General features: G+C 36.5%; 1 non-coding gene and 1 pseudogene across 1 annotated transcript; one reads left to right on the top strand and one right to left on the bottom strand.

Moving 5' to 3' along the window:
- Positions 1 to 16865: 16865 nt before the first annotated feature.
- On the bottom strand, positions 16866 to 17322 carry LOC101536815 (60S ribosomal protein L23a-like; annotated as a pseudogene).
- A 17865-nt stretch (positions 17323 to 35187) lies between these two features.
- Positions 35188 to 35293, top strand: LOC129402871 (U6 spliceosomal RNA). Its single transcript, XR_008628905.1, has one exon. It is a non-coding gene; the product is annotated as a U6 spliceosomal RNA (small nuclear RNA).
- Positions 35294 to 72089: the final 36796 nt, after the last annotated feature.

Here is a 72089-nt window from a genome sequence, read left to right as displayed (position 1 = left end):
TCGGACAGGCCTCATGCATGAAGGTACCGGCAGAGGAACCCAGGTGTGTGTAATCCCATCAATGGCCAACATCCAGAGAGAGATTTAAAAGCAAGCTCCCCGATATCTTGCAGCCTACTTCTCCCTCTTGGAGAAATTGGCAAGCTTCTGAGAGTTTCCTGCCCACATGGGACAGCCTTGCAAGCTTCCTATGGTGTATTCATATGCTAAACCCAGTAACAAGCTGGATCTCATTCCCCTGACCCAGAAAGAGCCTCCAGTGCAACATCCTTGGGAGGGCAGAGTCGAGAGAGACTTCTAAGATCTCAGGGAAAGAATGAAATGAGAGGTTACTGAGCCTGCTCAAGAAATCGACGATTAATGAGATTTCGTGAATGATAAGAATGAGTTAATGATATTATTTATATTAGTGCTTTTACCAAGTTTTTTTTTTTTTTATAAGGCAGGTATTCATAGATATTTCAGAAAAAGGATTGCTTCTGGGCCAGAGCAGTAGCCTAACGAGCCAGGCACTTGCTTGCATGTTACCGAGATGTGTTCAATCCTTGGCACACAATATGGTCCCCTCAGCCTTCAGTATCTGATTTCTGAGACCAGAGCCAGTCATCCCTGAACATAGCTGGGTGTCCCCCGTCCTCCTCCCCAGAGAAACAACTACAGCAACAAAAGCATCCCTTGTTTTTCTTATTTCTGTTTTCAGTTGCTAAATTTGTTATGGTAGCTTTCAACTTTTTAAGTATCACTGCATCACTGTCGTCCCATATTATTCAAGTCACTGTCACTGTCATCCTGTTGCTCATCGATTTGCTCCAGTGGGCACCAGTAACGTCTCCATTGTAAGACTTGTCATTACTGTTTTTTGGCATATCGAATATGCCATGGGGAGCTTGCCAGGTTCTGCCCTGGGTGTGAGATACTCTCGGTAGCTTGCTGGGCTCTCTGAGAGGGGCAGAACAATCGAACCCAAGTTGGCTGCATGAAAGACAAACACCCTACTGCTTTGCTATCGCTCCAGCTCGTATTATTCATATTATAGGAAATATAAAATACTATAGATTATTAAGCTCAGTATTATTAAAATTATTAAATCTATACATATATTGAGATAAATTATAAGTAGTCTAACTCAAGAACTTATAATTTTATAAATTCTGTCATTGCTTTGTGCTATATTTTTTTCTTTTTTCTTTGCTCACTAACCATACAGGAGAATTGAGGGCAAGGCATTGTCTAACAGGTGGAGTAAGTAAAAAGTAAGAAACAAGTCCTTGGTAATTCAGGATAGAAACACAAGAAAAAATATTTAAAAAAATATATTTTGCTGGTACATATGCTACTGAAACCTTGTGGTACCTGGGCACATGTGTTGCCCTCATCTCCTCTCTTGAGATGTGTATTTTCTAAATTTTATATCTAATTCTGTAGTGTAGAGTGAAACTCTATCTCCACTCTGGAAGCTCTGGTTCTCTCTTGTTTGTGAAAGAGAGAGAGTACCACACGAACAAAAACACACAAACTCTTTCTCTCTCTCTCTCTCTCTCTCTCTCTCTCTCTCTCTCTCTCTCTCTCTCTCTCTCTCTCTCCCCCCCACTCTCTCTCACACTCCCCCCTACACCATTCCTCTAAAATTCCTTCTACTCAAAAACTATTTTAATAAAAATTCAATAGTGACTTTCTCTCATGAGACTAATAATATACCTGCCTATTTAAAATTAAATATTGAGTTAGCACTATAGCACTGTTACCCCGTTGTTCATCGATTTGCTTGGGTGGGCACCAGTAAAGTCTCCATTATGAAACTTCTTGTTACTGTTTTTGGTATATTGAATATGCCACAGATAGCTTGCCAGCCTCTGCCGTGTGGGTGGGATACTTAAATATAATTTAATTAAATGTAATTAAATATAATATATTTAATATCAAGAAAATATATAAAATATGAATTGTGGTTATATGTAAACATTCTAAAAGTTTATTGACTAAGACACAAGGTCTTATGCAAATATTTTAACATAATTGGCTTATACTGTAAAATTTCACATCTGATCTACCAAAACACTGGACACAACCAGTGTTATTGTGTTGTGAAGAAGAATTCCCATTCACTGTTCATGAGACTGTAATCTGGCTAAGCTCTATGTAAAACAGTATGGACATTTCCCAAATAATAGGCAGCTCCTATATGACTCAGAAATTTTATTTCTTCACAACTACTCCCAAGATGCAAAAACATTAATTTGGAAAGGATTATGTACCCTATGTTCATTTTAGTACTTTGTACAATAGACTCAACTGGAACCATAGCACAGTGGGTAGGGCGTTCGCCTTGCACGTGGTACCTCGGTTCAGGATTCCTCCGACCCTCTCAAAGAGCCCGGCAAACTACTGAAAATATCTCGCCCACATGGCAGAGCTTGGCAAGCTCCCCATGGGATATTTGATATGCCAAAAATAGTAACTATAAGTCTCACATGGAGATGTTACTGATGCCCTCTCAAGCAAATTGATGATCAACAGGATTACAGTGACAGTGACAGTACAATAGACTGGCTCTGGAAACATCCAAATGTTTGATATACATGAATAAAAAAGCTGTAGAATTCATATGAAATTGAGAGTTAGTATAATAATCCATCCTACTGAAAAAAAAAGAGCTTTTTCCTTTTTTTTTTTTTTTTTGTTTTTCCTTTTGGTTTGTTCTGGGGCCATAGCTAGAGGTCTTTAGGGCTTATTCCTGGCCCTGTACTCAGGAATCACTCTTGGTGGTGCTCAGGAGATTGAACCCGGGTCGACCATGTAGGAGACAGGTGCCCTACTCACTGCACTATTATTCCAGTCCACTTTTAAAATTGAAATAACAAGTTTAAAGTGGTGCATACATAGAATGGACTGGAGAGATAGCACAGTGTGTAGGGCATTTGCCTTGAATGCGGCCAACCCAGATTTGATTGCTCCATCCCTTCCAGAGAGCCCAGCAAGCTACTGAGAGTATCCTGCCTGCATGGCAGAGCTTCACAAGCTACCTGTGGCGTATTTGATATGCCAAAAACAGTAACAACAAGTCTCACAATGGAGACATTACTGATACTCGCTTGAGCAGATTGATGATGAACAACAGGATGACAGTACTAGAGTGCAGTATATATGCAAATATAATACCAGATAGATGCAAGAAAAAACAAAAACTTGCAGTTTTCTGCAACTTAAATGGAACTAGAGGTATCCTGTTAAGAAAAGTAAGTCAGAGTGAGAAGAAATCGTAGATAGTCCCATTTATTTGTGATATAGAAAAAACAAAGCAAGGAGACAGACAGTATTGAATAACGAAAAACCCTTTTTCCTGGATTAAAAAAAATTATTGGGTGGGGAGAGAATGGGGAGAACAAAGTGTGGGCTAGAATTATTATAGGAACAGTGGTGAACAATCTTAGGAACCTTGGTGATGTTGAGACGCAATAACCGTCACCATCAAAACCATAAACATTTATAGTAACTATTGAGGGGATGTCCTCCAAACTATAATAATTTATAGGCACTATTATAGTTATGTTATCTAAACTATAATGATAATTTAAAACTTAAATTTAAAACTTTATGCATAAATCACACACTTTTTTTTTCCTATACTTTTGTCAACAAGGGTCAGGGATATGGCACTCTTTCTTTAATTATCAATTTTTAGAATAATGGTTTAGTCTAAATACAGTGCAAGAGAAACTGCTTAAAGTATAATACCTGGAAATTTCATAAAGATAAGTTTTAAGAGAAAATATATTTTATTATCATAAGGTTATTTCTACATGCCTACAAAATTAATTATTCTGTAGTGCCATTATGCTAAAATTGCGCTTAAAATGGCCTTCTAAATTGTACTTCTCTCCTTAAAGATAACAAATGTATAAAAGGCACTGTAATTGGAAATGTAAACTACTTTTAAGCATTGGATGCTTAACATGTTTTCTGATTAAGTCATATGTCTGATTCATGCCTTAGTATCATAGGTATTCAACTCTCCACATCTGATTTTAGCACACATGAATAAGCTTCACAAAATTATTAAGACTACAGGGAATTTTATAAAGCTACATAATTTTTTATAGAATAAAATATGCCCGCTGAATTCATTAAGTCACAATCACGACATTTGAGCATCTTCATAAAGTGAAATACATAACATTTTATAAAGCTCCTTAAAAATGATAAAGAAAAATTTCAGCGTTTATTTCAAAAAATAAAACACTCCAACTATATTTTCTGCTAAATTTTACAAACTGAGATGCACTTTGTGATATTGAGTACCAATAATTCTTATCCCGTCGATCTTACTGAAAAACTAGCACCATATCAAATGACTTTGAACTCTTATCTTTCAAATGCTTCACTAAATTACAAGTGATTCTTTATTAGGAAAGAGTTTTTCACTATTTCTTTTGGTAACCTACCACTAGTAGAAAAATTGTTCCAAATAATATCCTTCAAAGTATACAATCACATGCTTACACATGTGTATGCATGCAATTTATTCATTCACTTGTGTGTATATTAATTTTGGCATTTGGGCCAATCTCAACAATACTCATGGGTTATTCCTGCCTCTGCATCCAGGGTTCTCTCCTGACAGTGCTCAAGGAACTTATGCATTGCTGGAACTTAGAAAGGGGACATTGGAGGAGGAGTCATAAGTGTTCCTACCCCTAGACTAGCTCTCTGCACCTAGGCATGTATTTAAAAGTTCACACTCCTTTTATCTCCTTCGAAGAGATCATCTGGACATATGCTATGGTACATCAAGTTATGTAACACTGAAAAACAACAACTACATTCTCTGTATAAGTCAATGATATCAATAATTATATTTTGGGCTGGAGTGATAGCACAGTGGGTAGGGCATTTGCCTTGCACGCGGCCAATCCGGGTTCGATTCCCAGCATCTCACATGGTCCCCCGAGCACCACCAAGAGTAATTCCTGAGTGCAGAGCCAGGAGTTAAACCCTGTGCATCGCCGGGTGTAATTCAAAAAGCAAAAAAAAATAATAATTATTATATCTTAATTTCAATAGGTTGGTAAAATGTTGGAAAGCAGCAAAGTCTTCAAATCTGTCTTGTCAATAGCAATCTTTATTTGCTATTGATTTAATATTTGCTATCGTTTTATTCTCACAGATGCTTTACTCCATGGTCTTTCTACTGACTTTTTGCTATCTGGTAGTTGAATTACTCTGACTAACTGTGAGGCATATGCATAAACACTGAGGCAGAATGTAAAACCAGTCATTTCATACTCATAATTAGTCAAGACTCCGCTGCCACTGATCCAAAAATATAAGATGGCAAAGATAGTCATTAAAATATCATGTGTCATCTTAGATCTCATAATGCTTATCTTCACTGGAGACTCCAAGGCAAGAATAATAAGGGTATCGTGAGTCTAAGGAAGCCATTTTAGGCATTAGACTTGATCATAAGACTTGATAATACCCACATTGACAGATTTCACTAGGCCAGTGCATCTCTGAAAGGCGAATACAGCCAGACTAAAGCAAGAGTTAAACTGAGAAAATATCCTAAAACTGGGAGAGTAGAAATTATGACTGATATTATTTATCTTGTCCATGACAAGGGCTGTGGTATTAATGCAGAGTAAATGATTAATTTATGAAGAACTTGACTTGCAAGAATCTTCTTTTGTTTGTTTGTATTCAGACCCAATGGTGCCAAGAGTTACTCCTGGTACATCCATGCCATGCTTGTGCTGGGGACGGAAAGTGTATGTGTACTCTGGGCAAAGCCAGTGGCTTAATCCCTGTTCTATCTCTCTGGTTCCAAGAATCATAATTCAAGGGCTAGAGAGATAGTACAGTGGGTAGGGGACTTGTCTTTCACACAGCTGACAAGGGTTCAATTCCCCGCACTCTATGTAATTCCTTTGTGCTCTGATAGGACTAAAGCCCTGAGCACCACAAGATGTGGCTTCCGCCCAAAAAACTAGAATCTTAATTCAAGCCTTTTATATATTATGTGCTAGCCAATACTCATTTTATTGTATCTATTATATGAAAACAGAAATCATAGGAAGAATTCATTATAATAAATAAAGCACAGAAGGCGAAGGTTCAAAAGCAAAAACTTTCTTTTAAATTGGACTGTTAATGTGTGATTGTCTTTACTCCAGAGAAAGTTAAATGGCATGGCTTAGTGGAACAAAGTAGAGATGTATTGTGAAATGTCCTTGGGATCTGTGTGTTAAAGTTAATAACCAGCCCTCCTCAATTTTATATAGAGAAGGATGATAATTTGTTCGGAAAATAATAGGCAGTAGACAAATAGAGAGAGAAATAATTTCCACTTCAGCAACCTGCAGAGAACCCACACAGTTTAACTTCAGAGCAGAAAATTCAGGCTGGAAAATCAGATACTCAAAGGTTCGGTAATGGGGTGTTTAAATATGTCAGCCCTGTGTTGTCCCTTCATATATTTTTATAAGCTTTGCATAATGTTTGGTCTCCTATGGGGCCACCTAAGACAGTTGTTTACATTGGGACAGGTTATAAATACTGTCCTGCGGCTCTATACATTATTAGGGTGGAGGATAATTGTGTGAAGTTTAAAAACTATATTGGTGGTCTGACCTTATGCCCCAGGAGCTCAACATGAAAAGAAAGACATGAACATAGAAAGTTTTTATTTTATTGAGGGTCACAAAAGACAAAAAGAACAGTATGAAGTCTGTTGGCACAGAAGATAATCTAAAAACACTAACCTAAGAGGAGAGTTACCTTTCTTATTCTTTTGTGAAGCTGATTAACAGGTATGTAAAAATATTCATTTTATTCTGAGATATATTTAAACAAATAAGTAGGCTGAAAGCTTATTAAATATATACTTGTCTACTCTTGGTTTCCAAAATCAAATCATCATCATTTCAACTAGAAATTAAATAGTGCTTTATCTCAACCAAAATTTCTCTTTTGGTAGAAATTAATAAAAAAAGAAAATAATGGGCTTTTACTTCTATCACTCAAAGTGAGTTGTCAACAAGGAGAATGGAGTCAAATACTCTTTACCCTAAGTTACTGTCTCATGTGAGCACAAGGTTTTCGGTTTCCCTTTTGTATAATTATGACACAGTGAGCAATAGCACAGTGGGTAGAACATTTGCCTTGCATGCAGCCAACCCAGCTTCAATTCCTCCGTCCCTCTCAGAGAGCCCAGCAAGCTACTGAGAGTATCCTGCCCACAGAGCAGAGCCTGGCAAGCTCCCCATGGCATATACGATATGCCAAAAAGAGTAACAACAAGTCTCACAATAGAAATGTTGTTGATGCCCTCTTGAGAAAATCGATGAACAATGGAACCACAGTGCTACAGTCTTATGACACTAAAAGGTAAATCAAAGAAATGATTGTATTTTGGTCATTTAGCAACATTTTATTTTTGAGACTTACAACACTTCTTTTTAAATCAACAGAGTTGTAGGTGTCTTTAAATATAACTTCTATTCTTTGTTGTAGATAACATAGGAATAACTTTCTTTTTTTTCACCTGTAAGGCAAGAAAGTATAAGAGAAAGCTTATCAGGCAACCTCGCCTTCAAACATTAGCTCTAAGGTATATAATTTAAGGCTCACAAAATAATACGGGGTTTCAAGTGTATGCCTATCCTGTGCCTAACCTATGTTCAGTGCCAGCGACATATGATTTAATGAGCAGCAGTAATTGCAGTACAACCAGGCAGACCTAGGTGGTCCCACGCAACACAGGGCCCAAGCAATGCGCCCCCCCAGCTGGGATGACCGAGTATCAGTGGGAGAGGCTCCAGACACATGGAGTATCACTTAGGAGAAACCCTCCATCAAAGAAAAGTTTTGAGGCCTGGTAGAGGGCCTTGCATAAGATATTAGGCTAAGATGGAGATCAGTGTAGTACTTCTCAGTCACCTCAAAACCAAAGTCTCTTTAATAGTCATATTTTGTTGGCGAGAGAGACAGTGTAGAGGTTCAGGTGCTTACCTTGTTTATATTTAATTAGTGAACACATAAGCAAATTAATTTCAGTTGACTTCCTTAAAATCAGTACAAGAATGGGGTGGGAGTGATAGCACCGCTGGTAGGGCATTTGCCTTGCACGTGGCTGACCCGGGTTCAATTTCCTGCATCCTATATGGTCCCCTGAGCATTGCCAAGAATAACTCCTGAGTGCAAAAGCCAGGAGGGCATCACCGGGTGTGACCCCAAAAACCAAAACAGCAGAAAAATAAGTACAAGTGGGGTCAGGCAGGTAACTCAGTGGTCATGGAGTGCATGCCTTTCATGTGTGGGGAACTGAGTGCGATCCCACAGCACCACCAGGCCTAAGCAATCGGACATAGCATAGCCTGGCTTTTGAACCATCTCGCCAGTTGACCAAGTAACACAGAAAGTAGGTCCCTTGATTACTATTTGGGAGGCCCCCAAACAAAATATTTATTATTATTATTATTGTTATTATATAATGTTATGTAATTTATATATATTATGTATAATAAAATAAAAATGCATTTTATTTTTATATAATAAAATAGTTATTTTTTTTTAATTTTTTATTGTGGAAAGTTACAAAGTTACAAAATTTCAAGGTTTAAATCTCAGTTATACAATGCTCGAATACCCATCCCTTCACCAGTGCTCATATTCCACCACCAAGAATCCCAGTATAGCTCCACCCCACCCCCTCACACCCCAACCCCCCCACGCCCCTAGCCCCCCCACCCTAAGCCCCCCCCGCCTGTGTAACTAATAAATTTCACTTTACTTTCACTTTGATTGCATACAATATTTCAACAAAACTCACTATTATTGTTTGGAGAGTCTCTCCCCTAAAGTCAGACCTGCTGAAAAGGAAGCATTAGATAATTTGTTTTCCATTGCTGAGGATGAAGAAGTATGAGGTCGAGTGACCATACTTAGCGGCCTCTCAGTTTTGGGTTTCTGTAATTTAGTATTTTAGTAACTAAGTCCAGAGAGATATCTGCCAGAAGTTGCATCGTTGCCAACTTGTACTTCTCAGTTACATTATATTCCACATATGAGTGCAATCTTTCTATGTCTGGTTGAACTCCACAAGAAGAAAACTGCCAACCCGATCAAAAAATGGGCTGATGAAATGAACAGAAACTTTTCCAAAGAAGAAATCCGAATGGCTAAGAGGCACATGAGAAAATGTTCAACATCACTAATCATCAGGGAGATGCAGATCAAAACAACAATGAGATATCATCTCACACCACAGAGACTGGCCTACATCCCCAAAAACAAAAGCAACCGGTGTTGGCGTGGATGTGGGGAGAAAGGGACTCTCCTTCACTGCTGGTGGGAATGCCGACTGGTTCAGCCCTTTTGGAAAACAATATGGACGATTCTCAAAAAGTTAGAAATTGAGCTCCCATTTGACCCAGCAATACCACTCCTGGGAATATATCCCGGAGAGGCAAAAAGGTATAGTAGAGATGACATCTGCATTTCCATGTTCATTGCCGCTCTGTTCACAATAGCCACAATATGGAAAAAACCAGAGTGCCCGAAAACAGATGATTGGCTAAAGAAACTCTGGTATATTTACACAATGGAATACTATGTAGCTGTCAGGAAACATGAAGTCATGAAATTTGCATACAAGTGGATCAACATGGAAAGTATCATGTTGAATGAAATGAGTCAGAAAGAAAGAGTTATTATTTTTTTAACTGAATCACCAAGAGATACAGAGTTACAAAGCTATCATAGTTGGATTTCAGTCATACAGTGCTCCAACACCCATGCCTACCCAGTGTACATTTTAAACCACCAATGTTCCGACTTGCCCTCTCCAACATCCTCCCCAAGCCCATCTCTGTGGCAGGCATCTCTCTCTCTCTCTCTCTTACCCTCCTGTTGGGCATTATGGTTTGAAGTACAGGTTCTGAGAGGTTATCATGGGCTATCATGTTTGCTCCTTCATCTGTTCTCCACACACAGTTCTTATCCAGAGTGATCATTTCCAACTATCATTGTCATAGTGGTCCCTTCTCTATCCCAGCTGTCTTCTCCCCAAGTACTTGAGGCAGGCTTCCAACTATGGAACAATCCTCCTGGCCCTCGTTTCTACTGTCCTTGGGTACTGGTTTAATATTATGTATTTTTATGTCCCACAAATGAGTCCAATAATTCTTTGTCTATATCTCTCCTTCTCACTCATTTAACTCAGCATAATATTCTCCATGGACTGGAGCGATAGCACAGTGGGTAGGGCGTTTGCCTTGCATGAGGCCAACCCAGGTTCAATTCCTGCACCCCTCTCGAAGAGCCCGGCAACCTACCTAGAGTATCTCGCCCGCATGGCAGAGCCTGGCAAGCTATCCGTGGCATATTTGATATGCCAAATACAGTAACAACAAGTCTCACAATGGAGACCTTACTGGTGCCCACTTGAGCAAATTGATAAGCAATGGGATGACAGTGATACAGTGAATTTCATTGAAATTTAAACAAGCATGTCTCACATTAATATAAATTTCATTCTTTTATGTTGTAAATTCATTTTTATTTTAATGTGTCAGGATATATATAGACCTATTTTTCAAATATTTACATGTTTCAATATAACATGATTGAAGGCCACATATCTATAATTTTGAGGGAATGAGAGTTTGTCCTACACTCACGTGTACTCATGGATATTCCTGTCAGTGAGGAGAAGTCAACAGAAGCTGACCAAAGATCTTAAACAGATCCTAACAATGTTGAAAAAATTAGCAATACCTTTAATTGTGTAGAGAAAAATAATTCACAGACTTTCCGATTTTTATTTTGTATAGACAAAAATATCTAGGTTTATAGATAGTAGATTTTTTTTTTTTGGCTGATAGCTGCTATGACAGTTGCATATCCAGCTGTGCCGTAATCACACACTGAGGTTGATTTGTATAGGATAATTATCATATCAGCATTAACATTTGGTTTGTAGATTACTAATAGGGTAAGTATTCAAAAGAGAAATTTGTTGGATGATTATTTCAAGAAGCTTGTCTTGGTAGCACTGTAGTTTATCTTGGTAGCACTGTTCTCCCGTTGTTCATTGATTTGCTCAAGTGGGCACTAGTAATGTCTCCATTGTGAGACTTGTTGTTACAGTTTTTGGCATATCGAATATGCCACGAGGAGCTTGCCAGGCTCAGGCATGCGGGCAAGCTTGGTAGCTTGCTGGGCTCTACGAGAGAGATGGAGGAATTGAACACGGGTCAGCCACATGCAAGGCAAAAAGCAAAAACTGAGAGGAGGCCAGGAAATTCTATTGGAACTAAAAATAAAATGAAACCTTTATAAACACAGTTAGATATGAAGGGGGATCAAAAAATGCACAGAAAAGAGAGCACATCTTCTGACTCAGAGGATGAATGGTTGGGAAACCCAGCATGCCTTATAGATTACATGCAATATAGTTTCTAACAAGCATATTTAGCTTTAGTAGATGTTTCTCTAAGTATTAAAATATAATATGAAAGTGGATATACATTCACCCTGTGATGAAATTGAAAACATGACTCAGTCTGAATATTAAGAAGTTACTTCTTTTATCTCTACTTTCCAAAGAAACAGAAAAACAAATTGTTGAGAATTGTGAAATAGCTTCCTAGGCATTTAAAACTTTTAGTTGCATATATTTTGTTTTAGTTATGTCCTTGATATATTAAATTTCAAAGATTGTGACACAGATTTGCTTTTAATCTGAGGAAAATCTTTTCACACTGATTTTTGTATTGAGATATTAGATCTATTTTTAAAAACGGACAGTACTACTACTACTGTATTATTTGAAAAATTCAAAGTAACACTACCGTTTTCAAACCTTACCACTAGAAGTATGCTCACAGGATCATGATTTTAAGTAATTACTACAGCTTAAATCATGAATTCAGTAGAATTAAAATTCTTATTTTCTTATATGATGTTAAGTAACATTACAAAGTTATATTCTTTGTTAAAAAAAATGTGCCTTGCTAAAAGCAAACCTCCTCTCTGTCTTTGTAGTTCTTTTCATCAATTGTTAAGTCTCTGCACTGTCAATTTTTACATTCAGGAAAAGAACAATTATAATATCTATAACATGCTGTGGTACTCAGAAGAGTTTCACAGATTCAAGGCTCACCTAGCATGCAGTAGGGGCTTAATCAGTGTTCGTACCTTAGTCATTAAAGTTTGCCATAATTCTTGTTTTAAGGTGTCAAATAAGTAATGTCAAAATTATTTAGTGTCTTCATCTTCATCCTCACCATTAAAACAATATATATTGCTAAAAATTTAAAAACTGTTTATATATAAAATTAGCATTCTAGTAATAAACATATTCTGACCGTACACTCAAAGAGAAACCGTTTTCTTTCCCCACAAAATCCCATGTAAGAAGTACATTAGGTCACTCATTATTAACTTTGTTTGCTTTCTTCTGTGAAAATTAAAGAAACAAACCATGCCCAATGCCCTGCTTTTCTCAAAATATTTAGGCAAGTGTGTTTTGAAGTTATAAATCTTTGATGTTGAAGAATGTTGGATTATACCCGGTGGTGCTCAAGGATTACTCCTTGTTCTACACTCAGGAATTATTCCTAGTGGTGCACAGGGATCACATGGGATGTGGGGATTGAACGGGGGTCAGCTGCATGCAAGGCAAGTAACTTACCAGCTGTACTGTCGCCCTAGCCTGGAAATCATAAATATTTTCATCTCTATTTTAAATCCCCCCCTCCACTTTTGAGTTTCCATTCCCTTTGGAAATTGCTTAGCTTCCTTAACCAGGATCTTATCATAAGATTTGAGTAGGAAGTACATACCAAAAAAAAAAAATAGATTTCCCCAAATAGGCATTTTAAAAAGAAATACAGCATGACTCTAGGATAATGTATTATAATAATTTTACCTAATTGATGTTTAAATCATACCAGCAATCATAGTAAAGGTGATGAATATGATGTTAACTATAACACTGTCGTCCTGTTGCTCATGGATTTGCTCGAGCGGGCACCAGTAACATCTCCATTGTGAGACTTGTTGTTACTGTTTTTGGCATAGTGAATACGCCACGGGGAGCTTGCCAGGCTCTGCTGTGTGGGCGGGATACTCTCGGTAGCTTGCCAGGCTCTCAGAGAGGGACGGAGGAATCAAACCTGGGTCGGCCGCGTGCAAGGCTAATGCCCTACCCGCTGTGAATGGATGTAAAAATGCCTATTACTGGCTTTATCCCATCTTGCAAGATGGTGGATGAAAGGCAGAGAAGCAGCTACTAAAGGAAAGCCTGAAGCAAAAAAGACAGATTCAGTAAAACTTCGAGTAACTCATCCCATGCCAGTGGAGCTTAGAAGCCAAGCGCCTTCAAAAAGCCATGAAAGGGGAAACCCTATTACAGCAGAAACCAGGGACTCCAAATCTGCTATGTATTCCCAAAATGACAGTACAAGAGGAAGTATTTAGCAGCCAAACCGAGAACTGAAAAGAAAAAGAAGTTACTTGCCTCAGTAAGAAAACTAGTCGGTGGTTACAAGAGGGGTGATACCCTACTGGTTAACTTTCACAGGATGATGTTAAAATCTGTTCTACTTGATATGTGTCTTGAAAGCTAAAAAACACATGGCAAGACAACAATAAACAAGGACTTTTAGTCTGTAAGGTCATTGCTGGCCAGTGATACTCCTGAAAAGTTCTTACCATCTCCCGGGCACCAGAGAGAGCAGAAGGGGGGTTTCCTAAAGCTGGGAATCAGTGGCTTACTATTTTTGACGGGGTCTCTGTCCCTCAGTTGAGTTCTCCTTTGCACACGCCAGGAATCTTTCACTGGCACCTCCGCCATTGGTATGAGAATCCCAAAACATGACAGGTTACTTTAGAAGCATCCTGAGAAAACCCAAATACGGAGAAAGCGGGATCTTCAACACAGAGAAGGAGGTCTGAGATTATTGAGTGGCACAAACTTGATCAGAAAGTTGTGTGCTCACAGAGTTTGCTAAAAATCAAAACTATCCCACAATACCAGGGCTGCTTTTCACTCGGTGTTTTCTCTCACAAATGGAATTTGTCCTCACAAATTAGTGTTTTAGCTTTCTTACAAATAACCTCATTAAATAATGGACCTATTGAGAAAAATAAAGCAAACTACTGGTTATTTAATGTCTTTGCATGCTGAAGGGTACTTTAGTCAAATTATTCCACTCTTTTCTAAGCACTTATATCTTATAATGCAGAAAGGTGAAAAGAGACGTTCATTGAAATGTGCTAAAAAGTTGGAAAAGTAAGAGGCACTATCAGAATATGGTTGAAAAATTTCTACAAATTGCCTTAATATAGACTTTAGAATTTTTTTTTCACTTTGAAATATAGAAAGGATAAGATGGGATTGAGGATGAAAAACATCCTAAAGAAGACTTAAGGACACATTTTATAGCATTATATTTGGTCATGACACCCTAAGTGCAAATACAAAGTGCAAATACCCTAAGTGCAGAAACAAAAATACAAATGTATTGAACTTTGATAAGTCTAAACAATAAGGCAATCAACAGACTGTAATGCAACCAATAGGGTGGGAGAAAATATTTAAAATTTGAATATGTGCATTGTATTGGCTAGAGAGGTAATACAAGGCTTAAGGTCTTACCTCTTGCCTTGCACTGCTAAAAACCCAAACACTACCAGGAGTAACCGCTATGTACAGAATCAGTACTAAGCCTTGAGTACTGCCAGGTGTGACCCCTTCATCTCCACTCAAAAAAATATAAAAAGAAAATGAAGATGTGGCAAGTTATTCAATGAACATGTGCAATTTAACAATTGTGTTTATCATGACTGCATGAACTATTCAAATATTCCCTCTTTATCATCACATTATATATACCCAAGTTTGTTGCTAATTTTCAATCTAGAAAAACCAGAAAGAACAGAGATCTACAGAGAGTGTAAATGAATAGGTTGTACCAAGTATGTTCTCCCTACCTAGACAAAATCCCACTGGCAGTATATTTCAGATGTGATTGGCACTGTAGCGTATGCCAATAATTTGAAATGTCCAGTGAATGGGTTGAAAGCCAAGTTGTGTTTATTTTTGGTCAGTTCTTTGTACTGTAGCAACTACAGTAGGGGAGAGTTCTCAAACGTGCCTGTAATAGGCTGTAAACAGCCTGTGAAAGCCATGGTGGGCAGTCCTCCAAATATGAGTGATTTCTGCTCTTACCACTGATTACACCTGATTGCAGAGACAGGCAGGGCCTGGGAAGTCCTTATTGCAACCTTCACTGACATTGTGACAACCTTCCTGGCTGGCCTTTGGCTGAAACAACTTCTAGCGAATTTAAGGGACTGACTCTTTTTTTCTTCTTTCCCACTTCGCTCTTATTCAACGTAGAAGTAAAATGTTTAAAAACAAAATAAGGCATTCCAAAGCAACCATGCACGTGGAAGAATTTAGAAAATTACAATGAATGCCGAGGGAGTGACAGACTCAGGAAAAGAAACTCCTTACTTTTATGGTTCAATTTGATCACACAGGTAAATCATGTGCTTTAAAAACCAGCAAATATCAGGACAGGGGATACATCAGATCTCTAATGTTACTGTACTACACATGTTAAGTTTTCAGCAAGCTTCCAGCAAGAAAAGAATTATAAGGCATACATAAAAATAAACACATATGACTCATTAACAAAAACAAAAAAGACTGCCCTGGAGAAACATCAGGTAGTGGAGTTACTAGAAAACTACCTAAAATATGCTCAGAGTATTTTTAAAAAGATGTGTACAAAGTAAAACTTTGTCGGAATGACACAGATTATTATTGAAAAAATCAATAAAATGAAAATAGAAATATCAATTAAAATGTAAGAATCAAAAAGTAAAAAAATAAATTATGCCACTGAAATTCTCAGCAAGTGAAATCAAAGCCCATTATAGGAATTTCAAGTAGATCTGATTTAGCAATTAAGTTTGCTTATTTTTTTTTGCAATGCAGCTGCTTTTTAAATTGATTTAATTCCATTTGTCTGTTTTTGGATTTTGTTTTTATTTTCTAGCCTATAGATTTGAAGACACTACTGAAGTAAATGTCATGTGATTTATCGATTCAGACCTAGCATCTAAGTCTAAAATCCATTTTGAATTAAATTTCATTAATCTTATGAGATAATGGCCTAATTTCATTCTTTTGTATGCAGCTTTCCAGTTTTCTTATTCTGTTTGTTGAAGACTTTTCCTTCTCATTTAATGCACTGGGCTCCTTGTTGTAAGTTAGCTTTCTGTGTATCTAAACATTTTTTAATGAGCTTCTAGTTTTATTTTATTAGTCTGAATATCTTTGTTTATTCGACTACCACACACTTCATTATACTAGATTTATAGTATCAAGTTGAGGAATGTGATGCCTTCCATATATATATATATAATATATATATATATATATATATATATATGATGACAATGACAGTGAGATATACACTCACTGTCACTGGCATTCCATTGCTCATCAATTTTCTCGAGTGGGTACCAGTGAAGTCTCCATTGTGAGATTTGTTGTTACTGTTTTAGGCATATTGAATACGCCATGGGGAGCTTGCCAGGCTCTGCCGTGTGGGCGAGATACTCTCAGTAGCTTGCCAGGCTCTCTGAGAGGGATGGAGGAATCAAACCCGGGTCAGCCCTGTTCAAGGCAAACACCCTACCCGCTGTGCTATATCTCCAGGCCTATATGTCTGTGTGTGTGTGTGTGTGTGTGTGTGTGTGTGTGTGCGTGTATGTATATATACATTACAGCGAAGAAAAAATAAATTGTATTTAGGATTTTAGGACTTAGGATTAGCCAGCTGGATTGTTTAGATGATCCCAATTTTGTTGACAACATCCAAGTCATCATAATCAGGAGCCAGCCGAACATATACCGTTTTCTCTCCATCAGGTCTAATCAGGGTGTTGACCTTGGCTACATGAGTGTCATAGAGCTTCTTCACAGCCTGTTTAATCTGGTGCTTGTTGGCCTTGACATCCACAATGAACACATGCGTGTTGTTATCTCCTATCTTCTTCATGGCTGACTCAGTGTTCAGAGGAAACTTGATGACGGCATAATGGTCAAGCTTGTTTCTCCTGGAGGGGATCTTCCAAGGGTTGCCTCCTCAGCCTTAGCGTTTTGGGTTTTCGGAAGGTGGGTGCCATGTGGATCTTTGCCTTTTTCTGGCTGTGGATGCCTTTCAGCACTGCTTTCTTGGCCTTCAATGCTTTGGTTTCAACTTTAGGAGAGGCAGAGGCTTCCTTCTTGGTTTTTGGTGCCATTTTCCTTTTTTTTTTTTTGTCTCTAAAGATTGTTTTAGCTGTTGAAAAGAGGAGAAGGATCGTACACTTCTCTTCTGATGGTGGAAGTAAAGAAGGTGGGAAAGAGTGTTGGCTCACTTCAATCTTAACCAAATGAGGCGTAATCAGTTCGATCACTGGATCACTGTGATCAAGTTGTCATCGATTTGCTCGAGCAGGCACCAATGACGTCTCCATTGTGACACTTGTTACTGTTTTTGGCATATCAAATATGCCACGAGTAGCTTGGCAGGCTCTGCCGTGTGGGCGGGATACTCTCGGTAGCTTGCCAGGCTCTCTGAGAGGGATGGAGGAATCGAACCTGGGTTGGCAGCGTGCAAAGCAAATGCCCTACCCGCTGTGCACTCCAGTCCACTCAGTTAGATAAGTATTGAAAATGACTAAGAGTAGGAGATATAAAACATAAAAAAGGGGGCCTTTGACTCTAGGCTTGGGGAAGTGATGGATGATAACCTGTCTTTGAAATTCACCTATGCCTGGCAGCAGTCCCCACAAAGGCGCTCAAGAACAAAGGAAAGCCAGATGATAAAAGAGCATAGGACACCAACGGGATAGAACAGAGCAGGAATGACAGGCAGTGGATCTGAAAGCACCAGACATCTTGGAGGAGTTGTGAAATACAAGTACCCTGCCAGTAATAGAACAAAAATACTCAGGGGAAGACCAGGACTTCATATAGGGGATATTGGATATTGGGGGGATCCAGCACTACTGATTTAAACTGTAGATAAATAAATATAACATTATAAACATCTGGGGATTTGCATGCTAATTTTACATGTAATATCCTCAAGAACACTCACTCTGGAGTTAGTCCAGGTCTAATACATCAGTTCTTTCAAATTTTAGTGAAATTTGGCCTATGTCCTTAAAGAATGTAATTGGAATTTTGATAGTAATTACATTGAATCAGTATAATGCCTTGTGGTCATTTGTTTTTCTTGACATTCATAATTCCTATAATTAAAAATGTGGAATATTTCTATTGACATATCTTTCCTATGTATTTCTATTGACATACTTTTCTATGTATAACTTTTCCAGCTCCTTTCTCAATTTGATTCATAGGTACTTAACTATCTGTTGGAATTTGTTTTTTGAGGCTTAAGTGGAGAAAGCAGATGCCCGGGAATGAATAATATTCGAAGCCAATTAAGTCCCAAGTTACAAAAGCATAATATTGTCTTCTTGTGTCTATACAAAAAGGACATTGTTTTAAAGTAAATTATTCAAAAGGTATAAATAGAGGAGAAAGGCAATATTATAATATTCAGTGTCCTAGGAAGGTCTGACCTTACAAATTTGCAGAGTCAGATTAGGGGAAAGCGGATTAACTGTTTTGGGGAAGAGAGCATAGAGAAGTGATTACAGCTAAACAAAGGGATGGGAGTGACTCCAGAACACCTTGATGGGTGTGACTGGGGTAAGCCTAAACTCAGGAAAAAACTGGATGAGCACCTTGAGGCAAGGGGGGAAAGGACAAAGTAATGTCATCCTACAACTTTCCTCATTCCAGTTCATGAACTTAGATCCTTTGTTGTAGATTAAATGCCCATAATTCTAGGGTTTGACTCACAATTCTGACTTCTATTTCATTGGTCTGCTAGTATATCTTTATTATAACACTAGGTTTGATTATTATAGCTCTTCAGAGTAGTTCAAAACTGTAAAATGCAATGACTTCCCTCATTTTTTTCTTCAGAATTGCTTTGATAATACATTTTTAATTTTGACTCTTATTAGATTGTACATTGTGTATCCAAACACATACACCACACACATATGTGCACACACACGGAAAATAATTTGCAGGGCAATATCCACTAACATTACTGAGTGGTAAACAATGTATGAGAATAAGGCCACACTCTGTAATCATAGGGATAGAAACTTCAACATGCTTTGCAAATCTTTCATATTCCCACCCATTAACCTTCAGCTCCTTTGTTAGGGGTTAGGCTTCCACTATATTCCCACACATTAGGAGGAAAAAAGGGTAAATATTTAAACTGAAAATCAAATTGAATAAATTTATTTCAAGAAAAATATGTCACTGGAATGTTATCATAAATACTTTCACATTTGAACCAACCTTAAAAAACGTTAGTGTTGAACGAACTACAATTTTTTGGAAGGTAGATGATCAATTGCAGAGAAGACCTGCAGATTTATTTCTTCTAGAACATACCTACAGCATGGCTGTGGAGTCTGTGGTCTGACCTCTTACAGGAAGGCACAGGAGCAAGGCATTCCTCTGTTGAATCAAATCTTCAGTTGTTCTAAATCTTCCTAGAGTTTATTGTTCAGACCAGTCACCAGTACTAGGTGACATTTTTCATCCTTCACATTCTTCTGGCTATTTAAGAAATAAGGATTCTTGTTTTGGCCTGGATTCTTCATAAATGCCATTCCATGTTCCACCTCTGCTGTCCTGGTGAGATCAATGTCTTCTTTTCTTGGTTCCACATTTGTATGTCTTTGACTTACACAATAAATTACAGTGATGGCCAAGGCAATTTTCTGCAGTTTATGATGGTTGGTTTTGAGTACTTGAAAATCTGTGGAAATTCTCAGTGCTTGATACACGCCCAGCAATGAATAAATAATGGTGTACAGGCTCCCTGTGGAGAAGAAAGAAAATGTAATTTTTAATATTTTCTACTTTGATATTCTGAAAAATTTTTCAGGTTTTCATAATTAATTTTATTTTAAAGAAAATAATTTTCGGTGTAATTGTCACTACATAAGAAATTAGCATCTTTAAAAACTCTTGACATCTTATTCCTGGACCTCACTAAGTCTTATATTTTAAAACCAAACTATTATGTCAATCACACAAACTTAACAGCATTGAAGTGTCAGAAAACAAATGACAAGAATCCCTACTATTGCATGTATATAGCATTGTAGCACTGTTGCACTGTCGTCCCGCTGTTCATGGATTTGCTTGAGCGGGCACCAGTAATGTCCCTATTGTGAAACTTCTTGTTACTGTTTTTGACATATCAACTACGCCACGGGTAGCTTGCCAGGCTCTGCCATGCAGGCAAGATACTCTCGGTAGCTTGCCGGGCTCTCCAAGAGGGATGGAGGAATTGAACCCAATTGGCCACGTGCAAGACAAAAACCCCCATCCACTGTGCTATAAAACTTCAGGGAGATATAACGGCAGGTAAAGTACTTGCCATTTTCATGGCCAACCTGGTTCAGATCCCAGAACCTCATTTAGTCCCCTGAGCACTGTGAGGAATGGCTCCTGAGCATAGCCAGGTTGGCCCTAATTATAAAAATAAATAAAAGAAACTTTAATTTTAGAAACTATTCCATGAATACAGCACTAATCTAGCCTTATCCAACAAACAAGTACAAGATTTTATCAGGAAATTTTTTTTTTTTTACTAAAATTATGGGTCATTTTCATTTAAGTAGTAAGTGATATTTCTATCTCAAATAAACCAGACTATCTGGTAAATGATCATTGGATTGGTTAATTTCAAAGATTCAAAGACATGTCAAGAAAATAGGTTTTATGAATAGTCAGATTGCCTTTCAATTATCACACTAGGTGGACTTTTCAAGCATTATTTTGGAATGTAAAGAAGTTGTGTTTAAAAAGGAAACAGATGATGTCTAATAAAAAATAAATCCTTAGATTCTGATGATAGAATTGAGGTCATTGAGCTCATTACCTATGATGGAAGCATATTTTTTACACTGAGAAATAAAAATATACTTATTGAGTACTGGAAAAAAGTACAACATGAAAGACACTTACCTTATTCTCTCCTTGGCACACCATAAAGTTCCCTCAGGAGTATAGGATTACCCTAACCCAACCAGGAGTTATTCTTCAACACAGATCCAGGAATAAACCCTGAGCATAGCTGAATATGGGCCCCAAACGAAAGAAGCATCACATGTGCATGCACTTACTTTTATATTAAGTCTGTGATTGTGACAGAATATTTTTTAAAATAATCTTCTTAATCTTTTGTCATGTCTCATTTAGATATGAACCAATTATTCAGTGAATGCCTCCCATCCACCTTATACAGTTTTCTAAATTATTAACTGACATTTTATCATAGGCCATCTTTAAATATAATTCAATTTAAAAGGCCAATTCATGACTAGGATCCAGCCTTGACAGGGAAGTCGGGTAAACTTCATCTCAATTGAGTTTCTATTTAAAGGAAGAATAAAATATTTAAATAAAAAAGTAATATATCTTTACCTAGGGCAGCACATAATGTTTTCAATATAATATCCAATATAATATCATGCAAAAAAATCATTAACTTTAATTTTCTCTGAAGAATGAAAGGTATTAAAGAATTCTGATATTGGAACAAAAAGGTCTCACTCAGGAGCTCCCTTTATCCATTCATATAACTTCTTATATGCTTTTAATCTTTGTGAAACTTGATTTACAGTGAGAATACAACTAATAGCCCTGTATGCACTTCAGCTGCTGAGGATGAAATACATAATGTATTTAAATGCACATTGGAAAGTACAGTATATAGTATAAACCTGAATTAGAATTCTTATTTTAACTTCACTTGTATCGGCATATCACCTTTCATTCCCAGTAGAGAAAGAAGTTGCCAATGAAAAAGTTATGAAAAATAGGCTATTTAAAACTAAATTCACAGATACAAAGACCAGCATATAGGTCATTACCATGGGTTAGAGTAGTTCATAAGTGAAAAAAATGTATGGAATGGGTAAGTATGGTAAATGCCAAAAGTTAACTTTGTATGTTGAGGGTTGTTGCATACCATCTCTTCTGAAATCATTTCATGGTGTTGAAAATCTCAGTTATATATCGACTGAACATGATGGCCACTCAATACCTCTACTGCAAACTACAACACCCAAAAGGAGAGAGAACAAAAGGGAATGCCCTGCTACAGAGACAGGGTGGGGCGGTGGGGATTGGGGTGGGGGTGGTGGGAGGGATACTGGAAACATTGGAGGAGGAGAATGGGCACTGGTGGAGGGATGTAAATGAAATGCAAACATGAAATTTCATAAGTTTGTAATTGTACCTCATGTGATTCACTAATAAAAAAATCTCATTTTTGTGCCGTGTACCTAAAACTGATAAATTTCAAATATTATTCAAAAATACAGAAAAAGAAGAAAAACAAAATGCAGCAAGAATGTCTTAGAAATTGTCTTCCATGTACTTTTAATAATTGTACTAATTTCTACCCTAGGGTGTTTTCTTGTGAAAGCATACTTAGTGATAGTATTGTTTGTGATTCTTGACAATATCCAATTATAGATACATAGAATCAACATACCAGTATGACAAGCATTATGTTATGTGGATCTTGTTCCATAAAGAAATAATGTATGTATTATTGAAAAATAGGCCTGAATTAACAGAAAATTTGCAATATAGTGGAAGAGACAAATATGAACACATATGATGTTTATGAATGTATGTGTGTAGATATTAAGTGCATGGAGTTGGAAAAAAATTTATTTATATTCCAGCTTTGGCAAGGACTGCATTTATAGTATTAGACAATATATTTTGTGTTTTCAATCTCTACATGTATATTTAATATATTGCAGTCTTCTTCCAAACTTGATTCCTTGTTCAAATTTAAGAAATTGGTATAGTAATAGCATAGAACCATAATACATGATTTACCTCTAATGGGATGCTTACAAAAATCCATAGGAATTTAAAGTTGTTTGTGTTTATACATATATATATGTCTGTCATATATATTTAATATATATGTTATATATGTGTTATATATATATATATAGTCAAAATGGAAATATCCCCAATTCATTATACAGATTCAATGTGATCCCTATAATGGTCACAGTCACAGTCATAGTCATCCTGTTACTCATTGATTTGCTTGAGCAGACAACAGTAACGTTTCATTGTGAGACTTATCGTTACTGTTTTTGGCATATCTTTTGGCATATCGAATATGCCACGGGTAGTTTGCCAGGCTCTACTGTGCAGGCGGGATACTCTTGGTCGCTTGCCGAGCTCTCTGAGAGGGGCGGAAGAATCCAACCCCAGTTAGCCTCATGCAAGGCAAACACCGTACCACTGTGCTATCGCTCCCAACCCATGACTTTCTTCAAAGAAATTGATCAAACCCCTAAAATTCATATGGAACAACAAACCCCCACAAATAGCTAAAGCAATTCTAGGGAAAAAGAAAATGGGGGTGAGGGGTTATCACCTTCCCCAACTTCACACTGTACTACAAAGAGGTAATAATTAAAAAGGCATGGTACTGGAACAAAAACAGAGCCGCAGACCAGTGGAATAGGGCTGAACATCCTTACACATAACCTCAAACATATGATTATCTAATATTTGATAAGGGAGCAAGAGAAGCAAAGTGGTGCAAGAAAAGTCTCTTTAACAAATGGTGCTGGCTAAACTGGACAGCTACATGGGCTCATACCTCTAAGGAACACCATGCACAAAAGTCAGATCAAAATGGATTAAAGACCTCAACATTGGACCAGAATCCATAAGGTACATTGAAGAAAAGGTGGGCAAGACCCTCTAGGACGTTGAAGCCGAAGGTATCTTCAAGGATGAAATGCCATTGACCAAACAAGTGGAAACAGAAATAAACAAATGGGACTATCTTAAGTTAAGAAGTTTCTGTACCTCGAAAGAAACATTGACCAGAATACAAAGATAGTCTACAGAATGTGAAGGATATTCACCTAATATCCCTTGGATAAGAGGTTGATATCAAGGATTTACAAGGCACTGGTTGAACTTTACAAGAAGAAAACATCCAACCCTATCAGAAAATGGGGCGATGAAATAAACAGAAACTTTCTCAAAGTAGAAATATCAATAGCCAAAAGGCACACAAAAAATGTTCTTTATCACTAATTATCAGAGAGATGCAGATAAAAACAAATATGTGATATCATCTCACATCACAGAGACTGGCACACATCCAAAAGAACAACAACAACAACAAATAAACAGTGTTGGCATGGATGTGGGGAGAAAGGGACTGTCCTTCACTGCTGGTGTGAATGCCGACTGGTCCAACCTTTCTGGAAAACAATATGAACATTTCTCAAAAAACTAGAAATTGAGCTGCCATTTGACCCAGCAATACCACTTCTGGGAATATATCCCAGAGATGCGGAAAAGTGCAGTAGAAATGACATAGGCACTTGAATGTTTATTGCAGCTATTTTCAATAGCTAGAATCTGGGGGAAAAAATAGTGCCTGAGAACAGATGACTGGTTAAAGAAACTTTGGTATATCTACACAATGGAATAGTAGGCAGCTATTAGAAAAGATGAAATCAAGAAATTTTCATATAAGTGGACCAATATGGAGAGTATCATGTTAAGTGAAATGATTCACAAAGTGAGGAACAGACATAAATGTACTGCACTCATTTGTGGAATATAAAGTAACAAAATAGGAGACTAACACCTAAGGACAATTAAAATAAGGGTCAGGAGGACTGCTCCACGGCTTGATAGTCAATCTCATGCACTAGAGGGAAGGTAGCTGGGATGGAGAGAAGAACACTAAAGAAATGATGGTTGGAGGGATCACTCGGGATAGTAGATGCATGTTGAAAGTAGATTATGGACCAAATATTATGGCTCCTTTTTACCTATATTGCTAACTATAACACCCAAAAGGACAGAGAGTGTAGGAGGGATTGTGCCTGTCACAGAGGCAGAAGTGGAAAGGGGTGGGGTGGAGGGAGGGATACTGGGAACATTAGGGGTGGGGAATGGGCACTGGTGGAGGGATGGGTAGTTGAAGGTTGTATGACTGAAACACAATCATGAAAGTCTGTACATCTGTAAATGTATCTCACGATGATCCATTAAAATTTAAAAAATTAAGAAAATAAAAAATACTTGGTTTGACTATCCTATTTGAATTTACCGCCCCCCACAAAAGGTTATGTAAAATTGTTATAAAGTTAAACTCCAATTAAAATAAAGTGATGTGACTTAATTCCATTGCATTTCTTAAGAGTAAATTGTGGATGTAAAATTGTTTTCTATTAAAATTAGTTTGTAATATTGACAAAAGATGTTGATTGAAATAATCAAAATAATCAATCAAATTTCATTTATGGTTATAGGAGCTATATAATGTCATGATAAAATTCCACAGTTTTCAATTGTACTTTTTTTGTTTTCTCTTCTTTTTCTTTCAGAAATACATTACACGAAACTAAAGTTTCTATAAAATTATTTTAAGAATTCCCAAACATTTTAAATCAGGTTAGTATTTTCCGGAGCAATAAGACATTATATAGTTCAGAAAAGCAGAAGGTAGTTTTATTTTATTTTATTTTATTTTATTTTATTTATTTTTCTTTAATGAACAAAGTAGCACTGTAGCACTATCATCCTGTTGTTAATTGATTTGCTAGAGCGGGCACCAGTAACATCTCCATTGTGAGACTTGTCGTTACTGTTTTTGGCATATTGAATATGCCACGGGTAGCTTGCCAGGCTCTGCCGTGCAGGCGAGATACTCTCGGTAGCTTCCCAGGCTCTCCGAGAGGCATGGAGAAGTAGAACCCAGGTCAGCAGCATGCAAGACAAACGCCCTACCTGTTGTGCTATCACTCCAGTCCAATGAACCAAGTACAGGGCTTACTGGGCTTTTTTTGTTGTTTTTTTTTGTTGTTGCTTTTTTTTTTATTATTGAATCACCATGAGATACAGTTTCAAACTTCAGTGATTAGCTTTCAGTCATGCAATGATCAAGCACCCTCCACTAGTGCACATTTTCCATGACCAATGTTCCCAGTATCCCTCCCTCCATCCCTACCCCAGCCCACCCCCTGCCTCTGTGGCAGGTATGTCCAGGAACTACTTGTGTTAGCAGGTATTCCAACCTGATCAGCTGTTGCAAGCAAGCACCTTACCTCCTACACCGTCTCTCTAGCCCCATTTCTCATCAGTTTATCTAAGGCAGTTTTGAAAAGTGAGTTTCACCTATTGTATATTTTAATCTGACTGATAGATTTTGATATTTTCTTTCGTTTTATTATATGTTGATTACCACATTTGCCTTGGTTTCTTGTCCTTTGCTTTTCATATCTTGAATTTGCATCATAGGCCTCCTTCATATACTGTGAGATAGATATGTGGAAGTAAAATATCACCGTCTTCTTCATTCTATTTTTTACATTATTATGGGGTGTAGAGCTGCACATTACTGCAAACTGGAAATTAGGAAAAGAGGAGTAACAATTGTGGAAAATGGACTAGAAAGACAGTACATCTATTGGAAGTGAATTTTGTAACTTCTTCAAAGAAAATCAAGAACCAAAAATATTGACATAGAAAAAACACATTCACAGCTTTCTTTAGCAATTCACTAGATACAGAGTGGAGAATAGGAACTAGTAGGAAGGAAAGAAGCAGAGTTCTATAAAATCATGAACTAGGTGAAAATATTCTGAATTAAACTAGTAACTCCATTTGAAGATAAAATCCATCTAAAATAACATTAAATTAAAAATAAGTTCATAAAAATATTATCTTAATTTTTGCATGGTGATGATAATGGAAAATTTAGAGTTACTATAATTTCAAGAATTTCAACCTCATCACTAAAAAAATATAGTAGAATAATTTACCTCTAATAAAGCATGTTTTTTATTCCTAGAGATAGATGATATATTGATTCTTGATAAAACTTTTTCTATTATGTTTGTCATATTTTTTATTTCCTCACTTATTTATAGATGAAAAATAGAGGAACATTAATCTATGAAGTGTAATAGATTGCAATACATAATTGGTGAAGATTAAGCTACTTGTAACGTTTAGCATCCTATCCATCTTTCAAATACTGGGGCATTTAATACTTAGAAAAAATCCAATAATTTGTGTATCATGGAAATTATAAATGTATAAGAAAAATATATCATGGAAATTATACATGCAAAAATAATAGTGTAGCAAAATATGCCGAATCTGTGAATAATAAAATTTTATTCTATTTATTTCATGGAGTATGTACTTATTTTTTAAATTGAATTACGGTGAGATCTACAGTTACAAAATTGCTCATGATTGGGTTTCATTTGTACAGTGTTCCAACACCTATCCTTTAACCACTATACATTTCTCACCACCAATGTCCAGTTTCCATCCTGCCGACATACACCTACTCCTGCCTACCTCTATGCCAGAAACTCTTCTTTCTCCTTCTCCTTCTCCTTCTTCTTCCCCTTCCTCTTTCTCTTCTTTTCTTCCTCCTTCTCTTTGTTTCTTCTTCTTGTTCTTCTTCTCTTCTTCTTCTTCTTCTTCTTCTTCTTCTTCTTCTTCTTCTTCTTCTTCTTCTTCTTCTTCTTCTTCTTCTTCTTCTTCTTCTTCTTCTTCTTCTTCTTTTCCTTCTTCTTCTTCTTTCTCTTCTTCTCTTCTTTTCCTTCTTCTTCTTTCTCTTCTTCTCTTCTTTTTCTTTCTTCATTCTTCTCCCCCTTCTAACTCTTCATTGAATAAATGGAAGCGTCACTTTAAAATAACAAAACTGATTAAATAAAACTTCAGAAACAGAAGGTTTCAAGAACACAGGTAAACCAATATTATTATTGAGTCAATATCTTATAATAATGAAGCACACAAAAAATAGAAAACTTTGGAAAACTCCTTACTATAAAATTTATTAAATTTCCATCCAATACAATTAAAGATACATATCGCAAAACTCTGAATCTTAGAAGTTAAAAATGAATTATTTTCAAAGATCATTCTAAAAAATGCAAAATTATATAGAAAGCAGTATCTAATAAAATGCATTTTACTAAATTTTTCCTGTTATTATTTTAATGGAGGACAAGATGAACTCTTACATAAGATATTTAAAGAGTTTTCTTAATTAATTGTTTCTACCATAACCCCAAGGACTGGAGTGATAGCATAGCAGGTAAGGTGTTTGCCTTGCACTCGGCCAACCCAGAGTTGATTCCTTTGTCCCTCTCAAAGAGCCTGGTAAGCTACTGAGAGTATCCCACCCTCACAGCAGAGAGACTGGCAAATTCCCTGTGGCGTATTCAATATGCCAAAAACAGTAATAACAAGTCTCACAATGGAGACATTACTGGTGCTTGCTCAAGCAAATTGATGAACAACGAGAAGACAGTGCTACAATGCTACTACCTCAATGCCAAGAATAAAGTTCCAGTGGCTTCAAACAGTTGGTGATACTTTTTATAGTGTTTTTATTCCATAAATAGCTTCTATTTTGCTTTTGTGAGAATTTTTGGTATTAACATTTAATAGCTTTACTTAGATATATTTTAATTTATATTAAACTCCATATATTTAAACTATTTGATGAATTTTGAGTTATTAATACTAACATCAATAATAGTTTAAACAACAGAAAATTTATAATTCACCAAAATTTCCTTAAGTTGTTCATTATATCCAGTAAAAATACATCCACCCTTATGCAATTACCTGTATTCTGTCACCATATTATCTTGTAATATTTATACTGTTAATAAATAGAACCAGCCTGCCCTGATTCAATTCTCTGCACTTTATATGGTCCCCTGAGCACTGCCAGAAATAATCCCTAAACGAAGTAGTGAGTAAGCCTTGAAAGCACCGGGTGTGGTCCCAAAACAAAAATAAACTATATCATATAGTACCATATTCACTTTATGCTTTCTTTCATTTAGCATATTTTGAGATTCAGTTACATGATGGAATCTACCAATTCTTTAGTCATTTTTAGTGCTGAGTACTGTGTTTTTCATTAAATTACCAAAATATTCATTTCCCCTGTTTAATGTATATTTAGATTGCATCTAGTGTTGACCGTTATGCTTTACATATATATCTCCTATTATATGCTGTTTTTTCAGTGTTTGTGCAGATAATTGTTTTAATTTTTCTTGATTAAATAACTAGAAGTGGATTTTGGAGATGGGCATTAAGAAACTGTGACAACCAGTTGATCCCTAAGATGGATTAATATAATTGTATTGATAGAAGCTTATGCCCTCTCCCTTGTTGGAATATGTATTTTGTCCATCATTCCCATTCTGGAGTTATTTGTCAAAGATGTAGATTTGCAAGACAGAGAGAGAGAGAGAGAGAGAGAGAGAGAGAGAGAGAGAGAGATGGTTGAGACTATCTAGATGAAAAATTTACAACTCAATAAAGTTCTTTTTATGAACTTTATCCAGGGAGTTAGGTGGGGAAATTCATTCATCCCCTTAGCCATCTAAAATAAACTCCTTATATATGTCCTCTTATTTATTATCATAGAGGAAAGATATATTACATTATATATTATATTATTTTATATTATATTGTATTATATTATATTATATTATATTATATTATATTATATTATATTATATTATATTATATTATATATATTATATATCTCGGAGAGCCTGGCAAGCTATCGAGAATATCCTGCCTGCATGGCAGAGTCTAGCATACTCCCCATGGCATATTCAATATGCCACAAGCAGTAACAATACTGGGTCTCATTCCCCTGACCTTGAAAGAGCTTCCAATTATTGGGAAAGATGAGTAAGGAGAGGCTGCTAACATCTCAGGACTGAGATGAATGGAGACGTTACTGGTGCTTGCTTGAGTAAATCAATGAACAATGGGATGACAGTGATACTACCTACTTATCTGAGTGATTGGTTTCTTATCTCATTCTTCAACCTTCTCATATTTTGATGTATCGCACCACTGTGCAAACCATTTGAAAACTTCCAATTTTGATAACTTGCTATTCTAGTAAAAAGTGTACCTATAAAAATTAATGACAGCAAAGATTGTTCAACATTTCAATCACAGCTAAAATAAATTAATTCCAAGTTTTATTTTAGCCAGAGCAGTGTGCTGTGAGTTGCTCTTTCTTTTGATTCCAACAGGACTTACCACTGGGAATCTTCCGGACAGGGAATGTGAGATGAGAAGGGGTATGTCTTAGATTTTATTTTCTTTTTTCTTTTTTTTTTTTTCTTTTTGGGTCACACCCAGCGCTGCTCAGGGGTTACTCCTGGCTTTGCACTCAGGAATTACTCCTGGTGGTGCTTGGGGGACCATATGGGATGCCGAGGATCGAACCCGGGTCGGCCGCATGCAAGGCAAACACCCTACCCGCTGTGCTATGGCTCCGGCCCTAGATTTTATTTTCTATCTGATGAGGTATTATTATTCTTAAAGTGGTTTGTATTTGGACTTTAAGGTATAGCCACTAACACTTAAGTTGCTTGCTGAAGTAATCAAAATGCTGACATACTATTTAGGTAATAGGTCTGGCACCCTGACTTCTTATTCTATATCAAGCTCCCTAAGATGGAAGAACATACTTGCCCTATTTCTGTAACACTTGTGCTGTAATAGGTATTTCATAGTAGATGTAATCCCTTTACTTGAGCAGTGAAACATCTCTTAGGACCACTTCCTTAACTATTTTTCTCTTATCATATGGGCTATTCTCAGCAGAACTTCGGGGAGGTACCATGGGTAGTATTCTCAGTCTCCACTGCAGACCTAAGCTTTACTACTTGAGACCTCATCATTCCCTTAAAACTTTCACGCTAGAATTATTAGTATACTTTTTTAGCTACATAATGAAGGATAATTTCTGCTTTAAAGGCAATCCAGAAGCTAGGAAACTACTCAAAGATAATAAGGTCCCATGAAATATAGGAGTTCTGTTACATTTTCATTGTTAAAAAAATGTAGGGAAAGGTAGCAGATTTTTGGAGTATTCTGTGGTTCTTTACTTCCTACACATTTTCCTCCTAGCTGGTTAGTTTCATCTTTCTAAGGTAAAGGAAACTACCGTAATTTATAACTTTCCTTATTACCTTACATGAGAATGACATGGTCCTTATTTAAGGACAATAAAACATAAAGTTAGACGAGAAGGTAATGTTCTGTGATTTCCCATTTAATCAGTGATAGTATCAAAAGGTCTTTCATCCGTATCATACATCATTTTTTTCTCTTTTGAGTTCTAGTTATAATTTAGAAGAGATATGCCTGTTTATATTGTGGGTATCAGAATTTTAGAAATCTCTCAGTCAGGAAATTGGAATTCTAGAGTCCAGCAACTCACTAATTACCCCATGCCTCAATTTATTTCTTAGCAAATAAGTTGGCAGAATACAGGATATTTAAGTGGCCTTCCAATTCAAAATTCCAATATCCATTTAGTAAAAAGAAAGCATCAGCAAATATTAAGTTGGGGAGGGATTTTTTTTCCCACAGCCTTTGAAATTTAGATTCTAAGATAATATTTAATTAAAGACACCCATTTATAAAATATTTTAAAAGTATGACTTTAGTTTAAATGTGGGAGTAAAATTTAATGTTGTAGTCAAGTAGAAGAATGTCAAAAAGAAACCAAACAAATATCTTTATTGCAATAAGGAAATAGGCTTATGTAGGTCCTTCTGCAGCAAAAGATACATTTCTGTTTTTAAAATGTATAGAGAAAACACATATACCTGAATATACAATGGAAAAATTTTTAAATGTTTGGAAGATGGGAGATTCAGAGAAAAAATTGCAGGAAAATATCAGTCACAATATTTAAAGGACAAAAACAGCAGTCACTGATAAGGAATTAGTCAAGCAGTAATTTTAGTATTTTAGAAAAGTATGGGAGACAATAATATTCAAAAATTATGCATAAACTCATATACTATGAAGAAAGGAAGGCTTGAATGACAAATAGGTTTTTAAAGTGAACTATTTGGGGGAAGAATTTCATAGTGTGAAAAGATGAAATATTTTATATTTGTCTGTGATCCTTATTACAGAGACAAAAGATTATTTTCTTAGAGTTGTTTGGTGCATGTTCTGAGGAAACCAAGAGATGAAAAAAACCTCAAAAAAAGAACTTAGTTTGTAAGAATGCATTTAAAAATAGCTAATTAACTGAAACTTGTTATTGGTTCTTCATTTGCTTCTTTCAAAGAAGTGATCAAAAACTAAACAGGAAATTTTGCAAGTAGGAAGCATGTAAAATACTTGCTCAAGCAAATACAGGCTATACAAAACATACAAGTATAGAGCTAGTTGATTTATAAGCATTTAATGTGAGTATTAATCTGCATTGAAGACATCATGCCTACAAAGTCATGCAATGTAATTCCAAGCCATACTTAATTTTAAATGCGGCTCAAACTCCTGTACTAGCTTTCTTTCTCGCTAGGGAGTTTGACTTTCTTTTCCTTTCCCTTTCCAGTAAATCTTTCTACTTCTAACTCTGAGCAGCTTTAGTATTCAATATTTATATTTTTGAAAATATGTTAACGAATCCGAGAACGCAGGATGCACACAGAGACCTGCAGACACTTCTTGTGCTTCGGGGTCCCTGACCTGGCTGCCTACTTCAGGTCGAACTAGTTGCTAGAAAGGCCAATCCATCAAGAGACCAGGTGAGGGTAGAGAAAATGCTTGATTCAGCACCACGCTGGCAGGTTGAAAGATGGCCAACTCATATCCAAGACAACCATCTTGTTCTCAGGGTCAAAAGAAGGAATTTTTATAGGAAAACGACAGAGACGCATATTGTTGGAAAGTATAAGTTACAGGCTTGTGTGCACTAGTGGCGTCAATAAATTTGCTTGCGGCTGACGCTCTGAGGCATACACACTCCACTGTATCTGCAAATCTCCACAACGCTGTCTGATTAAGGGTTCACATAGCACATTATCTTAAGGATGAGATAAGGACGACCTCTGCCCCCGAATCTGCTGCGGTTTAATTTTGCTTCCCCCTCATGGGACTTCTTTTGGACAGATCTTAATTGTACATTGGTTCTAATCAAAGGGCATAGGAGGTGTTTTCTTTTGTATTTTCTGAAATCATTTAAGGTCAGTGTGATTTCTTCCTTTCCTCTTTGGTAAAGATGAACAAATTTAGCTATTTGGAGCCAAGTTTCTTTGTGGAAAGCTATTTGATATCAAATTCAGTTTCTGTACTGGTTATAAACCCAAGCAGATTTTCTTTCCCACTTATTCATTTGATAAACGGTGCTTCCAGAGAATTTTTTTTTTTATTTCATCTAAATTATCACTGGAGCGATAGCAGAGGGGTTGGGCTTTCGCCTTCCATGCGGCCGACCCGAGTTCGATTCCTCCGCCCCTCTCAAAGAGCACGGCAAGCTACCGAGAGTATCAAGCCTGCATGGCAGAGCCTGGCAAGCTATCCGTGTCGTATTGGATATGCCAAAAAACAGTAACAATAAGTCTCTCAATGAGAGGCGTTACTGGTGCCCGCTCGAACAAATCAATGAGCAACGGGATGACAGTGACAGTGTGAAATTATCACTTAATGAAATAATAATAATAAAACGGAAGCAAAGCTCGATATTGGACTTGAAAGCTGTCCTAGATTCAAAACCTAAAGATAAGGGTAGTTAAAATACCTGTGATGTTAAAATAGAATATTTTATGTTTATGGACATGGTCTACAACCGCGCTGAGCACATGGATAGTCAATGCCTTGATGAATACTGAGCCATTAAAAATTTGACAATGTGTCTATCATGAAGAAGGAAGTGAATTTCTAATTTCAATAACAGCCATTTAAGTTTAAAATTTATATTTAAATGATTAATGTGGAAAGTATTATGTAAACTCTACTTTCCTAGCAGCATTTACATTAAACTTTGAGATTTTCAGACGTTTCATTTATTTTATGTTTTCACTCTGTTCTACGCAGCTTCTCCAAACATAAACCTTCAAACTTTCATTAGCCAAATAAAACATGCTTGAGGAATTATAGCCATTTATTACTAATCAAAAAGCTGCCACATACATATTTTTTACTTCAGAGGGTCAAAGCAGTTAAGGCACTTGCCTTCACACAGACAATCTGTATTCAATCCCCAGCATCCCATATGGTCCTCTGAACCCATCAGGAGTAATTGCTATGTACAGATCCAGGAGTAAAGCCAGGTGTGGTCCCTTCACCACTTCCCTGGAGGAAAAAAAAAAAAAAAGTAGGGCTGGAGCAATAGTATAGTGGGTAGGGTGTTTGCCTTGCACATGGACAACCCCGGGTTCGATTCCCAGCATGCCATATGGTCCTCTTTTACAGTGGGCCAGGTAACATATTAATCTGGCAGTCACTGTCACTGTCGTCCATTGCTCATCGATTTGCTCGAGCAGACACCATTAACGTCTATGTTGTGAGACTTGTTATTGTTTTTGGCATATCAAATACGCCACGGGTAGCTTGCCAGGCTCTGCTGTGCAAGCGAGATATTCTTGGTAGCTTGCCGGGCTTTATGAGAGGGATGATGAAAAATCTGGCAGGATGAAATCATAAAAAATATGTGGATTTCTGACACACATTTCAAAATGAGTCCATATAGCACTTAAATATAAATTACAGAATACACCTTTACAATTAACTAAACCATTTATTCTTTTTACATTTTCATTAACAAATCTCTTCAAATATTTAAGGTCAACATCCTATCTAAATAGGACAACGTTAAACATAAGATTATCACTCTTAAACTATATTTACATGTGTCTCCTATTGGCCCAATCATAGCTAGTTTTAAAAAGTACCAATATTTAGAAAAATGCTAAATGTGTATAACATTTTATAGCAATATGCAAAATAAAATATCTTTTTGAGGGCAATAGTCTTTCTTCTTTCATAAGAAATGGAAAATTAGCCCTATCCTGTTGCTAAGTTTCTTTTCATGTTCTTTGCTTTTGCTTGAAGAAAAGAATCTCAGGAGAATATCGAGGAAAACAGTTTTATTTAGAAATTACAGGACTGGAAAAGGAAAGAATAACACAGAGAGAATGTGGGTGCTCTTGTTGATACACATATACTAAAACTGGAACAATACAGAGAACATTAGTATGGCCCTGGTTGTAAGATGACATGCAAATTTGCGAAGTATTCCACATTTTTAAAGAATAGCTCTGGAACTTCATTGACCCAAAACCAATTTTTCAAAATGCACTGAAGGGGCTGAAGATAAGGCAAATATCACAAATATGTCAAACTTTTGCTGAAATATGCCATGAAACTCCAGGAAAATAATCTCACTCAATATGAATAGCCTAAAGGTACCAATTAAGAGACATAGAGTAGCAGGATGGATCATAAAAATTAATCCAGACTTCTGCTGCCTATAAGAAATGTATTTAAATAGTAAGGGCAAATACAGACTCAAAGTCAAATTTGGAAGACAATATTTCAAGCAAACAACCTCCACAAAAATTCTTGAATGGCCAAAATTATAGAGACAACACACTTAAAAATATAAGATAAAGAGAGGATCATATATTAATTTCTTAATATGTATACTGGGAGGAACTCACACTCTTAAACATATATGCACCTATTGAGGTACCAGCAAAATACTTAAAACAACTGCTAATGTACTCGAAAAAGACATTGATAGCAATGTAATGTTGGATTCAATATTTCTCTCTCACCTCTTAAAGATCAACTAGACTAAAACTCAGCCAGAAAATATTGCCTTTGAAAGAATTAATGGAAGAAACGGCCTTAACATACACATATGTACATATATGTATGTATACACATATACATATATATGTATGTGCATATATATAGATATATAGATAGATTTTTATATCTATCTACAGATAGATAGATGCCTTTGCATCTTCCAGAAGCCTAACATGCATTCATTTTTAACACACATGGGACATTTTCTAAAGTAGACCATATGCTGGGCCATATAATTTCATAATGTTAGGGGGAAAGAAATCATATCAACTATCTCCTTAAACCAGGTAGCTCTGAAAATAGAAGTTAAACACAGATAGAAAGGAAGAGCTAGTTCAAACACCTGGAAATTGAAAAGCTTACTATAGAGCAATAGTAGGTCAGAAATATAAGCAAGCGATTCCTGAAAACAAACATGAATGAGGACACAAGCTACCAGAACTTGTGGGACAATAGAAAATCAGTGTTAAGAGTAAAGGTCATATTTATGCAAGCATTAATGAGAAAGGAAGAAAGAAGACGAATAAATTATCTAACTACAAAGCAATGAAACTGGAAAAGGACCAAAAGGAAGAAACCCAAGCAGATAGAAGGAAAAAAATAATAAAATGGAGCTGAAATGAACAAATTTGAGTTTAAAAATACCCAAAAGATTAATGAAACCAATATCTGGTTCTTTGAAATAAATAAATAAGGGGGATCAACCACTAGCAGACTCACAAAGAAAAAATAGATAAAACCCTAATACAATTAGAAACAAAGGGAGTGATATCACAACAGACACCACAGGAATTCAAAGGATCATCAGGGACTGCTTTGAAGATCTTTGTGAAACAGAATTAGTGAACCTAGAAGATATGAACAATTATTGGACTCCCATAATATCTCTGGATATTATGGCTGGAACAGGAAGATATGGAATATCTGGAAAGGTCAATTACTCTCAAGGAATTTTAAACAGTGATCAACGTCTCCCTAAAAACAAAAGTTCAGGCCCATATGGGTTTACTAGTGAGTTTTTAACAAAATTTTAAAGAGGAGAAACTGCCAACACTTTTTCCAGAAATTCAACAATCAGAAACACTCCCAGTTTCTATCAGGCAAACATCACCCAGAAACCAAAGGCAGACAGACACAGCACAAAGTAAGGAAAACTATAAACCAGTATCCCTGATGAACACAGGTATAAACATACTCAACAAAATACTTGCAAATTGTATCCAGTGGCACGTCAAAAATGCCATGTGCCATAACTAATGGAATTCTGCTCAAGGATCAGAGGATGGTTTAACACATGCAAATCAACCAACATAACAAACAAATACACTATAGCAATATAAAAAATAAAACTATATGATCATGTCAATAAATAACAGAGAAAGCACTTGACAAAATCCGGTATCCACTCATGATAAAAAACTGTCAATAAAATGGGAATTGAATGATCTTTCCTCAACAGAAACTAGTAGTAACTAATCACTACTGCTATTTTGACTGTTAAAGGTTTGCCTATTCTTTGTCATATGAACAAGATTATAAAATAAATGCACATAAGTATGATAACTTTTTCTCAGTACTGTCTCTAGCTTAACCATATTGCTTCAGAAAGAAATAGTTTACTCTTTGGCACAGATATTAAGTATATCTTTGCATAAATACAATACATTTTATCCAAATTTGTATATTCTCAAGGTTATAAAAATATCTTCCTATGTTGATTTCAAAATGATATGTTGATTTATATTTATACACCCACATAGATAGATAGATAGATAGATAGATAGATAGAGAGAGAGAGAGAGAGAGAGATAGATAGATAGATAGATAGATAGATAGATAGATAGATAGATAGATAGATAGATAGATAGATGATAAATCAAAAGACATTTATATAACATAATTTAACCATGAGAGTTTTCTTTAGTGGACTGGAGTGACAGTAAAGTGAGTAAATTGCTTGTGTTGGACATGACTGACCAAGGATTGATATCCGGCATCCCACCTGGTCTCATGAACCCCACACCGGGAGTGATCCAAAAGCACAGAGCCAGGTGTAAGGCCTGATAAGTGGTGGATGTGGAAACCCCAAAAACAAAATTGTTATTTATAAATTTTTGCAAAATTATGGAGACTAAATAATTTCACAGCCTCTATCATAAAGAGTATCAATAGTTCAGGAATTTTATTCTTTGATAACTGGCAGGAACCCAAATTAATGTAACTACATCAAAAGACAGAAAAGAAAACATCAAGAAGTTTTGTGTTCTATGATAATGCCAATTTGATTTATTAAAGAAAAATCATTTGTGTACTGACAAAGTTCACTAATATATAAAATTACACCTCACATGGGGATGGAGGAATAACCATAGCAATCAAAGCAAGAAGCAGTATTCTTGAGAATTAGGAATCTTGACATAAATTAAATAAAAGGTCTTAGAAAAGGAATTATGATCTTATTAGTTCATGGTTATCTAGGCATGAGAAGCCTTTTATCTACAGAAGAATGCTTACCATGCATAACATCAAAGTTTATGCAATGGAAACATATATGTCTGCTCTTTATGTGCCAAGGCCAGACCACATGAAATCTCAGTATTTACCTAGCTTATGGGAATTTTTTTTTCCAAGCCTCCTGTACCACAATCACACACAAATCACAAAATCCTGTTGATCATCGAGTGGCTCGAACGGTCTCAGTAACCTCTACATTCGTCCTATCCCTGAGATTTTAGAAGCCTCTAAAAACTTCAGGGTCAGGGGAATGAGATTCAGCTGGTTACTGGCTTTGGCATATAGATACACCATGAGAAGCTTGTGAGGCTGTCCTATGTGGGCAGGAAACTCTTAGTAGCTTCCCAGTTTCTCCAAGAGGGAGAAGTAGGTTATAAGATATCTTCTGGGAGCTTGCTTTTAAGTCTCTGGATGTTGGCCGTTGATGGGATTACACACACCTGGGTTCCTCTGCTGGTACCTTCATGCATGAGCCTTCAGCATGGCTGTGGCTAGGTTCCGGTGGTCTTCGGCCCCCAGGAGCTCTGCTCAGAGCAGGGAGGGAAGCTGGAGCCCATACCCTCTGAGGGGCCCCAGGGAAGACAGCCAAACGTGCAGGCAAAAAAAAGCCTCCTGTATATAAAAATAAAATTGGTTTTTATTTTAACAGTATGGTTTTTAAATTTTTTTAACAGCAGGGTTAAAAAAAAGCTGATGATATGTGTTGAAAACAATATCATTAATTATTTGGCTTATATGAGTAATTTATATTCCTATTTATTTTCTTATATTTGGTAAATCCGGTCTGGCCCTATGCTCAGGAGTGACTCCTGGAAATCCTCAGGAGACCATAGGTTAGAACTGTGGTTTGTCGCATATAAGGCAAGTTGTACTATTTCTTGAGCCTGAAAGACATTTATATTTATAAGGGAATATCCATGTCTCTATTTCTTCCTAAGGGCCACCAAGGGTATACTCAGAAACAATTCAGAGACCATGCAATGCTTGGAATAAAATCCAGGACTCTGCAAGTACAGCCCATATACCATCTAATCCCAAATCTCTTTTTTTAAGGATACCTCCCTCTTTTTGTCAAGAAGAGGAAATTAATCAAATCTACGGAATTATTGCCATCCCTGGCAGAGGAAGTGACTTAAAAATCTCTAACAACCATATGTTTATTTACTGTGCTTGTCTTGGTAACCTAAATGACTTTCCCACACTCCTAAATCCTCACTGCATCTTTTGATTTTTATTAAGGGTTTAATTTGAGGTGATGTCTTTGGGTCCTTTGGAGTAGTTCTCCAGAGACCCTTGCATGTTTATAGGAAAGTGCACATGTAAAAGGAACCAGAACATGTGACTTTGGAGAATTTAATTTTGGCACAATGTTTATTTTGAGGTAAAATAAAATTAAAGCACAAAAGATTTTACAAGCACTGTTTACCTCTCCCTCTAAATTTTCTTCAGAAAGCTGACACCAGGCATATGTTTGTGCCAAGCAACTTATTTACAAATTATAGCACTTTTTTCCCAAATAATTCCTATGAACACTTGTGAATGGTTTCTTTTCCTTTGTATCCACACATGAACATGCTTTTCCATGTCTCATGATCCCTTCCATTACTATGTTGACACTTAAAATTTTGTATCTGTGGAGCTTCTGCACTATAAAGTTATGTAATTTTTATCCTGTTAACCTGTTTTCATCTATATAACTCCTCTTCATGTGGCCAGAGGAATAGTACAGTAGATAGGGTACTTGTTTTGCATGTGCTCAACATTGGCTCAATCCTTGAACCCCATATGGTCTTCCGAGTCCCACCAGGGCTGGTCTCTGAGTGCAGAGGCAGGGGTAAGCCCTGAACACCACCAGGTGAGGCACCTTCCACCAAAAAATACACTGTAGCACTGCACTGTCGTCCCTTTATTCATCGATTTGCTCAAGCGGGCACCAGTAACTTCTCCATTGTGAGACTTGTTACTGTTTTTGGCATATTGAGTACGCCATGGGTAGCTTGTCATGCTCTGCCGTGCGGGCAGGATACTTTCAATAGCTTGCCTGACTCTCTGAGAGGGGTGGAGGAATCGAACCTGGGTTGGCTGCATGCAAGGCAAACACCCTACCTAGTGTGCTATCACTTCAACCAAAAAATAAACTAAAATAAATAATAACAATTAAAAATAAAATGAACAGTTTTGTCTTTTACAATTCTTTTACCACGTAACTCCTATATACTCGAAGGGTAGAGGGAAGTGTTTTTATTTTCAGCCATTGTTAATACAGTTGTTTATGATAGTTCAGTCGTGAGCACATTGTTTAATATCTACCTCTAAGTTAACTATGTGTAAATTTAGAAAAATACTTCAGGAAATAAGATGAAAACCTAGAGGAGTCATTACTTTGAGATAATTTTCCACATTAATGATTAGACTTTATCAGACTATAGACAGATTATGATGTCCACCTAATACCTCTATTGCAAACCACAACACACAAAAGGAGAGAGAGAGAAAAAGCGAATGCTCTCCCACAGAGTCAGGGTGGGGGGAGAGCGGACAGGGTCGGGATGGTGGGAGGGATGCTGGGACCATTGGTGGTGGAAAATGGGCACTGGTGGAGGGATGGATACTTTACCATTATATGACTGAAACGTAAGCAGGGAAGTTTGTAAGTCTGTAACTGTACCTCTCAGTGAGTCACATTCTCCTGCTTAGAAGAGGAATTATTTAAAACAGCATTATTTTCTTATTGAGAGCTCTGTTGAGAAAACATCAGCAATTCTACAAATAAAACTATTTGGCCCATAATATGTTATTGAATAAATTGTTTATGTCACATTGAATACAAACTTTCTAAAAATAATATATTTCTAGCATAGTATTAATATAAGAATTAAATATTATCATTGCCCACAATTTCATTATGCTGTCTAAAAACGTTCTTTAAGAAAAAACAACTTTGTTGTGTTTTTTATATAAATATATGTGTGTACATATATATATGAAAAACAACAAAATATATAGAAATACATATATATTTCGCTATCTTTTCCTTTCCACTTTGTTGTTAAAAGTAATAGATTACCAACGAGATGGTCAGATTTCTTCATCAAAACCCTGAATGAAAGTTTTAAGGCTCTTCCTGTTCTTGGAGGAAGCAGATATCATTGGGCTACACTAGCACGTGACAGGGACAAATGGAGACATTACTGGCACTCGTTCCAGCAAATCGAAGATCAACAGGAAGACAAGTGATACAAGTGATCCTAAATTTAATTTATGGCTCAATAACTCTGAAGATAATTAGATAATTTAAGATATCAGCTTTTACATTCTTCCCTAAATGCTCAAGTATTATATTTAATGAGCAGTACGTCATGTCAAAAATAAATACAGGGGCACTGCATTCGTGCAAATGAGCACCAAATCCAAAACCCCCATCTCCAAAGTGGCACTTCCATTAAGAAAATGGAGTCTGGTACCCAGTGTCAATTTGGCTGCATTTATATTGGTGACAGTATTTCCCCTGGCAAACAAACGCCGATGTTATCAGTCTCACAAATAGCTCCTTGGGGCTTCTCGTCTTGTTACTTGGTATGGCAATTTCACAAAACCACAGCATCGAATAAGTTTCTGAAATTGCTGCTAGCTTCTGGAGGGTGGGAGCTCAGGTGGCATTTGCTTTCCTTGTCTCCTGTTTCTGCACATTAACGTAGTAGCAGGCTTCCCCGGAGGTCTTTTATAGACCCACCGTCTCTCCCTTAGAAACTTAAATTGATTGGCCACATGTCTTCTGACTCTCAGTCCATATCATGTTTTGCCATTAATATCACCAGAATTCAGTGCGCAATGAAGGACAAAAATGATGAAGTGTTTACTATCACAGCAAAATGCACTCCTACCCCTTTTATCAAGCCAAACCTAATGATTTCTATAGTAGCATGGAGTTTTCTCTAACAAAAGAAGGCCAGCACACTGGAACACTGGTTACAGAAAAATAAAAATTTTTTACAGCAAAAATAATAGAAGTACTTTCTAGCACTTTCTGGAAGCTGTAGATTCCTAAGGAGTTTCCATAGCAATATACACAACAATGGCTAAAATAATGCAACATAATTTACAGATATAGTAACAGACAAAAGTGATATTGGTAACTTAGAGATTGATTATTTCACCAATAAACTATTTCATGTCTATTAAAGAACTTAAGGTTGCATTAATCACTAGATGGTAAAAAATCAGTCACTACAAATATGATTTTCCTTCCAAAGTAGTATTTTAGAATATATTATGCTCCTTGTAGTAATTGTTATAATATAAACTGGGATTCTCCCAGATGAGGCATTTGCTATCTAGTAAAGAGATGTTATAGCTTTGTAAACTGATCTTGGTTTTAGTTTTATATAGACTTTGAATTACCCATACTTTTGTCTTATATAGAATTTGAATTATCCATACCTTTGAATGCTGTATGGTATTCAAAGACCTATTTTATTAAATTGACTTAATATATACATCCTGAAAGTGTGGAGACATAATAATTAAATATCACACGTAAAGTATGTAATTTGGTCCTGGCATTAAAAATAGTGGGTGCTGTTTTGATACTATTAGCCCTGTGCAAATAGCCGAGTCTTTTTATTTAATGACATCATTTAAAATTCTTAACTTCAGATACTTAGATTACTAATTGACTTTTCCTGATAATAAACTGTCACCTACAGGTAATAACTCAACAAATAGTATTTCCATAGAAATGTTCTAAGGAGTGTTTCAGAAAGAAATGTGTAGACACCTAAACAATTAGACAGGAATTAGCACAAAGACTCAGGATCAGCATCAAGTTATTTACAAAACTACAATTCAAAGAGAATATAAAAAAGAAAAAGTCAGAAGTAATCCTTGAGCACTATCACTGGGCTACCACAAACAAATGAAAAACTGGAACAATAACACAGAAGGTAGGGCGTTTGCTCTGCAAGCGGCTGACCAGGGTTCGATTCCTCCTCTCGTCTCTGAGAGCCTGGCAAGCTGCCAAGAGTATCTTGTTCATACAGCAGAGCCTGGAAAGCTACCCATGGCATATTTGATATACCAAAAACAGTAACAAGAAGTCTCACAATGGAGACATTACTGGTGCCCGCTCGAGCAAATCGATGAAGAACGGGACGACTGTGCTATGATATGCTATGCACATAAGAGATAGATATAGGACTGAAAGTGTCAATTTCTCCTTGACAAGATAAAGGGGAAATACAAGTAAGTAAGGACTACCTTCTTATTCAAGTCTTTTAAATAGTAACATTGAGCAAATACATAAAATATTTTCACTGAATTTATCTCCTGGAAATCAGCACATTATATTTGTTTTAATAATAATTTAAGTGTTTCAATAATTGTTTTCAATGGAGTACATATTTAGATACATAGTTTTAGTGTAAATCAAGCCAAGTTTAATTTCAAAGTGAGATAATAATGCTAAACTTTAAATAAATATCCTTTAAATTTGACATAACTTTATTCCAGGTAATTGTGATTGTTTTATTAATAGTGTCAGACACAATCAAATTGCATTTCTTAAATACAAAGATACATATTAAAGATCTGTTTTCAGACATTTCATTAGTTGGTATGTTTACACATCACATAAATTAGAATTTACTTAGGACTCTGTAAATTTACCTCTTGCACACATTTTTATAGTTACAAACTGTTGACAGTGAATATAAGATAAAATGGAAGTCTATAAGTATATATGTGAGGCTCATAAATAATTTGGAAGCACTACAAACTTATTAAATAGCAGGGGCCAAAAAATTCAAAAATCAACTGCATAACAACATCAACATATTTCTGGTAGCTCTAACTCATATGGACAAAAATCTCTAACTCACTTATTAGACAAAAAGGCACCCACCACAAGTGGAAAATATTTAAGAAGGTTTTCTTCATGGATGCCTATTTATTTTCCAATCAATGATTGCAATTAAACACACACACACAAAAACCTATAATTTTTGTTCATTGATTTCCTTAATTTACAAGAACATATTTTATATTCATTTCTATCATATCACCATATCACTGTCATCCCTTTGTTCATCGATTTGCTTGAGCGGGCACCAGTAATGTCTCCATTTGTCCCAGCCCTGAGATTTTATCAGCCTTTCCTAACTCGTCCTTCCAAATGGTGCCATATAGGAGGCTCTTTCAGGGTCAGAGGAATGAGACCCGTTATTATTACTGTATTTGGTATATCGAATATGCCACGGGAGCTTGGCAGGCTCTGCCGTGCGGGCAGGATACTCTAGGTAGCTTGCCAGGCTCTCTGAGAAGGACAGACAATGTATATAAGAAAATACAAGCAAGTGTGTTAAAAACAAACACATTTGTGCTGCTTTAGGTATATCAGCGTACTAGACTATAAGAGGTCGAGGCCGAACGCTTCCAGGAGTTTTGTCTTATAGTCTCTGGATCTTGGCTGTTGGTGGAATTACATGGTGCCAGGGGCAGTTTCTGGGTGTGACTGTGAAGCTACTGGAAAGTGTGGGATCTGGGTGGAGGAGGCCCAGTCACACTCCGAGCAGGCTTGGAGATCTCAGCTCCGGGTCCTGCATACCTGGGTTCCTCTGCTGTTTCCTTCATGTGTAAGGCTCATCCAAGTGTATGGAGAGTGGCCCCGAGCATGGTTGTGGCTGAGTTCTGTAGGTTTTGGGCTGCCGGGGCTCTGCTTGGGGCAGGGAGAGAATCTCAACCCCTCCCCCACCAGAGGACCCAGTGAGGACAGCCTGGTGGAGGGGCAGGAAACCCCGCATCGCTCTCTTCCTGGAGCTTTGTTTTATAGTCTCTGGATCTTGCACGTTAATGGGATTGGGATTACATGGCACCAGGGGCAGTTTCTGGGTGTGACTGTGAAGCTACTGGAAAGTGGGAGATCTGGGTTGTACCATATCCTGATTTATTATTACCAGAATAAGCTGAGTTCCTGTATTTTGTATGTTTAGAAAACTGACAATACCATCAACATGGAACTACCCTAACCCTGCAGTGCTGAGAGTCTCTGGGATACCCCTGGAAGTTCTTAGGGAACTGGCAGGCTATATCCAATGGTGTTCAGGAAGGTCATCTATTTGCAAGTTCAATCTAAGTGCCTAGGGGCCAGAGAGTTAGTACAGTGGGTAGGGCAATTGTTTTACAAGTGAACCAACTGGTTTTCATCCCCAGAATTCTATACAGTAGCCCAACCACTGTAATTCCTGAATTCAGAGCCTGGAATAAGCCCTGACTGTTGCCAAGTAAGACCCAAAACAGAACAAAACTAGAAAACAAACAAAAGGGCCTCATGTCCATGAGGCATGTACCAGCCCTTTGAGCTATTTCCCCCACTCTAAAATTGTTTAATTTTTACAGATAAATTTGTTTTGTATCTGAAGTCAGTATAGCATATTAACATGTGTACTCACTAAAAATTATTGTTATACAATAATTTGAATATCAGCATTTAATAAAGCACTCTATTTAAAATATAATATATAAAGTCAGAATTAATAGAATTATATTATGATATTTGAAAAACTTTCAAGTATAATTCTGCAAATGGCAATTATATATCTTAAAAAATAAAACAGTCTAATGTTTTTGAAGGAAAAAACTAATTTTCAATGCAGAACATTAATTTCTTAGATCTAATTGTAAGAGCATAATTTAGTCATATGAGTCCCATTAAGTATATAGCAGGTGTTCAGTGATTTAACTATTTCAGATATAAAGTGAAAGAATTATCTGAGCCAAATAAGCTGTGGGACTTGACTGTCTCCCTAACCATATGAGCTTCCCCTATGGTCAAATTTACCTTCTGGAGCAAGTTTCACCCTGAACTAAATTTTTATGACTGCACAAACTATGAATAATACCTGTCTTCCTGAGCTAAGACATACTAAACAGATTGAGCTATGGCTTTTTAAATATGCCTGACACTAAGTGACAAGAAGGTATGCCTAACTTAAAACAATTAAAAGTTATTTAGCTGTCTCTAATGATCAGAGAGATCCCTAATACTTTTGTTTTTATGTTTATTAAAAGTCCCTTCCTACCAATTCCATTTTGTCTACCCTATGTCACAATTAATATGGATTCAGCCCACGCAATATAAGCAATGACAGCATAAAAAGTCTCTATCCCCCATCTTCTCTAGGGTATATCTACTTCTGCGTCCTACTGTTTCATAATCATATGTTCTAGGATAAAGAAAATAGCTTAGTGACCACACTGGATGTGGATAAAGAAAATAGCTTAGTGACTACATTGGATGTGGCAATGATCATCAGGGACTTTGGGATGCTCTCTCACTAATTAATATACACACACCTTTAGTTTATGCAAATACATATTCTGGTGACCAATTCTTTTAGCCTACTGTGACTTTGCTTGTTTTTAATCTATGAAAGGGAGTTAGATAACAGTATTACTAATACAGATTTTAATTAAACTCTATGTAAATTTTATAATATTTATTGTGGAGAAACAATATAGCACTTAAAATTTCTTTTTCTTTAATGTAAGCTAAAAAAATATGAGGAATTCAAGCTACTTCTATAAAATTTATGATCATGTTAATGATTAACATTAAAATCGATTTTGCTCGAGTAGGCACCAGTTACGTCTCCACTGTGAGACTTGTCATTACTGTTTTTGGCATATCGAATAACCATGGGTAGCTTGCCAGGCTCTGCTGTGTGGGCAGGATACTCTCGGTAGCTTGCCGGGCTCTCGGAGAGGGACGGAGGAATCAAACCCGGGTGCAAAGCAAGCGCTCTACCTGCTGTGCTATCGCTCCTGAATAAAATCAATTGAATTGAGATAGGAAGGCTGAGATGGAATCAAAACATACGTACTAGACTGACAAAACTGCAAATAAATAATGTAGTACATTGAGATAGCATAAGAAGATCAATGTAAATAATTTTATAAATAATGTTATGATTGTGTTCTCGAGGGTGAAATCAAAGAATTGTAACAAATATATCCTAGTTGATAGATTTCCTTATTTTGTCTCTGGCAAAGAGATTTTGGTTTATTTTAAGACAAAAAATAAAAATAAAGAATTTATTTCAATAATTTTAAATAGCTAAAGCAAATATTTACCTAAATTCACAATGATCAAATGAAAGCTGTTAAATAGAATCAGAAGTGAAAAGGAAGAAGTAACAACAGAGAGCACAGAAATATAAAATATTATTATAGATCTTGATTCATTTTATGAAACTATATAAGAGAATATAGAAGAAATGAATAAAATTTACAACCTTCCAAGACTGAATCAGAAAGTATTAGAAAAGAACACTGAACACACTGTTTACTATCAGGAATCAAAATGGAGATCAAAATTCTTTCCCAAACAAATGCCTAGGTGTAGGTGAGTTCATTAGTGAATTTCTCCACACCTTCAAAGACAACCACTTTCCTGCCGTGATGTTAAGCTTTCTACAAAGAGGAAATATAAGTTTTCTGAACAATTTCTAGGGCACCAATAATTCTCTGATTACTAAAGCAGACAGGAGACAACCACCAAAATGAAAATTATAAACCAAAATTTCTGAATCAGAGGCCCCAAAACACATATGAATTTATTTAAGAAAACTATTGGAGACAAGACATCACATAATTTTAAAGGAAAATTAGGAAAGAACGATATAATCACAATGATCATAGAAGAGCCTCAACATCAGTTTCAACATGTATGAAGCAAAAGCTAATATGAGGTAGAGAGATTTCAAGAAATCTAAAATTTGCAAACTATATACCACAAGCTAAATATTTGTAAAAAACAATTATTTGTGCACGCAATCACTCTCATATGTTTACATGTTACCTGTGATTGCAGTCAGCTCTACAGTGACAAAAATGAATGGGTATAATACATAAAAATAAAACAATAAGCTCAAATTCATTTCTTCACATTCCCATCCTCCTTTCTCCCTTCTCCCTTCTCCTTCTCTCTCTCCTCCTACTCCTCTTCCTCCTTCTTCTTTGTCCTGCCTATCTGTAGAAATAATGAAGATAACACACAATAACAGGAAAAGTTACTGCTAATGGTTGGCACAGAATATAGTAAGCATCATATTCATTTTATCTAAGATTTCAAATACATTTGCTTGAAATGGGTTTTAATACTACTTTCTTATTTTAAATTTTATTCTGTCTAAATATTTGCTTCATTTATCAGACATTTTGTGTAGTTGTTATTTTCTCTTGATTGATGCTTTCAGAGTATTATACATATCATTACATTTAAAATTATACATGTCTGATCCTATATCATATACATTTTAGTTTCCTCTCTGCTACTTTGGTAGCATTGATGCCTTTTTTTGACATTGAAATCCTTACTTATTCATTTTTCATTTTCTGCTTTTTTATGTTATTATTTGAATCTTCTTCAAATAATTAACTTAAAAGAGTCCAAGTAAACAAATGAGTAAATAAGGAAACTATGGTACATCTACAATACAGAATACTACACAGCCATTAAGATAAATGAAGTCATGTAATTTGTTTCTACATGGATGGACATGGAAAATATGCTGAGTGAAAGGAGTCAGAGGGATGGGACAGATATAGAATGATTGCACTCATTTCCAGGATAATAAGAAACATAGTATAATAATAATGAATGCTCAAAACAATTGGAATGAGGGCTGGTCTAAGGTAGGAAGTTTACCACAGAAGTGAGGGGTTAGAAAAGAAAAATGGCCACTATGACAATGATAGTAGTAAATGATTACTCTGGACAAGAACCGGGTGATAAAAGGAGATAAAGCGATAGAAATGATACCCTTAAGTAACAGAATTGAAACAACAGTATATAACAGGAAAAAAATAATAATAAAAAGAGAGAAGAAAAGTGTCTGCCATAGAGGCAGGTTGTATATGTGTTGGAACTGGGAACATGGGTAGTTGTAAATGTACACTGGTGAAACTACTGAATCAGTGTTGCAACATTATATGACTGAAACTCAATCATAAACAACTTTATAACTTTGTATCTCATGGTGATTCAATTACAGTAAAGAAAAATACAAAAGACTAATCTTTATTTCAAAAAGAAAATAAAGTACAGTCTACATTTATGTACATATGTACTTTACTATGTGCATCTTCTAGGCTCATTATTATAAAATAAAATATTTTGATTTGATATATTATTTCCTGGACTGGAGCGATAGCACAGCGGGTAAGGCGTTTGCCTTGCACGCAGCTGACCTGGGTTCGATTCCTCCACCCCTCTTGGAGATCCTGGCAAATTACCGAGAGTATCTCGCCCACCCGCACAGCTGAGCCTGGCATGCTACCCGTGGCATATTCGATATGCCAAAAACAGTAACAACAAGTCTCACAAAAGAGACATTGCTGGTGCCTGCTCGAGCAAATAGATGAACAATGGGATGACAGTGCTGCAGTGCTACATATTATTTCCTGAATAACTGACCGTTGTAGAGCATCTCTTTGTGCAATTATCTAGATTCTTCATAGAACTTCAGGAGCCTTGGACTTCTACATAAATTGCACATGTATTTTGCCAATTAGCTGCTTTTTTCTCCAATTTTGCTTGATGTATTCTAACTGAAAAAATAATTTAAGAAAATGTGTATTATTCATGCTGCTGAATTTGATGTCATCAAATTCAAGACCTCACACAAGTACAATAGTGTACTATACAGTAGGGTATAGCCCCAGTCCCTTATTTTAATTTTTAAGTCAAATATTCATGTTTTACTGCTTCTGGGATTTACAGTGCTCTAGAAATATCTATTCCCTAATTTACAAAAGTACTTTTGTAGGTTAATATGCTAGTACTTTCATAGATTACTATTCATGTTTTTCATATTTCTATAGGATTAATTTCCCAAAGTGGCACTACTGAGAGTGTGTGTTTATTCTAATGTTCTAACAATGCATAAAACAATTAATAATTTAACCACACAAAAAGTTATAGTGGCAATTTCCTGACTTCAAGTCCATCAGTTTATTTTCCTAAAGATTTTTATCAGTTCTCTGGCTGTATTTCATGAAATATTTTTCTTCTTTAATGCCATTAATTAAGATTCCTAACAAACTTCTAACTTATTTTGCTTGATTAAGAGCATAATTGCATTTTCTTCAAACAGCCAATTATATCAGCATCATTTATCTGTACTTTATTATTTTCTAGGTATTTTTATTTTAATATTTTTATACTCTAATCCTTCAAATGTATTTTTATCTTTTACTTGCTCTTCCTTGTCACTGACTGACTTCATATTTATATCAAATCACTCGTTAAGTGTTTCTGAAATTATGTGTGGAAAGATAAAGTAGAATAAAAATCAATGACAGGAATAGAAGAGAAATTCACTTTAGATAACAGAGCTTTTGATAGGAAAAATCTCTCCTGTTTTTCCTTTAAAAATAGCTATGTGTGAAGGATATATTTAATCAAATTTATAATATGCATTTATTATTCATAAAAAATATTGGAGAAATGTGTTATATACTAAAATTACTTAAAGAAAATACATTAACTACATTTGACATATTTATGTGTGCTATTTGCATAATCAAGTAATTATCAGTTTGAAACATTTTATCGAAAATGTGGTTTAAAATAAGTATTGATGCATAATAGTTACGTGAGAGTTACATAAGTATGTAATTACTATTATTTAAAAACATTTGAATGTGAAAAGGAAAAAAATGAACATTAAAAAGACTAGAGGGGGTTGGAGCCATAGTACAGTGGGTAGGGCATTTGCCTTGCACGTGGCTGACCCGGGTTCGATTCCTAGCATCCCATATTCCTCCAAACACCACCAGGAGTAATTCCAGAGTGTAAAGTCAGGAGTAACCCCTGTGCATCGCTGGGTGTGACGTAAAACAAAACAAAACAAAACACTAGAGAGATAGTATAAAAATTAAGATTCATGCCTCAAATATGGCCTGTTTGATCCCTGAGTACTGCTAGAGGTTCTTCTCCCAATCAAAATATAATGAAATAAGTATAAAATATTACACAATGCTTAACTTTTATGGAATAATATTCCTTCTGGCACATAGTCGAATATATTTTCTTATTACAAAAGACAAAGAAGAATTGCAACACTATTTAATATAATGCAATTTTCATAAGAAATGATTGTTTCAGTATCCACTGACATATTAGATTTAGGCATATTATTTAAAAACATAGGCATTCTTCATTTCAATGGAATTCTCATTACTGTTTGGTGTAGTGGTGGCATGTAATCTGAAGAAGTATGATGTGCCTCTCAAGGACTCATAGAGGGAACTCTTTGGAAACGTCAGGGGACAACAAAATGCCATAAAACAACCAAGAATTGTTTGGGGAAACAAAAAAAAATTAAAAAAGCAACCAAACAAAAATTAAAATGTTAAGCAACAACAACATCCAAAAGATGTTTAGGGTGCTGGAGCAATAGCACAGCTGGTAAGGCATTTGCCTTGAACCCGGGTTCGATATTCCCAACATCCCTGAGCACTGCCAGGGGCGATTCCTGAATGCAGAGCCAGGAGTAACCCCTGTGCATAGCCAGGTGTGACCCAAAAAGCAAAAAAAAAAAAAAAAAAAGATGTTTAGATACAAGATATAATCTGTAAATAAAAAGGAAAAAAGAAAAAAAGATTGCCATAAACCAGTTCTAAATCCTATGGGGACAAAGACAGCCTGGCAAGACGATGAAGACAGGAATAAGATCATGAGATGTGCCTTCGGGCCCATTAGTGTTCACAGATCAGGCTTGGAGGCTACCAGAAGGAAGGGGATTTTGCCTCTGGTGTTGAAAAGCTGCTGTCCTTCTGATTGTAGCTTTTGTTTCAACTTCTTTTCATGTTACAAACTTAACTAAGTGTGAGTTTTTCATGGAATCCTCAATTTACACATATTCTACTTTGCTAAATTAGGCCTGTCTGGTATACACATGCACACAAACATATATTATAGTTCCTTTTGGCCTTTCTGCACAGGAACACTCAAATAACAGTTAGAAAAAGTAGATAAACCATGTTGCAAGTATGATTTTTCTGTAGTAAACTTCCTCACTAGTAAATATTGAGTGGGGTGGTCCATTTGCTTATTATTATAGCCTTAGTCTTTATTGTATTTCCTGGAAAGTTATCTACCAAATAATTCATTAATCACTGTCACTGTCACCCCATTGCTCATCAATTTGTTCGAGTGGGCACCAGTAATGTCTTTCATTGAGAGACTTATTGTTACTGTTTTTGGCATATCCTATACTCACGGGTAGCTTGCCAGGCTCTGCTGCGTGGGCTCGATACTCTCAGTAGCTTGCCGGGCTCTCCTAGAGGGGCGGAGGAATCGAACTCGGGTCGGCCGCATGAAAGTCGAACGCCCAACCACTGTGCTATTGCTCCAGCCCAATTCATTAAAGAGCATGTAAATATATTATGCCCAACTTTATAGTGGCTGCTGTTTTAGCTTTATGAAGTAAAATAGTTAATGTAGTTCACTCCTTCAAGAATACCCTTGTTTTGTGTTGGGATCACAACTGGTGGTATAACTGTATCACTGTTATCCAGTTGTTCGTCGATTTACTCAAACAGGCACCAGTAACGTCTCTATTCCTCCAAGCCCTGAGATTTTAGGAGCCTCTCCTTATTCCTCTTTCCCAATTGGAGGCTTTTTCAGGGTCAGGGGAATGAGACCTATCTATCCTTACTGATTTTGGCATATGGAATAAGCCATGGGGAGCTTGCCAGGTTTTGCCCATGTAGGTGGGATACTCTCAGTAGCTTGCTGGGCTCTCTGAGAAATATATATATATACACACATATATATTTATATATATATTTATATACGTATATATACATGCACATATACACGTATATGTACATACATATACATATATGTGTATATATATACACACATATATATACACACATTATTCTTTATGATTTGTTGCCTACTGTCGGAACTCCAGCAAATATGGTATGGTAATTATGGAAAATGGGTAGGAAGTGTCTTATAATGTGTCGCGTGGCCACACCATCCAGAAGGCAGCCTGGAGCGTGGCAGCGGTAGGGTAGTGGAGGTCAGCTGCCAGGTCTGGGTCCTTTGGGGCGGGGAGGGTTCTTACCCGCCCTCCTCTGGTGCACCCTGAGAGAAAACAGCCTGGCACAGAGTCCTGGTGGTATATAGAGCTTACTCCTGGTTCAATGCTCAGGAATCACTCCTGGCAGTATTCAAGGGACTGAGTTTCCAGGGATCTAACTGCAGTTGATTGGGTACAATGTCTCCACTGCCAGAATATTCTTAACTGGTTTTAAAATCCACTGTATCACTGTCACTGTCATCCCGTTGCTCATCGATTTGCTCGAGTGGGCACCAGTAATATCTCCATTGTGAGACTTGTTGTTACTGTTTTTGGCATATTGAACATGCCATGGGGAACTTGCCAGTTTCTGTCATGGGGGTGAGATACTTGCAGTAGCTTGCCGGGCTCTCCGAGAGGGGCAGAAGAATCAAACCCAAGTCAACCTTGTGCAAGGAGAATGCCCTACCAGCTGCACTATCAGTCCAATTTCTCTCATATTTAAAAACTGAAAAACATCCCTCCCTGACCTCTGTAATATGCCTAATCCTTTCTCTGTTTTACTTAGCTAAGCATCTTTCATCTTTCAATGCACTGTAACATTTAATCATTTATTGAGTGTGAAAAGTTTTATTTATATATTTATTTATTTTGCTTGACTAATGAACTTCAGTTACTTAAAACAACCATAACATTGCAGAAATACTTGATGCATAGGAATTAATGAATATTTCTAAAATAAGTTATTAAGTGTCATATTCCAGAGCGTTTTCTCCTACAATATGACTTCTGTACTAGCTTGCACAATACCACTATAGCAGTATAGATGTGAGTTTGCAACTCCCAGGGTATATTTAACAAGGTCTGCAGTTATTCATAGTTATTCTAGTCTGATTGAGGAACGATAGTTTTATCTTATAGGTAGAGACAACTAGTATTGCTAAATATTTTTAATGTATGGTCAACAACCACAGCTAAGAATTATGGATCTCATGCTGTCTACCATGAAGAGGAAGAGAAATTCTGGCCAGAATTCTATCAATCTGTGTCTCTGAATTGCTTTTCAGCAGTTTCAATCATTTTTATTTCTCTCCCTGTAATACTTTCCTTCAGTATGATCCTTCTCATACTCCTTTGCACCCCAAGTTTACCAGGGTGTCCGTGATCTTCGATGGACACTATAGAGAACTTTTCTAAATGTGACTGGATTTCAATTTGCCAATGGCTTATTTAATTTTCTCACTTTGATAATGCCTAGAAATTGAATATATCACAATTCTATCTCTGACCAAGCTGTTTAAAATCAGCAGGGCTCCCTAACCTCCTTTTGATTCAATTTGTTGATTTAAAATCTCATATTATTGAATGACATTCAATAGCTTTAATTTATTTTAGGAATTGGAGTCCTAAAATAAATTAAATAAAAATAAATAGATCCAGAGATATAAGCTAAATATATGTGTCTCAAGCTTAATCCTGAATATAAACACTCAGAGCACTGAATTTGAGAGCTTATTTGGTTTTAAACGGTACATTTATTTCTCTTTAAAACGGTTTTCCAAATCTAACTGCATATCCTCCCACACTGCTAACAATGCTGTTTGGACATACTTTTTCATACATATACATATATATGGGCAAAATAAAATAGCATACATTCAATAATGAAATTATTATGTGTAAAAAATATGCATTACCATACCCCCATGTCAAGATCACATACATGATGTTGAATAACTATTTGGAGAAGGATTTAAAAAATTATTATATGTAGTCTTATAGTATAGATGGTATCTATGACTGCTGTGATAAATCTTTGTAGAGTTTGTATGTAAGATCTTTTAATTATCCTGAGTCTGAACTGGAGCAATAGCACAGTGGATAGGGCTTTTGCCTTGCACATGGCCGACCCGGGTTCGATTCCTTCACCCCTCTTGGAGAACCCAGCAAGCTACCGAAAGTATCCTGCCAACACGACAGAGCCTGGCAAGCTCCCCATGGTGTATTCGATATGCCCAAAACAGTAACGACAAGTCTCACAATGGAAATGTTACTGGTGACTGCTCAGGCAAATCGATGAGCAATGGGATAACAGTGCTACAGTGATCCTGAGTCTGAGTTTCTATTTCTATATATTCAGAGGAAGTCAGATTGAGTTTTCTTTGGGATTGTGTGTGTTTATCAGTGTTGCAGGAAATGATACACTGTAGTGTGAGATGTATAAGCTCATAGAAATACTGTTGAGGGGTCCTTTGGTATAAATAATAATACCTTGCTAATGTTTCCCTGGTGTTTGCGTTTCAGTTTGAACTAATAAAAATAAGAAAATATTTTTTTGTTTGTGATTATTCCTGAAAATGAGTGAAGATAATGTAAAACTAAGAAAATTATAACCAATTTGGTCTGATTTAAGTTTCTATGTATAAAGAGGATTACATGTTTTTTCTATTGCTGCATTGCCACAACTTTTAAAATTAAACAATCTTTTTAATCACATAAAAATTCCTCTAAGTCAGAAGTTCAAGAACAGTGTAGATGAATTATCTGAAAAATGGTTTTATAAGGTTGAAATCAAAATATTGCTACAAATATCTGAAATTGAATTCTCCTCTGAGAACTGGTGTGTTTTAGAAAATATTCAGGGTGTTTTGTAAGATTACATTATTGCTATTAAATTTTCATACCTTGCAGCTGAGGAAGTTGTGGAGACTTGTTTATCAGCAGAAGAATCTCATATTTCCAAAATGTTTTGTACTGGCTTAACAAAATTAGGCTACTACTTCTCCCCTTGAACTGAAAATTAATTGATTTAGAACATTAATTAACTATCCTGAAAAAAATATCATCTTTCATGTACCATGACTTATTGATGGGAATGATTCTCCAATCATCTTCAATGGTTCTACCCACACTTAAGGAGTGGGAATTGCGTGAAACATTTTCACCACATGACAGAAACCTTTGGGATGGTTTCATAAACTTGCAGATAGAAAAGAATCTAAGGGAACTTTCTACTAAATATTTGTAGTTTAAGATAAAGAGAAACATAGAGGTGGTGGGGAAAAAAAAAGTTTCATTAGTTTTGGATGTTGAGGACTCAGGGACCACAAGAGGAGAAATACTTTAAGGTAGACATCACTGACATAGAAGATGAAGGGAGAGCTGTCCCTTCTGGAGAAACAACCACAATGCCGCGATGAGGTTCTCCAGAAATGTACAGAGGTAATGAACCTGAGTGAATCTAATTTCAAGGAACTATGAAATATTGCACAGGACTCTTAAGAAGTATCTCAAGAGTTTATATTAAGGGCTGAGGAAGGAGTCATCTAACTTTAAAAAGTTATAACTGCAATAGTTGTGAGTTTTATAGAGATAATTTTCAAATACAATGGAACCTTTTTTAGATATGAGAGTTACACCAGTTTAATTTCGAGACATTAAATTATGGATAACATTAAATTTTCTAAGTCTTTAATGGCATCTGCTCTAATTATTCTAGGAAACAAAGAAAAAGAAGCAGACAGTCAATACTGGAAAATAACAAAATACTGAACGTTTTCTCTTTTATGTTCAAATGCTGTGCAAAAGCCTAACTCTTGGAGATACTACAGCCTGTAGAATTTGTAAAATGCTATTCTTTAAATGATTACAGTGAGGATTACATAAAAGCTTACTATTACAAAATAATATTGGGCTATTTGCTTCTAGTTTGCTGACTACAACTTAAAAAAAAAAGTTATCTCCACTTTCAGTACTTGCTTGCTCAGTGTTTTTGAGGCTATACTTGGTGGTGATCAAGGGTTAAGTCTGGTGGCTCACAATTCAGGGTTTTCTCCTGACAGTGCTCTAGGGAGAATGTGGTATAAGGGATTAAGTCTGAACATCCTGTATGCCACTACATATAGGCATATATTCCAGTTCATTAAGCTATCTCTTCAGTTCTTTACTTTCAGTTTTACCATAACTTCGTGTTAAACTATTTTATAACCTCTTGGTTAAGTGTTACATCCACTTCAGAGTTACATATATATATGTATATATATAAATATATTATACATATGTGTGTACACATATATATCATAATAAAAATAATTGCTCCTATCTCGTATGTTAAATAGCAAGAGAAAGTATAGCCTTTTGTCATAAAATAAAAAGCGTTATGTTCTTTCACCATTCTAGCCTTTGTAACTGGGAACAGTCATCAGAAAACACATTCTCGTAGATTATCTGAAATAGAAGTTGCCTCGTTAGCCAAGTATGCCACAAAACAAAAACCAGGACATTTTCCAAAGAAAATTAAATCTTAGAGTTATCCAGATGCATACATGATTGCTTTTGTTTAAAAGAAAAAGCTTCGAACTGTGGACAAGTCTGCTGGCTACCAGTTTTCTTGTTACAGAGTCAAACTTAGACTATCACTGGATAATCTTTATCCTTACAAAGACCATTAGAATCACTTGGGAAACTGACAAACTAGAATTGCTTTTGCAGGATCTGTGTGTTTGGGGGAGGAGTTGGGGAGAAACTTCACTTTGGATTTGCTTTGGAATAAGACTTTTCAATTGACTAAGATACATATAAATTTTCTTCATCAAAAAGGATATTTGCATACCTATGTTTTTCACCATACTTGCTACAAAATCCAGATAAAAAACCCAAATTCCCAATATAGGTGAATGGATCAAAGAGTCATGGTGTGTATGTGTACATAATTTTTATAATAATATAACCTATAATCACTGTATCACTGTCACCCCATTGTTCATTGATTTGCTCGATCGGGCACCAGTAACATCTCCATTGTGAGACTTGTTGTTACTGCTTTGGACATATCAAATATGCCATGGTTTATTTGATATACCTGGTAGCTTGCCAAGTTCTGACTTGCGGGTGGGATACTCTCTGTAGCTTGCCAGGCTCTCTGAAAGGGATGGAGGAATTGAACCCATGACGGCCGCGTGCAAGGCAAACGCCCTGCCCACTGTGCTATCATCACTCCAGGCCAGGTGAATGAACAAAATCAGGAAATGTGCAGAAACATGGATGGAACTAGAGAATATCATGCTGAGTGATGTCCGAAGGAAAGGGATATAGATACAGCATGATCTCTCTCAGGTGTGGGACTTAAAGATACACAGCAAGGTAGCATCACAGGTCCAAAGGCATTATAATAGGGTAACTGATCTGCTTAACTGATGGTGGTGCCCGCTTGAACAAATCGATGAGCAGTGGGATGACAGTGACAGTGACTGCCTCTCCAGTGACACTCTTGTGGAGTGTCACAAACATACAAATAGAGAGGGTTGCAGATAACAGCATAGAGAGTAAGGTGCTTGCCTTGTATGCATCGTATCAGGCTTCAATCTCTGTCACTATGCATGGTTCCTTGAATCTTGCTAGTGTTGATTCACTTAGCCAGGAATAAGCTTTAAGCACGACCAGGCTTGGCCCACAAGAAATATATATAAAGCCTCATTTAGCAACTACTGCTATAATCTAGTGGGAGTGATAGAGATTTGATCTAGCAGTGCAGTACAGGTTAAAGTATTTTTGTTTGTGGAACACAGCCGGCAGTGCTCCTGGCTCTGAATTAAGGGATCAATCCTGGTGGGTTCTTCTTTCTTATTTCCAAATTAAATACTCTACCAGAAGTTATCTGTACCCCTTAAAAATTATTTTTTCTTATAACTTATCAAATTATTACAAATCATGTTAAGTCCCAGTAATTTGCACAGTTCAGGTAGACAAGAGTATAACTTATCTCTAGAGAGAAGAGTACAATGAGTGGATATTATGCATATGCGTTTTTCCTCCCATGAACACATACTCCCACATACAAATTCACATAGATGTACATACTTTGGATCATAGCTTTAATAAGTGATTCTGCTTTATACATCTTACATAGTGCCAACTATCTAAAATCATTTATGATGATTCTAAATCTTCTGCTTCACAAATGTAACTATTAATTACAGTGTGATGGAATATTTGTAATTATTTTAAAATTAACCTTTATATCCTCAGGAGATTTGTATTTAAAGAGTCAGTTAGACTCATAGAGAAACCAATTAGTCAGCAAATGATAAGTACAGAAAGAACACAAATTAGTTCTTTGTTTACTGCTAAAAGGCTGTACCATATAATTTGAATTGTAATTAAAATGTTTTATATCTCAAATAGAAAAATATTTAATTCAAGGATAGATAATAACAACAGTTTCAAGTGTTCCAGGAAATATGTTAACATATTCACTAATTTACTTTTTAAGCACTAACAATGCATGAAAAAAAAGGTACAAAATATAATCTATCATTAGTATAAGAACATTCTCTCTGTATCACCATTGCTGAATTTCTAAGATCCTGTCCTCCTAAAAGCCAGCAAACATTTTGGAATGAAGAAAACAAGAACACCCAGGCAAGTGGACCCCATTATTTTTTCTAATGTTCAAAAATAGATTTCTCTGATATCTTATAAAAACTAGCATTTTTGAACAGTAAAGTGATATTTTTGCAGAGAATCCCCACACTAACAAATACAAGTATCAAAAAATACAAGTATCAGTATGTTATACTATTACTGACATTGTTATTTAATAAACACAAGAAATGGCAAATATGATGAGCTAAATTCTTTGTTATCCTTACCCTTCATGAATGAAAATATTAGTTGAACCTGATTTTTTGGTTAATCAACAAAATACTCTCCCTGTTTTATCTAAATGCTGGAGTAAAACATCAAAACATAGGACTTTTGCTCCAGTAGCGGCACCTTAACCCACCCCTACAACTAGGCCAAGGACTTAACTCCGCAGATTCACAAATACAGAATTTTAGGTACCCAGCATTCAGGCTAAGCAAGTAAGTGTGTTTTCTTTTTTTTCATACTGGACTCGAAATTGGTTAATTTAATCAGATAAATAGTATGCTTTATTTCTGATGACTTCTTATTGTATATAATAATTTCTTATTTAATATTTTTATTTCAAAATCAATTCTGTCACTGTCACTGTCATTCGTTGCTCATCGATTTGTTCAAGTGGGCACCAGTAACGTCTCCCATTGTGAGACTTGTTGTTACTGTTTTTGGCATATCAAATATGCCACAGGGAGCTTGCCAGGCTCTGCCATTCGGGCACGATACTCTCAGCAGCTTGCAGGGTTCTCCGAGAGGGGTGGAGGAATTGAACACGGGTCAGCCGCGTGAAAGGCAAATGCCCTACTGCTGTGCTATTGCTCCAGCCCTCTATTAGTTCTACTATTTTTATTTCTGATAATTTTTATATATTATTTAATATTTTACTAGTTTTTATGTTGCTTTTTGGGTCACACCCGGCAATGCTCAGAGGTTACTCCTAGCTCTGCACACAGAAATTACTCCGTGCAGTGCTCAGGGGACCATATAAGATGCTGAGAATCGAACTGGGGTTGGCCACGTGCAAGGCAAACACCCTACCTGCTGTGCTATCGCTCCAGCCCCAATATTTTACTACATTTTATAGTTATCTTTGTTCCATTTCTTTGTTAAAACCTAACATTAGTTATCATAGAATTCATATCCAGCTTTTAAAGTGTTTTCTCTTCATTTCTGTATTTCTAAATGATTTTTGTTTTGGTTTTTATTTAATATTTATGTTAAATTATTTTATTGTCTTAGCAATAACTTTAAATCTCTAAGAGTTCATGCTATTTAAATAGGGATATATTAGTTTTTGTGTCTGCAATGATTTTTATAATGTTAATGTAAATGATCATTCAACTTTGTAGTTAGAATTCATTTTGTTTCATAAGTTATTCATTAAGATACATATTTTTCAGTTGGTTTATTTTCCACTGACATTTCTTAAACTTAGAGTTTAATACCTCACAATCACGAGTTTGATTTATTAAATTTAATAAATTTATTTTAAAAATTAATTAATTTAAATTTAATGAATATAGTATCCATTATATTTAATAAATATATAGGAATATGCATTATATGTATATTCTACTCATGGTTAGCAGTGTTCAGAGTTTACTCCCTCACTCTGTGATCAGTGATTACTCTTGATGGTACATAGGGGACCATGTGCTGTGCTGAGGATGGAATAATGTTAGCAGTAAACAAGGTGACACCTTAGTCCCTGGACTCTCTATCCAGCCCATGTGATATAATTTTTTAATGTCTTAGAGAGAGCAGAGAGAAATTTTAGAGGTTAGGGATCATACCTGTGTGCAGCTAACCCCAGTTTGATATCTAGCATCAAAATATCTCTCACACATAGCCAGGAACATCCCCAGAGTCCCCTGAGCATTGATGGGTGGTTCAGGTATCAGCAGGTACCAGTATCATCATCTTAGGCTTCCACGCCTTGCACTGGACCAACGGTTTAGTTGACAAAGAATCACCATCAGGGAACCTGGGCCTCCTGAGTACTGCTTTGGAGATTCTTCCTCAGAAACGTCACTGAAAATTCTGCTCATATGAAAAGTTCCTAAGAAATTGTGTTCAGTAATTTTTTTTATCCATTGTAGTGTTTTTTAAATGATTACTTTTCAGAAACTCTGTAAATAGTAGACAATAAATGTCATTCATTTGATGGTTGGGTGTAAATCATAAAACTTAAAGTCTCCCCTTTCCTCTGTATTAAATAACATTTTTGAGGTAGAAACATCTTACAATTCAACTTATCTACTCAACTTTCTTCTTATTCACAACAGTGTGAGAATTACAAAGTATTTTACCATTGTACAATTTCCTCATCTCTCTATCTTAATTTATTTGTACAAACATGAATAAATTCTCTTATACACAGCTCTCTCCCTTTTCTTTGAGTTTTTATCTTTTGTGTTGTTATGTTTTAGTGAGCATTGGCAAAACTAAGAAACAAGTGTGGTAAATAGACATAACAAGTAAACAATACATTTTGTTGAATACATGCCATATTTATACAGTTTTCAAAATAAGGTTATCTGAGGGCATGCAGAAATAGCAATTAGACTGAATTTTTAAGCACTTACTTATTGGTGAATGTGTTTTTAAGAGTATTCTCTCAAAAGAGCCAATCAATTGGTAAAAGAAGAACAGAATAATGAGCAAATGTTTGAAAACATTGCCAATTAGAAAGGTTTAAAAAATGGTATTATTTAGCCTAGAGGAACTAAATTAATGATAAAGGAGAGTTTTGTGCTTGGATGTCTGGTCTTTCATTTAAACTGATAATAATATGAAATATAAAATATTTATTCTAAATTATAAAATAATTCAATACAAAAGTTCAACTTAGGGTTCTATGTGAAGCTTCATGCATACATGCTAAGGTGATTTACACAGGTTTTTTGAATGCAGCATAATATGAAGAATTATATAGACATAATATAAAGAGTTGCATTAAAATATAAATATAGGATGTCTACAATTGTGCATGGTAACTTACCACTGAGTATGATCACATTAGTTTCCTGCAGTTTCTTTAAGATACTAATACAAAGTTGCTGGCTTAAGTAATAACACTGAGCTTTATCATAGCCTGGAGGTCAAACATCCCAAATCAAGCTATTAGCAGAGTTACATTTTCTCTGGCTCTTGGGGAAAATCCGTTCTGTGTTTAGCAGCTGTGGCTTATAGACACAACACCCCAATCTCTACATCCATCATCATACTGTACCCTCCTAGTCTTTCTTATATTTTGCCTGTATCAAATTTATCTTTCCTTTCACTCATAATAATATTTTTTCATTGGATTTAGGACAAATAAATTGCACAAGAACTTTATCCAAATAAGATGGCAACTTCCAAGGATTAGAACATAGACATAACTTCTTTGGGGGAGTACCACACTCAACCCACTAAACTCATTGCACTGTAGCACTGTGGTCCCATTGTTCATCGATTTGCTCGAGCGGGCACCAGTAATGTGTCCATTGTGAGACTTGTTGTTACTGTTTTTGGCATATCGAATATGCCACGGGTAGCTTGTCAGCCTCTGTCGTGCGGGCGGGATACTCTAGGTAGCTTGCCTGGCTCTCCGAGGGGAACGGAAAAATTGAACTAGGGTCAGCCGTGTGCAAGGCAAACGCCCTACCTGCTGTGCTATCGCTCCACTCCTCCCAGACTGTAGCATCTTTTAATTAGTCCCAAGCTCTTCAGTAATTATGCCACTGAAACCCCAAGGTGAAATATCAAATCTACAGCTTTGATCAGTGAATTGACCGTGCTTCCACCACTCTGAAGTTTCTCAAGGTAGACAGGCACTTGCCTGGGCCTTGGGAATTACAAGAAAAGTTTTGATGCCATACAAAGACCCAGGAGCTGAAGAATTCTTTGTTGTTGTTATTTTGTTTTGTTTTTTGTTTTGTTTTGAGAGGGCATACCTGGCAATGCTCATGTATTACTCCTGGTTCTTCACTCAGGAATTACTCCTGGCGGTGTTCAGGGGACCACATGGATTGCCAGGGACAGAGAGCAAGGATTGGCCACGTGCAAGGTAAAAATACCCTATTTGCTGTGCTAGCTGTCCAGGCCTGTTGGTGTCTGTTTGTTTTGTCGGGGGGCCACGTCCAGCAGCATGCAAGGGTCGCTCTTGGCCATATTCAAGAGTTGGGTGTTGGGGATCAAACCTTGATTGGCCGTGTGCAAGGCTACTGCCCTACCACTGTACTGCTGCTTTAGCCCTGGAGCTGAAGATTACAAAAGCACACAAAGAAAGCTACAGACAACAAAGGTCTGGATGCCATGGCAGAGCAGGCATAGTCTTCTTGCTCCTCTGGCGACACCTTTCCAGGAGACGATTGTCTGAGCACTAGGACCAGAGTCAGATATATCATCGAGGGAACTCATTGCAGAGGAACCATATTACTATATTGGTCAGTTGCCAAAGAGCTGTGAAAATAATTCATATTATATTATGAACTAAATCACGAATCACGAAATCCCCGTCAATCATCGATTTCTCAAGCGGGCTCAGTAACCTCTCCATTCGTCGTCCTTTCCCTGAGACTTCAGAAGTCTTTTTCAGCTCAGCCCTCTCAACGATGTCACACTGGAGGCTCTTTCAGGGTCAGGGGAATGGGATCCAGCTTGTTACTGGATTTAGCATATGAATACACCATGGGAAGCTTGCAAGGCTGTCCCATGTGGGCAGGAAACTCTCAGAAGCTTGCCAGTTTCTCCCAGAGGGAGAATATCTTCTGGGATATCGAATGCAGAGGGAGAATATCTTCTGGGATATCGAATGCTCGATATCTTCTGGGAGCTTGCTTTTAAGTCTCTGGGTGCTGACCATTGATAGAATTACACACACCTGGGTTCCTCTGCCGGTACATTCATGTGTGAGGCCTGTCTGAACGTGTGGAGAAGGGCCTCCAGCATGGCTGTAGCTAGGTTCTGGTGATCACAGGCCACTGGGAGCTCTGCTGGGGGTGGGGAGGGAAGCTGGAGCCCATACCCTCCAAGGGGCCCCGGGGAAGACAGCCAGGTGTGCAGGCAAGAGACTCTCTGCCGTCAATGAGAGTAATAATAATATATATCTTAAAGTATTGCAAAATTAATTGAGAGAATAGATGCAAAGTACCTTACATAGTACCCATAGTACCTGACCTACACTAAGTTTTTTAATAATGATGTTGTTACCAAACAAGTGGATGTATTTTAACACTAGGGTAATGTTTTGAAAAGCTTAAATCACAAGTATTATCATTTTAAAAAGAATCCTCAAATGTGTTGCCAGAATTGCCCACAATTTCACAGGTACATAAAGTAAAAGTATGTTATAATTTTTAGATAGGCAATCATAAGCAAAATGAACTTGAAGTAAGTTGCAATAATATTCTTAATGACTTTTACTAGCAAAATATTTTAAATATTTTAAGAGAGGCAGAACTTGGCAAGCTACCCGTGGCGTATTTGATATGCCAAAAACAGTAAAGATAAGTCTCATTCTCCTAATCTTCAAAGAGCTTCCAATCATTGGGAAAGACGAGTAAGGAGAGGCTGGTAAAAATCTCAGGGCTGAGTGTAATAGAGACATTATTGGTGCCTGCTCGAGTAAATTAACCAACAACGGGATGACAGTAATACAGTGATATAGTGAAGAGAGTCAGGAGTGACTCCTGAGGACTGGGGGATGTGTCTCAAAGGAATAAAAACAAACAACAAATCAACAAATCATTGGGACCATCTCCAGTCCTGCTCTGGACTCTGTAAGACACGCTACTTATTTCTTGAAGTTTCAGGAGATTACTCAGAGTAGTAAATCCTACAGTTCATTCAGGCCAATAGACTGAATTTCTGGGTATCAAGAACATGGCTGATTTAAAAAGTAATAATAATGTTGCTGAATTCTATATAACCTCTTGTGAACTTTGTAGCTAGGATGATCTCAATATGCAACCAAATTATAATGATGTTTGTTTACATGTTTGCTTCGTATGCAATCATTTTAAATAAATATTAATATCTTTAAAATTGACTTATAGAAACCTGGTATAGCTCCCTGACTATTTTTGAACTCAGTACCTTGAACTGAGTACTTGTACTATGCTTTTTTCTCCAGAATTCACATGTGAAATTGTGAAAAAGAGAAAATGACTCCTCTTTTCAAGCACCTAAGTTTTTGTGATTTACATGATTCTCCTGCTCCACAATTAACAAACACAAAAATTTATTAGCTGCTTTATCATATTCAGCTGCATGTTAAATTCTATTTTCTAAAACAAATGTTCTCCTTGAATAGACCACTTTCTCTGGTTTTAATCTTTCATGGAAGCTTAATGTATCCTATATCTCTTTATAATCATTTAGTTCATTTTTATCTGCCTGTAATATAGTCTGTGATGACAGCATGTGTGTTCTATTTAATATATTTTCTTTTATAGTACTTAAAACAGGATGCATACTCAATTTGTTGGTTAGATTAATGCATGAGAATGGATAATAAGTATCATATTTGACAATAGCGGAAGCCGAAACCAATTCGAGAAACACATAATTAGAATACTTAATTTTAAAGTGAATAATGCAATTGTGACATATTTTGAATTTATTACTTTAATGCATTCTATGGAAAGAATTGTTATGGATTTTCTTGGCGTCTTATTTGTTTTCTTCCAATCCATAGTTTGATCTTATATCTTGTTTCTCTTAGAGACTAGGAAAAAAATTGTTTTAGCGTTCTATTATTTAAGGCATTGAAGTCAAGGAATCCAGCTTCACTTTTTCAGCTTATCTTACTTATAAACATCCTTATCTAGCCTATAAGAACTCAAATGTTTCTTTTCCTTTGATACTCCCCATTGTTTTCACTGTTGAAAATAATTTTCTACTTAATTTTTCCCTTCTCACCTGATCAACAGTTTTTTCTCAGTCAATCAATTAATCTCACTTTTTTTTTTCCCAACTAATTGTGGTTAGGACTTTCTTAATGATTTTGCTATAAATCTCCAAGTTACTCTAAGACAGAATAGCCAGTATTTCTGTTTTGTTAAGATCCAATTGTGGAAAAATAATATTGTTGTTCTATCCTTACCATTGGGCTGGATCGATAGCACAGCAGGTAGGGTGTTTGCCCAGCACATGGCCGACCCAGGTTCGATTCCTCCGCCCCCTTAGAGAGCCCAGCAAGCCACCAAGAGTATCTTGCCTCCATGCCAGATCCTGGCAACCTACCATGGCGTATTTGATATGCCAAAAACAGTAACAAACAAGTCTCACAATGAATACGTTACTGGTGCCCGCTCAAGCAAATTGAAGAGCAATGTGATGACAGTGAACAGTGACAGATCCTTACCATCTACTTATCAGTTAGATATAGTTATAAATCATAAAATCATGAAAATTGTGTTAGTTACATATGTCCTCATTATTTGAATTATTTTATTATCGTGTGTTGCTTATAATCTACAGGAAAAATCAATTGTATTTTCTAGAATAGCTCACCCTGCTTCATCTGTATTATTGAAGGTCACCGTTTAACCTCAAGCTCTAATTTTAATCTCATATTTTATTCCACTGTACCCTTGTGCCACAATAAAAGATTAAATTCAATTTCATTTTATTCTTACTTTCCTAAAATATCTCTAGCTTTCTGTTCTCTCTAGGTTATATTTTTTGAGAACAAACTTTATACTTTAAGTGGTCACTCTGCACTTAAAATTCTCTCTTTTTTTTTAATTGAGTCACCGTGAGATACATAGTTACAAAGTTGTTTATGATTGGGGTTCAGTCATACAATGTTCCAACATGAGTCCCTCGACTAGTGTACATTTTCCACTACCAGTGTCCCTAGATTCTCTCCCACCAATCCCCATCCCCAGCCTGTCTGTATGTCAGGTGCTTCTTTCTCTGCCTCTCTTTCTGTTTGGGCAGTTCGGTTTGCAATACAGGTACTAAAAGGTATATAGTGCTGACAGTATATAGTAAAATATATGTAGTGCTGAAAGTAGGTAAAGTAGATCTACTTGAAATTCTTTTGTTCTTCAAAAACGCAATTAATTAAAACTTCTAATCATTTACAGTCCTTATATCCATGCCATGCCTCCATGTTTATCTACAATATGAGATCTTGCAGTCATCATCAACCTCTGAGTTTCTAAGCCTAGGTTACTTTTACCTTTTCCCCTAAATTCAAGTATAGTTGCTTGTGACAGTTCTTAGTAATCCCCAAAAGATGTTTGTTTAAGAGGAAAACAGAGGGAAGGATGAATCTTAAATATTTAAAGATCTAGAGTTTCAATATCTGTCATAATGAATCAGAAAAAAATGCACGCCATATTATATTTCATACTATAAATATAATATAGAGTAATAATTAAAATGTTTTCATTTGAAATGATGATGTTTAACACAAAAAGTTTCACTGGAGTCCAAATGCATGTCTCCTTTATTTCATGTGACTTTGAGTTGAATCTCTGGTATCAACCCACATTAGTGAGTATGTCTCCACGGAGCTACAAATGCATAACTCCCTGGTGCATTGCAAACAAAACCTGTGTGAATACCACAACCAAGGGTTCTCAAGACCTTCTGAGAACACCTCAAACAGATGTGTGGGCACAACAACGGAGTATGTAACCTCTCTGTGAATGCTGTAACCAAGTGTGTGGCCCTCAGATATGACAACAGAGACAAAAAAAAAAAGGGAAGGCACAAAGGTAAAAGGCAGAAAAGTAGTTGATATCACTGAGTTTTAAAAAACACCATTATACAGTGAGAGACAGAGAGAGAGAGGGAAAGAGAAAGAGAAAGTAACTTGCCATAGTCAGGCTGAGGGAGAGAGTGGGTGGGAGGGAAAATGGGGTCTTGGTGACGGGAAATGGACACTTATGGAGGGTTTCCTGTTATTATATGACTTAGACCTGATCTTGAATACCTTTGTAACTGTATATCTCACGTGACTCACTGTCACTGTCATCCCGTTGCTCATCAATTTGCTCGAGCGGGCACCAGTAATGTCTCGATTGTGAGAATTGTTTGTTACTGCTCTTGGCATGTTGATATGCCACGGGGAGCTTGCCAGGCTCTGCCGTGTGGGCTTGATACTCTCGGTAGCTTGCCGGCCTCTTCCGAGAGGGGCGGAGGAATCCAACTTGGGTCAGCCGCCTGCAAGGCGAACGCCCTACCTCTGTGCTATTGCTCCAGCCAGTGACTCAATTTAAAAAAAAAAAAAAAGAAATTGTAATTTAAGAAATGAGACAAGCACTGTATTATTGTACAATTCTTCCCACAAATTCCAGGGTTCTGTACTGGCTTTGATTTTCACTTCCATGATGATTCTGGCATCTTCCTTTTGCTCTTTTGTATCCACAAACACTTTCTTAAGGCTATCTCATTTATTTATCTTTCCCTCCTTATTCAATGACTCCTTATTCAACCGCCAACTGTATTGCTAAAGACATGACTTCTGTAGTAAGCATCTTGCTAGGTCGTGATTCCATCCTGTCAAACTTTATGCTGCCTATGCAAATGTAGAAAACTACCTTTCCTATTTGCACTGGCGACAGTCTACACTGATTCTGCATTTATCATATGTTTAGCATCCCCTTGATTGAAGTATGCACTTGTGAATAGATTTGGCAGTTTGTGTATTTACTTATTGCCTACAGCAAGATAAGAGATAAACCCCACATGTTTAATTTATTTCATTTTGATTACTAAGTACTTCCTTGTTTTTCTATGGCTGAAAACAATGTGTTTTCTGTTAAACATAATTATCTTACTTGTTTCTTAGAAGTCATTCCCTTAGTTTCAAATTGATTATAAACTTGCAAGTTTTATTGTTTTATATTTTATTAGCTAAGAAAATGTCCGAAAATATTCCAATTTGAAGGATTAACTCATGAGTGTAGATGTATCAATTTTAATTAAGTGTTCTAAAATAATAATAAGTACATATACATTTGAAAAATTCATTAAGTATTACAATAGACTCATGCTCGCTTAATCAAAGCTTATAAAGGAGAGAAGTTGATGAATGTATAGGATATTTAACATGATCGGTGAACTGACAGTTCTTTGTGATGGATGGCTTGGGAGTGAAGGTGACAATGTTGTCAAGAATCTCTTTTTTTTTGCACAGCTAGACAAATGATGGCATCATTGGAGATAGAGAACTCAGGAAGAACATCATGTTTTAGAGCAAATTAATGAAGAGCTTTGTCTTTAAGAAATCACATTTAGCATTCTTTCCAATTTAAGGGTGGAAATGTCCAATTAACTAATGGCTGAAGTGATATTAAGAGCCCAGTGGTAGGGTCTAAATCCAATCTATAAGATTACTGACAGCTGGATGGAAAATAATAAAATTGAGAACATAAGGTCAGCAAAGCAGCAGGCTATCAATGACACTGGGCTTCATAAAAACAGAAAAGAATGGAGGTTTGTTTTTGTTCTGTTTTATTTTATTTTTTTCCCAAGGCAAAAGTTTGGGCCATTTTAAGGGAATGAGTGGTGCTCAGGGCTTACTCCTGGATCTGAGCTCAGGAAACCATGTGTGGGTCTGGATACTTGGGTTGAACCAAGGTTGGCCTTGTGCAGAACAAGCACTTGAATGCCTATGCTTTCTCTGCAGTCCCATGCTTTGCTTAATTTAAAAAAAAAAAAAATATGTTACTAGGGGCTGGAGCGATAAAACAGCAGGTAGGGCGTTTGCCTTGCACACGGCCAACCCAGGTTCGATTCCTCCATCCTTCTCGGAGAGCCTGGCAAGCTACTGAGAGTATCTTGCCCCCATGGCAGAGCCTGGCAAGCTCCCTGTGGCGTATTTGATATGCCAAAATCAGTAACAACAAATCACACAATGGAGATGTGACTGGTGCCCGCTCGAGCAAATCGATGAGCAATGGGATGACAGTGACAGTGACTAGGGCCTAGAGTGATAGCACAGCGGGTGGGCATTTGCCTTGCACATGGCCAACCTGGGTTCAATTCCCAGAATCCCATATGATTCCCTGAGCACTGCCAGGAGTAATTCCTGAGTGCAGAGTCAGGAGTAGCCCCTGTCCATTGCCAGCGGTGACCCAAAAAGAAAAAAAAATGTTACTAAAGAACTGTGATTTTAGAAGTTATTGATTGTGGGCTGGAGCGATAGCACAGGGGGGAGGGCATTTGCCTTGCACGCAGCCAAACCGGGTTCGATTCTCAGCATCCCAAAGGGTCCCCCGAGCACCGCCAGGAGTAATTCCTGAGTACAGAGCCAGGAGTAACCCCTGAGCATCGCTGGGTGTGACCCAAGAGGCAAAAGTTAATAAATAAATAAAAGTTATTGATTGATTTTATGCCTTTTTTTAAATGTCACTTTTATTGCAAAGGAATGCTTGAGGCTAGTAATGACATATTTCTGAGGTGCCTTTAAGCACCAATTAGAATTTGTGTGGGCCACAGTCCCTATTTCTTCAAGGAGTCAAAACTTTTATATTCATAGAATTTTATAAACCTCCCACAGGTGCAGGCACTCATGCCTATGAAATTGTCAAACAATTGTATTGAGAAAGTCCATGAAACTTGTCAATTTATTCAGTTATCATAGTTTTGTTTGTTTTGTTTTCATTAGACGCTGGGAGATTGGGTCACCAAAATGCTATCTGCAAGCCTTCTTGCTGTGACTATATCTTATTGTGGATATAAAATTTAAGAATATGTAAGCAGATGAAATTATACCAGTAATCCTTAAATTGAGACTTGTGTAAGCATACGGTCCAGTTTTTCTACCTCTGGCCTTCATTCCCTGAGAGTAATGAGGTAGAAACAGGAATCCTTTATCCTATCCATCATATTGTTACCTTAATACCCAAGGAATTAAGTAGTGGTGTAACGTAACATCATTGCATCAACAGTATTATGTGTCAGGCAGTCCTCTGGGGGTGGGGGAGCATCCCTATTCACTGAAAATTTTCAGACTTTTGCTCTAGATTACTTAATAAATTCTTCTGCTCATGCCCTCGCTTGCCTCTGATTTCCATGATGATGTTGTGTTTTCCTGTTCTGAACTTCAGCTATTCCAGATGCAAAGGAATCATTCTCTAAGCAAATGGGACTGCTGTTAACACATTGGCCACTAATTTTTTTATATATACTTTCCAAAGGGATGGCATTGTATGGAAAGCCAAAAGTGTTCTCCCTGGTGCCTGAAGCAGTATGATAGCAGG

The sequence above is a fragment of the Sorex araneus genome, chromosome 2 (assembly GCF_027595985.1).
Source record: "Sorex araneus isolate mSorAra2 chromosome 2, mSorAra2.pri, whole genome shotgun sequence".
NCBI lineage: Eukaryota > Metazoa > Chordata > Mammalia > Eulipotyphla > Soricidae > Sorex > Sorex araneus.
The sequence above is the reverse complement of the archived record's forward strand: the minus strand, read 5'-3'. Positions and strand labels throughout refer to the sequence as shown.